General features: G+C 38.9%; 1 protein-coding gene across 1 annotated transcript; it reads right to left on the bottom strand.

Annotated features, from left to right (window-relative positions):
* Positions 1 to 15,272: 15,272 nt before the first annotated feature.
* On the bottom strand, positions 15,273 to 53,933 carry LOC137293861 (uncharacterized). Its single transcript, XM_067824635.1, has 3 exons — positions 53,153 to 53,933; positions 23,353 to 23,578; positions 15,273 to 16,922 (listed from the first exon to the last, which is right to left on the bottom strand). The coding sequence occupies exons 1-3, from the start codon at positions 53,398 to 53,400 to the stop codon at positions 16,791 to 16,793; spliced, it is 606 nt and encodes a 201-aa protein (XP_067680736.1). The 5' UTR covers positions 53,401 to 53,933; the 3' UTR covers positions 15,273 to 16,790.
* Positions 53,934 to 72,089: the final 18,156 nt, after the last annotated feature.

The raw sequence follows: 72,089 nt of genomic DNA, 5'->3' as shown, positions 1-72,089 counted from the left end.
TATGTTTTGTGGTTTCCAAAGCTGTCCAATCCTGTAAAATACCGTTTTAAAATTGCAGCTTATGAATTACGTAAATATCTAGTTAGATTTAGAGCTAGATTAATAAGTTTAAATTTAATTAAGGACGATGGTGTAACATTTGCAAAAATCTGAGAACATGTCCTATCTGCTACGGAGGTCTGGAAGACGAACTTCATTTTACTTTCATTTGTCCTAAATATGATGGCTTACGCCGTAAATATTTAACAGGTGACTTCCAAACCAATATGTATAACTTTAAGAAACTACTTGTGCAAATGACGTACATAGTTTAAAACTGCTCAGTCTATATATAATGCATTCTTATGAACGAAGTTGTAAACCATTACAAGAATGATAATACTCAATACTTTGTTACACTTTTGTATTATCATATCATAACTTTATCTACTTTATTATCTCCATATTAACCCGTATCGTGTAGTCTGAGTATCTACATATTCATATGTGTGAATTGTATTGTATATATGAAACTGTATGTATATGGGCCCGATGACCTTTGTACGAAAGTAAAGCTTTGATTGACAGAAATTTGCACAGATGTACCTTGGAATTAAATGCAAACAGGCTGGATGTCCACGAAGGAAGAGAAAATAGAACACTGATGGAACCAAACATAGACGGTGGTTGCGTCTCTGTATGTGTGATGGGATTAATTTGTATGCAAACACATACCCGTGTGCTGTGATTGCACCATTGTGATAACGATCGGATGTTGACATTAAATCATTCATAAGTTTACCGAGACAGTTTGAATTGTTGTCCCTCACTTCACCCTTGGGTATAGTAGAAGGTGGACGAATAATTACTACGTAATTGGTCAGCTTCTCAAAGCGTGAATTGGCACACAATTTGGTTTCCCGGTTAAAGTAAACTCTCTAAAATGAGGCTCCTGAAACAGGGAGAAGAAATATGGATATGTTCTCTATGTATTTTGCCTCAGGATTTGTCTAAGCGTCGACAAAGGCGGAATTTTAACTCACTGGTGTTGTTACATATGGTGAACTGTATACGTGAGTCTGTACCTTCTTGGACAGACTTATCTTCCGTTTATGCAATAAAACAGGTTTTGTTTGACATTATTCTATGTCACATTACCAAATGACGTTTTTCATGAAGACACAGATGAACGCAATGTGCAACGAGTAAAGTAGATAGTATACATCTATACAATATACTCTATAGCCTAGTGAGGTAGGAGTTTGAACTGCCCCTCAGCTAACCTTATCAGTAGTGGCACCTGATTAGTCTCGGTGACATCAAAGTTACCTTTAAATGTACCATTACATGTATGTGTAGCAAGTGACTATCTCGATTGGTTTGGCCCTGTTGCTTATCCGAAACAATGAACAACGAAACTGATTAGGTTTTGGTCATCGTACCCCAATTTCTGAAATCTCTAGATCTAGGTAATGTATTAGCTCTAGAACTGCCAGTTATTCAAGTAGGACTGTATTGATCTAATGAACCAACAGTTATGGTTTGTTACTTCCTAAAGACCATTAAGAGAATCACTGCTGTTGCCTCGCCTATATGTGGCTGCATGATCATGAATTTCGATAAGCCAAGTTTATTCAAATATATCTTCATTTTTTTATTCTCTTTTAAATATATATTAAGTATATGTAAGGGGGCAAACGTTCCTCGTCGTATATGTGTAAGGAGACAAAATACACGACAACGACAAATATAACGAATATGTATCTGGAATATTAGCGTAAAACAGCAAACACTGTTCGGTGTGTTTATCCGATCCATTCCTTTTATTTAAATTCTCAGATGTTTATGATCTGGACAACACGAACTGATCGGGATACTGATCTACCTTCTATCCTTGTCTGTGACAAGCAATTAACCAAACAACGGTATGAACAGTATAGCTTTTGTCAGGGGCGTGTGAAAGTAACAGTGATCACAGACATACTTTGTCAGAGGAATTCGTAAATCCGAAAAGCAGGCGAAAATGCGAAATCCTTACCCACAACAAGTGACTCATATTTTACCTTTCTAGCAAGGTTCCAAATCTAATCCTCATGCTGGTATTATAATGATTTGTCAACACGATGATAACACAAACTATTCTGTATTATTACTGTTTCTATATCCACGGCACATCGACGTATTGGAGATTCAACCCGATTATATTTAAAAATATACGGACGGTCACTGCACTCGTCGGATGTTTGCTTTGTAAACGTTTTCTGTGCTGAGTGTAACCCACTTGAGACATTATGACCACAGTAGTTTATTTGGTCGAGCCGAAGGGGAGATTTATCAAAGCTGGGAAACATAGCACTAGATCTAAAAACAACAAGGGCCAAGATCTATAATCAGTTGCAGTGTCCCCTCGTTCTCGAGCACCCCCGAACCCTTTCACAAACTCATTATCAGTGTTAAAATAAGATTATCGTCATTACTTAGATGGTCAGTTCAGATGAGACCTCATCTGGTGACATCACTCGATGGGAGAGCCTCGATGACATGACTACGACTATGCTGTATTATAAATTGTACACTAAGGAGATAAATGTGAGTCAGTATCTCTGGTAATCAAATACTCAATGACATCCTCAACATTTTATTTAATGGTCTCTTCAATTCGACACTCGGGCAGCTGTTAGCTGGATATGACGTCAAATTGGGATTCCATGACGGTCTATGGATTTATATTAAGTCACTGTGCAATGTTTGATGTCATAAAATGCTTCCGTGATGACTGCGGCTGGTTTGCAGACTGGAATTAAACATCAAAAGAGAAGTTATATCTACGAATGCTATCAATCAAATCTGGTAACCTTTTGAGAAAAATCCAGTTTTTGTCCAGCACACATAATTGTTAAGACATATATATATACATCGTAATGTATATGGCAAACTCAAGCAGAAAAACTTTCAATACCATCGTGATGAATATACATAAGTGCAATTGTCCATTGGTTTGCAAACGACTCCGCTGTTTGTCGTTAGTAATTTGTTCTGGTTAATTTTGTTTGATGTTTTCTTTGTCGGTTATGTCTTGGAACACTATTGTTTCCCGTAAACGTCAGAGACCAAACTGATATATGGTGTCGCCCCTAAAAACGTCTTTTTATTAAGTATATTGCATTTAAGAAAGAACTACAATATTATTATCTTATAGAAAAAGTTAAACATTGGAATAAATGTGAGTTTAAAGAATGTGAAAGAAAATGGGTACTGTATCAGAAACACACCTCTGGCTAACATAATCTGTAGAAGATGTATGCCTCTGAATGTGTGGTGTAAATAAAGCGATGTAAACATTGACTTGCTTGATCTCATTGCTTGATGTATGTACTGCTTGTATCATCACTGAAATAAAAAAAGGTATATTCATGAAAGTGATATGCAAGTGCAATTGGTCATTGTAGTGGAAACAGATGAACGATTTATCTTAAACAGGTTTATAAAATAGTTATTTATTTATTGTTTCATGGCATGTTTGTCGTTTACTTCCATCAGCTGTATTGTTTGCTGCAAACGTCAGATTCCATGACGGTATATGGTGTCTGGCCATGATGCGTTTTGTCTTCCTCGACAGTCATCAACTGGTAATGGCTTTGACCTACATTCATATAATCAGGGGGATGTTGATCCTACTGAGACAGCATAGTTCATTGACTGTGCCCTGTTTCAAAGGAACTGGTTGATGTTCAAACTCGATTACATGCTCCAGTGAGTCGTGTGTGCGTACGGCATGATTTAATTTCAAATTGGGAATGCTCTATCGAGCAAAGTATTCATGTGCGCCAACAAAGCGTTCATGGGTGCAATCAGATTTGACGAAATGAATCAAACTCTCTCAGCATGCACAACTTTAGACTTGGCCAGATATATAGCCATTTTGGATTGTGATTTTACATTGAAAGTATATTGTTTAACTCTATACGTATACATCCTCGTCTTTTGTTCACGCCGATCTTCATCTCTGTGTAGTAGTAAGTATCAACTATATAAACATAGTTTTGCGCCCTGGTCTCCTTAATACACGTGTTATCCAGTTCTCAAAGCTTTTGAAGGTAGATGTACGCATAACTTAAACGTTCATGCACCAGGTGAGAAAAGGACATGCATGCTCTCCTCTAGTTGTAACAACTGCTACTGACAACAAACCCTCTTCAGAGCACACTCAACGACACACTTTGTGAAGTGGAAATATGGAGCTGTCTCCAAACTGTAGTATAATAGGTCTCTGTGCAAGAGTAACTACAACTAGTGTGATAGTTACAACACTAAAGGCTAGGTTTAATACATCATCTGTCATGTTCCTATCTATCGAAAACCGTGAAATGATTCCTGCCTTCTATTTCATTGTAATGATTAACCGACGTTAGATCCCATTCATGACATTACTCTATCGAGTGTTTGAGACATTGGAAGGAAGAGTTTAGTTACAAAAGTGGATTATGATATTTTTATGACCTACTGTGATCCATCTCGATGCCCCAGTGATACACCGACGCCATACACAAAACGTTTCGATGTCTCTATTCTGAGCTACTGTTGTACAAGGTCGCTAGTGTCTCTCGTTTGTTTGGGTTACAAGGCAGTAGGATGTCACAGGAGATGGCTATATTCATAAAATGTATTACCATTTTTTGTTTGAATATTGTCAGAAATAATCTATCAAGAAGGAAGCCATGGTGCGTTTGATTTACATTAATTTCCACTGACAATATACTGAAAGCTTGTATACACCACTCTTGCTCACGATTATAACATTCAAGTCCTCAGTAAAGCTTAAGGTTTCAAAATGATTTATGGTAGACATTTCCGGTCCAAATTTGATGTATGGGAGACAAAAGTATTTCTGATCTTATTCCTTATTTTGAGTGATACCAAACCTTCCCGAAATATTGACTACTTCACCAGACTTCATGTCTTTATGCATATGTTTATGGAGTGTGCCGCATGAGGATATGTTCACCTGTTCGGAACACCTTGCATCATCAGTATATTTCACAGTGATTCATAAACGTGTGTACACCCATCTCATCGCACACTGATAATCTCTGAATTGTCTGGTCCAGCAACATCGTAAGCTGAAATACTTCTGAAACAAATATATACTCAAGATGTAGTCACAATGGTACAGTTGACTCTGCTCTTCGAGATTTCTTTAGGATGTGTTTGTTGCTTCTGTCATTGAAGCTTTGTAGATATTATGTTTGGGTCCTGCAAAAGTCAGAAAAATAATCAACAGTCTATCACATTTGTAAAATATGAAATCATGGTGAAAAGTACATATTCATTGTGATTGTATAAACGGTGAGGACTACTTGAATATGTTTCGCATATTTTCGTCGAAGGACATGAGGGGTCAGGTCAATGGTTGACAGTCTATTGCACACTGTATGATCACTAGTAAGACTAACTAAGAACCTATCTGACTGAACGACTTCGAATACATGTTGAGAAATCTGAGCCTTCCATACTGTAACCTTAGGTGTATGGTATTCAACCACTATACTGGATCCATCAGACAATATAGAGTTTTTGGCAGTTACTGCGTTACTGTACAACCCAACATTACTCACACACCGTCTGCTACATCTGATCTAAGGCCATGGTCCCTAGTATGGTGATCTACCCTCTGTTGGTGATTTATTGGCTGTTTTTATATTGTACTGTCAAAATAATGATACTATTATTTTTTAAAGTTTCCACGCTAGTTTTAATACTAATTGTGATAGTCTAGTTGTTTTACTGTCCTTCGTCGACAGGTTCTTCATAATATGCATACATATATATATTTCTTTGTTATGTCACGTATGTTCTCGTCACGATATGGTTTGCAATATTGCCGATGTGACGTTAAATACTGTAACTCACTCACTCTGATCTAAGGGCACTCTCGTGTTCCAGTGTAGTTCATCATATACCGCCCCAAGTCATGTCTGGCTTTCAGGTGCGTTTGTCCCTGTAGAACATACTAGTTCCTATCAAGCATCACCTAGACTAACCACCAAACTAAACACTGGTTGCATTCCACAGACCTGCGCCACGACTGTGTTTTCTCTTAACAGTTACAGGTATATCACGAATTTAGTACTTTCATGAAGAGGAAGGCTCTCGTACATTGTCAGAAAACATGACCTGCCCAACAGCACCATGGCATTCCTCGTTGACAACACTATAGACACATAAATATATTTCTTGAAGCCTTACTGAAGGAATGAACAATAGTTCTCTGCTCTTTTTCCCAAATGAATGATAATTCGTAGTGTAGTTTCGTTGTTGTTTAACAATATTCCAGCCAAATGGCGGTGGTCTATTTCCAATTGACATCGTTTAAGAAAGTACGTAGTTATTGTGTCGTACAATCCAACATTACTCACACATCGCCTGTTACATCTGATCCACGTATACGCTGGGGTCCCAGTTCAGTTCTGGGGTCCCAGAGCTGTCGGTATGACATTCACAATTCACGACGGCGGTAGGCATGGCGATCCGTCCAAATGAGAGAAATATGATATCCCAGCTAGAGCTCGAGCTTTCCACAATGAATAGGATGCCTAGAACCATTAGACGATCCTGTCTGAAAATATATCTTTCACAACTCTGGTTTATGGCAGAATGAACTTCAGGTTTCCGATGACGAAATGCTGATTGTATTTTGTATTTTATGAACACTTGTTACTGGAAGCTGTGAAGCTTTACCCTTTAAAGACAATATTAAGTCATTTCGGGGATAGATGCCGCCTCAGATTGATAAGGATTACATTCACCAATGGTCAAATAAATGACCATTCGATTAATTGGACCTTCCCGCGTGCTTAATGATTCACGAACCAACAGTACATATAGAGAAATACATCCATAATGTAAATAATAACGTGAATAATGTGAAATTAGTTTTGGGATGTAAATGCTTCCTGAAAACATCGATATCTAAGCATCATACACTTGATGGGTATGTTTGAGCATTTGAATTGGTTTGGCCCTTTGCTTGATGAAACATGATAAAGCAGACATCGAGTGAATGCTCTTGCTCATCTTATGGCTTCACTTGAAACAGAACCCCTCCCCACCCCCACCCCCACCCCCACCCCCTCCTTGTTAGTTAGTAACATGTTTGTTTCACATTTCTGAAATTAAAAACAAATTTCTGAATTTTTAAACTGATGAAATGTCACTTGTGGAAATAATCTCGACGACATTAAATGTAGTGGGCATGAAAGGTGAGTATTAACAATCCCCATACTTCATCTGAAGGAGACAGGTAATCTTTTTGTCCGTCTGTTTTTAAATTGTCATGGAAGCTGTAATGCGGGTCGGCTGACAGAACCACCAACACGCCGTCCCCATCATATTGACATCATACAAGACCGATTTTTCGTTCGAGAGACCCTGAAGAATGTCTTAGGTAGCGGACTTCATGGGAATGTGAAACACTTCAGCTTTCAACACGTCATCATACGGAGAAGCCCTCAAGATAGCTTGAGGATTGTTGTTGCAACTTGTTTGAAAAAAAGGATCTGCCATTTTTATCTCCTCAACATTACAGAGAATAAAGCCGTTGAAGCTGAAGGCGACAAGTTTTATGCATCATCATCTGAAATGGGTGATTTGGAGAAATGGTCCGGAATATACAGTCAGCCACCTGAGACAATGACTACATGATTCCCTCAAAATATATTAAACATAATACAGCCCTTTGGTTCCGAAACAGCATTTTGGTCTGTTAATTTGATATATACGCACAGACCATGACGTTTGAGCTGAGAGAACCTTTTTGGTTTTCATATAGAATATTCCATGTTTTTAATGGGGTGAGTGAATGAATATGGTTTAACGCCGCTTTTAGCAATATTCCAGCACCATCAAAACGGGGGACACTAGAATTGGGCTTCGCGTTTTGTTACCCATGTGAAGAATAGAACCCGGGTGTTCTGCGTAACGAGTCAACTCTTTAACCACTAGACTACCCCACCGCCCCATGTTATTAGTGGGTTGTTACAAGCATTTTATCATCCACCCTGAATGAAATATTAATGTTGCTGTGACTGTTCGCTTAACTGTTGCTGTCATTATAACCGTCATTATATAATACCACTGATTTGTGTATTGCAACCCTCTTGTGTAATACCAGTATATTAAAGTTGTACATATAGGAACTTATATTGGTTTGTCAACCTATTTGATTTAATGATACGTTATAATTATTTCTCTTGCATTTTTGTTTTCACAGTGAATGCCTTTGCATACAGAATTTCCGGGTAAGTTATTGAATGAATAGAAAGCTGCAGGTCACAAAGTTACCTTGCATGTTCATTTTCAACGCCCCTGAAAAAAACAAGGCCCCGATTTCTCGAAACAAACTTATGTCGGAGTTTTCACTTAAGTTTGAGTGTTTACTCAAATTTGAATAAACACAGTAAAATTCATTTGACGGAATAAACTGACATCAATATCAAAGTCAAACACAGTAAACAATTTCAGTTTGGTGGATAGATGAATTAGGTTTGTATGGGCTTTTTATTTTAAAAATACAGGTGGGTTCAAATTCAGCTGTTTCTTTTTGACAAACTCAGTTTGAAATTTGAGTAAAACCTTAAGTTTGTTTCGAGAAATGGGGCCCAGATCACTTTCAGCGCCCCAGATGTTCATCTTATGTTACATAACACAATTTGGAAAGCCGTTAGAACAGCTTACACACAAACAACAATGCTCTACTACGTCAGTATAGCAACTATTTGCTGTTGCCCGTACATGAAGGTACAGCTTACACACAAACAACAATGCACTACTACGCCAGTATAGCAACTATTTGCTGTGGCCCTTACATGAAGGTGCAGCTTACACACAAACAACAATGCACTACTACGCCAGTATAGCAACTATTTGCTGTTGCCCGTACATAAAGGTACAGCTTACACACAAACAACAATGCGCTACTACGCCAGTATAGCAACTATTTGCTGTGGCCCTTACATAACGGTGCAGCTTACACACAAACAACAATGTGCTACTACGTCAGTATAGCAACAATTTGCTGTCGCCCGTGCATGAAAGTACAGCTTACACACAAACAACAATGTGCTACTACGTCAATATAAAACTGTTTACTCTCGCCCGTTCATGAAGGTGCAGCTTACACACAAACAACAATGCTCTACTACGTCAGTATAAAACTGTTTACTCTCGCCCGTTCATGAAGGTACAGCTTACACACAAACAACAATGCTCTACTACGTCAGTATAGCAACTATTTACTGTCGCCCGTGCATGAAGGTACAGCTTACACACAAACAACAATGCTCTACTACGTCAGTATAAAACTGTTTACTCTCGCCCGTTCATGAAGGTACAGCTTACACACAAACAACAATGCTCTACTACGTCAGTATAAAACTGTTTACACTCGCCCGTTCATGAAGGTACAGCTTACACACAAACAACAATGCACTACTATGTCCGTATAAAACTGTTTACTCTCGCCCGTTCATGAAGGTACAGCTTAGACACAAACAACAATGCTCTACTACGTCAGTATAAAACTGTTTACACTCGCCCGTTCATGAAGGTACAGCTTACACACAAACAACAATGCTCTACTACGTCAGTATAAAACTGTTTACACTCGCCCGTTCATGAAGGTACAGCTTACACACAAACAACAATGCACTACTACGTCCGTACAGCAACTATTTGCTGTTGCCCGTACATGGAGGTACAGCTTACACACAAACAACAATGCACTACTACGTCCGTACATCAACTATTTGCTGTGGCCCTTACATGAAGGTACAGCTTACACACAAACAACAATGCTCTACTACGTCAGTACAGCAACTATTTGCTGTTGCCCGTACATAAAGGTACAGCTTACACACAAACAACAATGCGCTACTACGCCAGTACAGCAACTATTTGCTGTGGCCCTTACATAACGGTGCAGCTTACACACAAACAACAATGTGCTACTACGTCAGTATAGCAACAATTTGCTGTCGCCCGTGCATGAAAGTACAGCTTACACACAAACAACAATGTGCTACTACGTCAGTATAAAACTGTTTACTCTCGCCCGTTCATGAAGGTGCAGCTTACACACAAACAACAATGCTCTACTACGTCAGTATAAAACTGTTTACTCTCGCCCGTTCATGAAGGTACAGCTTACACACAAACAACAATGCTCTACTACGTCAGTATAGCAACTATTTGCTGTCGCCCGTGCATGAAGGTACAGCTTACACACAAACAACAATGCTCTACTACGTCAGTATAAAACTGTTTACTCTCGCCCGTTCATGAAGGTACAGCTTACACACAAACAACAATGCTCTACTACGTCAGTATAAAACTGTTTACACTCGCCCGTTCATGAAGGTACAGCTTACACACAAACAACAATGCACTACTACGTCCGTATAAAACTGTTTACTCTCGCCCGTTCATGAAGGTACAGCTTAGACACAAACAACAATGCTCTACTACGTCAGTATAAAACTGTTTACACTCGCCCGTTCATGAAGGTACAGCTTACACACAAACAACAATGCTCTACTACGTCAGTATAAAACTGTTTACACTCGCCCGTTCATGAAGGTACAGCTTACACACAAACAACAATGCACTACTACGTCCGTACATCAACTATTTGCTATCGCCCGTTCATGAAGGTACAGCTTAGACACAAACAACAATGCACTACTACGTCCGTACATCAACTATTTGCTATCGCCCGTGCATGAAGGTACAGCTTAGACACAAACAACAATGCACTACTACGTCCGTACATCAACTATTTGCTATCGCCCGTGCATGAAGGTACAGCTTAGACACAAACAACAATGCACTACTACGTCCGTACATCAACTATTTGCTATCGCCCGTGCATGAAGGTACAGCTTAGACACAAACAACAATGCACTACTACGTCCGTACATCAACTATTTGCTATCGCCCGTGCATGAAGGTACAGCGTACACAAATGTCTTTAACCTCACAGATTGAGTTGTAAGGGTGATGAGCCGAATTTTCAATTAATAATTCCCTAGAACGTCAATTAATTTTCCAAATCCCTGAGTATAACATCTTCATTCAGTACTTGTCACTGCTCTGGTACGTATGATACTTGTTTGTTTAACTGCGCCATGTAATAAAGGTTGGACTGTGAGACAGACTAATGGTTCGGGTGTTCCTTGCACAGTCAGGCTGGTAAGACTCACTGTCTTCTCAAGGCCCTTCCGCCCTTCCAGCCCAGACCGCGAATGGTACAACAACATACATAATGCGTTATTTCAAAAGAGACATTATGCATTTACCTATTGCATTTTGGAATGGCATCATACAACATGACTTTTTCATTTAATTGATTTAACAAATTATTTCGATCCAGACATGTATTTGTCTGATTTACCCTGGGATCGTTCTGCCTATTCCACAAAAATAACTTTCTGTTTATTCTGTATTGAGAAACTTGGTTCTTCTTCTGCTTATTAAACTGATTGTTGAAAATGTAAATGGGACCGATATGAAAACGGCGTGTCATCGTGGGTGATGAAACCACACAGAGAAAAAATGTAATTTATTTGAATGAGCAGGGTATACTGGTATATCAGGACTGGCCAAAGTCATTGAAAAACATCTTACTAACATTCATGTAAAGTACCCCCGCTGTCTACAAATACTTTGCAAAATCGATAGTGGCTTTGTCCCAAAACTACTCCTGTATAGTTAGAAGGACGTTGATCTCACAGAGACAGCATCGCCTCAAAGACAGTAGTTAATGTACAAATTTGATTTTATGCTCCAGCGGTTGATGTGAAATTGCCTTATACAACATTACTATATTTTCTTAATGGAAATGATAATAGATTTCTATGCAATTTTCCGTGTTAATCGTGTATTTCTAGTCCCTCAAAGAATGGTTCTCACTCTAAACATAATAATTATAAGTTGCGACCTATCACGGGGGCTGATAACACAGTTCTGATAACACAGGCTGTTGTTTCAGTGTCCATGTATGGCTAAATTTCTTTTCATGGCCGTTTTAGGCTGCTGTAATGAAGTTATAGTTCGTAATTATGCTTGTGTCCAGAAACGGCAGTTGTTATCGATGAGGATAGGTGTTACCAATTCCTTATTGCATTCATTGTTATTAACTGCCTCATGCCGAAACAATACATTTTTATGATTTTCCTCAGCAGATCTCAGCTGTACATCAGACCAATAATACATGTCACAAACATTTGGGCTTCTTTCTTCGTGTACCTTGATTAGGTGCTGAACACTGCCCAGCTTCAGTCATATCCAGTCCTTTCAGCTTAACTTGAGAGTCAGACTTAACTGATACGCTATCGTTGTAACCATGCGACTTATATAACGAATAGGAGATGTTGACTTCGTCTTAGTTAAGTATTTAAACACACTGTCCCTCATGTTCGTAGAAAATGACTTACCAGCACTATGCGTATGATGTTAAGTTTCACTGAACTGGTAAACTTTAATATCCGACACCTGTAGCACGTATGGCTTTCTTCGCGGATTAGCTGATCACAAATGTTCAACTGTTCAACGCTTATTTTCTCAGTATCATACTCACACGGTTGCTTTTATCATATATTAATGCTATATAACAATTGCCTAGAATAATTGCATTGTCATGTCCTGTTTGCTACAACTGTTTTCAAATAGTGCACTGCACAGAAAATTATCAACAACTTTCACAATGACATGAATGGCAAAATATTGTTCTTGAAGGGCACAGGTCTTGATAATATACACAAAATACCCACAAACTATTTGCAAAATATTAAATAATTACCTAAATGTTTGTGGCGTATGGAACATGCGTTGGATGCAAAGAAACCGACCAGTAACAACAAGTCCTACCCTACATCTCAGACAAAACTGCAAACTATAAGCTTTAATTTCCTAACCATCTTCAGTGACAGGCTTTGGGTTACCAATTCTGGAGATCATACACGATTCCGATTTAATACTGGCCCATGCCATTTTTTGTGCGAGATAATGTTTCCAGGGGGCATAGGATGAATGCATATGCTGTTCTCTTGCATAATCGTTTTTCGCATTAATCCTTCTATTTTTGACTAAGCAGCGATATATGGGAACATCTTACCGCTAGTATTCACGTTCATATTTTAATGTCAGAGATGCAAATTTCAATAATGTCATTAAGCAGGTGTCAAGCAGACGGTGAGCGTAACGGTATTGTTGGTGTTTAGTTCCATCATTCACTATCCAATATTTACAAAACCAAGTACCATCAACAGGGATATGACCCGTGCTACAATGGGAAATATGGTGCAGAAGTGTTGTGAATGATTATAATAGTGTTGATTATGTTCGAGTGCCGATAGTGCAGAGAATAGGTTATAATCAAATGTTGTTTAATCACGAGTACCTATACTGACATCTCTTAGATGGCATACATCTTATAAACATCTGATTTCAATGCTTTTTGATAGTGGTTCGTAAACACTAGCCGTAGTCGTTAAACGGTCCTGGCGTTGGTAGAGGTTCCTTATGAATATGACAGGGTTTTGAAAGTTTTTCGTGATTAACTCCCTGGACGAACGAAGTGTGACTGGGAGTTTTGTCGTCTGTACATGGTGTATGACCTGTATGCTATATAATCCAGAGGTTTGACCTTTTTATGGTTGTCGTTAAACAAGTAGTGTAGTCAATGGTGCGTACATGCATGAATGCGTGAATTTTGTAGATGATCGTCAAATTGGAAAGGTGGGATTTTCGACCTAGATGAGTGCGTGATATTTACCGTCCCATCGTCAATATCTCGGCCACATCGTGACGAGAACAATTTATACAATAAAAGTGAAAACATTTGGAAGATTAAAACCCGTCCACGATTGACAGTAAAAATACTAGAGAATCACAGCTATAAATATGAACAATCGAGCAGAGATAAAATATTCCAAGTAAATAAGACAAACACAGCATAAAACACGGGCCGTAGATCACCATACCAGGAAACATGGTCAAGCTAGAAGGCTGAGTAGATGTTGACCATACCTCTTTTCAGTTATTCAATTATGAAATGATGATCATTTTACAAAGAACCTTATTGCCTCCCTTTCTTTAACAAACACAGCCAAAGTAACACAAAAGGCATTTCATTCATATTTCGCTTTTATGCGACTAATGTTTGATGATGCATGATGATGTCTGCATAAACTGTACGTGATAACATAGGCTAAGATGCATTTTGGGTGCTTGATTCCTGAAAAGTTTGAAAGCTCCCCTGCTCCCCTACACACCGACTTTTTTTTTGAAGGAAATGCCTCAAATGTTCATTCCGGAATTGTCCAAATAATTATAAACAAGGACATTTGATGAGGTTGAATTTAAACAACAGATGAATCGATAATTTGGTACAATTCACTTCAGCTGATTTAACCAAACATCAAGCATCTCCTGGATCAAGATTGTTGCACCAAGAATATGTTTGCAAGCGTGTCACCAGGAAGATAACACGGGGTAACATGGTCATGAGCTGTTAGACCAATTCCGTCAACACAATGCTCTATCGCTCGCTTTAATTGGATAAACATTTTAAAAAACCAGATTCATGTAAAGCCTTAGTATATCTTCCAAACATTCATGGAAGGTATGCATGTGGCCTTTCCAATTTGTACATACCAGGGACAAAAGTTATGTCTGACAAAATATGATTTAATTTGTACTAGACATGTACAGGTACATTGTCGTGTGTTTTATTCTGTTTTTACCAATCAGTTGATATCAATTTCAGTTTTGGTTTGATTTTGGAGGATTCCATGATTGTTTTTGGCGTTTGCCGATCCTTTGCCCTGTTTGGGTATGTGTTTGTCCGTCAGTTTTTAAAAGCACGTATAGACGCTTCTTGCAGTTTAGCCTACTTGTCTCTTTCATATTGAACATTTTCCCAATATTTCAACATGCAATATTTGGCTTTTCAACCACAAACCACACTTGCAAAGTAGTATCCTATGAAAGGTTTTGCATCATGACGAAATTGAATCATAAATTCAAACGGACCATTTGTTGAATTAATACTTAGATGGAGCCGACTTGCAAAATAGCATCTTGTCACTAGTTTGTATATGCTGACAATATAGACACACAAAAATGTGACTTCATTTGATGTCTTCATTGATGGAGACCCTTGAAACGTGAAAAGGAATTTCCTCTTGACAGCCAGTTCTAGTTGAAGGTCTGAGAACAAGATCGAATAAAAGAATATATTTTGGACATTTAGTTTTTATTTTCATAATTATGTGTAAACTGTACAGAGTGCGTTCAGGAAGTATTTCTAAAGTAAGCAAATGATAAAATGCGATATGGTAATAAATAAGGTACAGTTTTTACCTCAGAGCGTGTATAAAGTGATTGCCATCATTTTATTGCTGTACTAACAATGTCACACCGACAATCACAATAGAATTACGCGTCGGATACACACATGAACACAAAATGAGACAAATAACAGCATGTAACTGACAAACAAATAAACACAAATCTTGACTTGGTCGTATGCAATATGGACATTATGAAGTTCGTTAATAGCATGACTTAACCTTTCCTAAACAGTAAAACTCTTTCTCGTGTCTTTTTTCCGTGTGAGTGATATGATCAGGTAAACAACTCTAAACCAACTTACAAATTACCATTTTCAGATCAACTCTTAGACTTCTGTGTTTCGCAATGAGGCAATAAATCAGTCTACTGTATAAACAGATATGTAAAATAACCCAAGCAGAGACAAACCGTTCAGTGATAAAAGTCTGAATGCTAAATGGTTTCCTAGGAGGTAAAAGAAATGATTGATTTATTGATCTTTGTTATGCCGAACCAGTGATGATCAGTCCATTGTCTCGTTATACCAGGACAACCTATTCTCGTAATTAGTGTATGGTGCATGTATTCATAAAAAGTGTGATGGCAAGGGGCCATTCCTAATCTGATTTGCAGCCAGGTTGTCACATGAAATCATCAGAAGGCCTTGAAACAAAACAAAAAGTTAAAGACAAAAAACATGTATGCTAAACATAGCCAAAACCCATCTCCTTAGAGAAGAGCGACCCCAGTTTGTCCAGGTCGTATCATCACTGACGAATAGGGAACCCATACTGAAGAGCCATCGCTTCACTAATACCGTCGTCTTGCTTTTCCCTTATCATCCTCAGGCTGTGTATGGACAGTTAAGTAGAGACGGAGCGGTCTTTACGGGAACAATTTCCCTATCAAAGGCGCGAGAGATCTTCTCATCCTAATACATAATCGTTGGCGTTAAGAGGCTTCATTCGAAAGACCTTGCCTTTGAAGTTTCCCCATAAACCAACAGGCACAAATGGCTTTCTGTCATTGCCAAATGTCCAACGGCAAGTTCTGCCTGGCCTCTGAATGCCTGCTCACCAGATGATCATCTCGGCTGATTGTCGAAGACACCGTCTCTGTAAGCTAATCCCACAAGCAATCTTTATATCGTATGTAGTCATCTGTAAACATTGCATGTAGGATGATTGTATGGGTTTGGTCAGCAATGTGCAAATCAGCCGAAAAAAATACCATGGTGTTTTACATTTATGTACAATTTACCCGAGATATATTTCAGTCAGCACTGTTTATGTTATATTCAACGTGAATATCTTTGATGGTGTAATCTTTGATCTTTCAAAACTGTCACCAGTTTCACGGTGGTCGCAAGTGCCTGCATCAATTATTCCTGTGTCTTCAGCCTGCTGTCTCTCCCACCTCATAATCTAAAACGTCATTGCTTCCTTCATGATATGACTGATAAACTTGAAGACATCCGACCATGCCTGCTCCAGCTCTGGGTTCCACTTGTCTCCAACTACTGGCTGAATAGCCCAAATAAACTGAGGACCAATTAGCTGAAACATTAAATATCGTTATCAGAGCAAATAAATCTACAAAATGAAAGTACCATTGGTCGGTATAAATATGAAATGTAACTACTTTCTAATGTAATAATTTACTGCCGTCATCACCATTATGCTACAGACCATTATGCCAGTGATACTTGGGCACTTGACGTCAATGTCTTACATGTTATGTCAGTGTAGCTTACATCATGTTCGTGAAGTGAGTTTAGGACGGGTCCTTATCAAATTTGTCAATTTGATTTCGATTTAACGAATGACATCACATTTATCAACTTATGTATGGTTCCACAATGTACAATCCCACAGGCCGCCATGTTAAAAGTGTTCATGGCACTGTACACATGTTCGTAACATTCTTGCTATTCGATAAATAAACAACGGAAAATTATACAGAAATTATGTGATTGTAGCTAAGAAGATTCCTCACAAATATGCAAAATTTGACTTGGCTCTTACGAAAATTTCACTTAATGAATTATAGTATATATGCTACTCTGAAATAACATGTAAATGTATGGAAATTACGTCAAGTGGCCCAATATAACTGGCACGAGTCTGTAGGTATATCCAGTCTGCGTGTATTTAATCAAAGGTCGATCGGACAAACTATAAGTGAAACCATTAGTGAGTGAGTGAGTGAGTTATAATTAACACTCAGCGTCACATCGGCAATATTTCAGCGATATCGTGACGAGAATTTGAATCTTAAGACTAAATATATCAGGAATACAAAACCTGTCTCTGATGGACAGTAGAATAATTAGATCATCACAGTTAGAAGTTACAACCAGTTGATAGCGTTTAAAAGAATGCATAATAATCCATAACACATCTTCCAAATGAGCTATAGACCGCCAACAACTGAAGGTAGACCATGCTAGGGGTCATGGGGACTTACAGTACATTTGTTACCTGCATGCACCCTAACTGGATTTACACCATCGCTTCATCTATTGGCCCCTAGTGTGGTGATCTACCTTCAGTTGTAGCCGATCTATAGGTTATTTTTATATTGTGTTGTCCCTTATAACTAAACTGTTTTAGATTTAATTACAAGTTTCACATATATATCTGCGATATTCTAGTTGTTTTACTGTCCTTCGTAGACAGATTCTTAAAATATGCATATATCCCATTAAAATGTTAAGTGTTCACGTCACGATATGGCTGAGATATGGAAGTCGCGGTGGCTGAGCGGGCTAGGCGGCTGACTTTGTGTGCGGCTTTTTTGGTGCCTGACTCTGAGGGTGCGGGTTCGAATCCCGGATGAGACTCAACCAAAAAAGTACTAGAATTTGTACTTTACTAAGAAAATGATAAAAAATATGAAATATGTTGCATTTGACCACGTGCACTAAATGGCATCGTGTAATCAGGGATGAGATATTGCCGATGTAACGTTAAACTTACTCACTCACTTCAGCCATTGACGATTGTACTGAGATTTAGCCATTGCTTAGAACAAATAAATATCCAACGGTTAAAGCTTTGGCAGACAGGAATTTACTTCTAGTTTGGGAACTTACACACTCTCTAAGGAGGAAAATAATTTTACAAGATTTTTACTCCTTTCAGAGTGCAGACACTAACAAATATGGTTGGTTATTGAATTTATCGAGTATAAAATGTCATTTATGTATTTAAATCAATAATCAAATCATAATTAACATTATTGTAAAGGTCCTTTACTTCACACTTGATTGTTTATCCCTTGTCATGGAACGTGAAACCATGAGCGACAAACAGCAATGTCTGGAAACAAAGATACGCAAGCTCCGTTGCGTACGTAGACTCGGATGCCATGTGCAGTATACGTAAGATACTGAATGCATATAACGATAACTGTAGATGTTCCTTATGTGTTCACAATGCTCAATTCCTCACTAGCTGTGCACGTTCCCTCACATATCGGAGGCGCATCCATTAAAATACATATCAATAAGCTAGGGTCCATGCGGGTAGCAGAGGTACTGTAAGTCCAAATGGTCCCTAATATGGTGATCTACCCTCAGTTGTTGGCGATCTATAGCCCGTGTTTTATAATGTATTGTCTTCTTTAAATACAATGTTTAAGTTTTTCTTGCTAGGTTTATATTTATATCTGTGATATTCTAGTATTTGTACAGTCCATCGTCGACAGGTTTATATAGTATACCTATATTCCATTTTAGTGTTCAATGTTCTCGTCACGACATGGCTGAAATATTGCCGATGTGACGTTAAATATGAACTCACTCACTCACATATCAATAATGCATGATGACTATATATGTAATAAACTAATGAGTTTTGCTTCAGGAAATGACATGAGGCGCCATGAGCACTGACCTAATGATAGTGCGTCATCAAAAATACTGTCCCCAATTAGACTAAAACTGCATCATTCTCAACTTTTTTTCCATCCCAATTATAACCTAATGAAAGCAAGTCATCAAAGCATGAATCATAAAGCACAATATTGAAAATACATTTATCGTGGCTGTAACTGTACCAGAGAGACCATTATTTTCTTACAGAGGAAAGGTGTATTCATTAATCAAAACGACAAATATTAATTTGACTGCAAGATTTTCAAAGATAGAATTTCGACACATGGCGACTTCACAACTTTCACAGCATTCATTCTCCAAGATGCTCTTGGATATTAATCAAAGGCATACACATTAACTTAGAAATACCACGCAAAAAGTCTTCAATCACGGTGTTAAATGGCCTGTCACTCCATACACTTCCCTTTATGGAAGCTGAAATTAATGTTACATGAATGCCACTCAGAATTCTGGTTGTTGAATTTATTGGATGAACACTGCACTTAAAGATACCCTTATCAAGACACTTAAAATATGCCATGAATCCAATGCCCCGAAGACCATTTATGTTAAAAGAGAATTTCTGATGAATTGCATATTGCGAATACACCAGCAAACAGAGTAGAGTCAGATCTCCGGGCTGAAAAATCAATACAAAATAGAACATTTCTACAAAGCCCCTAAGCTAAGTTAAGTGAAACCGTCGCCTGGATAGCTCTACTTGCATGAGAACCTCCTTGAGAAGCACCCTTTGTGTGGGATGATGTTCCTGGAAGGAGATTTTGCCAGGTAATTCAGTGTTTATGCGGGAAGCAGCCGTCAGGAGGTTGACTTCCTCGAGGCATTACATTATTTCCTCGACTGCAGTACTCCCATTTTAAAGTGTGTTTTGCACTATATTAGAGATCGCCTTTGAAAACATCTTAATGATAAACTTAACGAACAGAGTTATTTTTGCATGATGGTGACATGATGCTATCCTGCTTCAAAGGAAAGTGAAATGGGAGCTTCTTTCGAAACGTCTTCACTGCTTTATTTAAATTTGGATTTACTTTCTACATATCCGTTGTGTTTGATGTACTTGTTATTAACTATTATCCTGTTCAAATGGATATGAATCGTTTGAAAGTGTAGGAGGTTTTAGCATGACAGTGTCAGAAGAAATGACTGATATTGGACACTAATTGGTTTTACAGAGCAAGAAACGCTGGTATAGGATTTCAGCACACTCACGGGTTTTATCAAAGAGAACACTATTGAAAGAGTAGTCTACAAAAATATTTTGAAATGTTCAAGTTTTTTTCTTTTCATCTGAAAGACAGGATGCTCCTATTTTGGTGGAAGTGTCTGTTTTCTCACATACTTTGGCAATATAGGTGATAGTATCATTTTTTTAAAATCTTATCTCACACATAACCCGCTTACAAGCGAGGTACATTTCAATGTACCCCGCTACCAATGACAATTCATTCGCTACTTCGTGGTAGTAATTCTCTATCTCGAATAACATAGACTTACGTATGATGTGCGGAATGTACCAATGTTTTTTGCAAATGCAAATCGAGAGAAGGGAGAACTCTAGATCTGTTTTTGTCTTGTAAGTGAAATCTAGCAATGGCTAGAAACCGATTTGTACCCGTCCCTAAAACAATTCAAAATTAAAATTCCTTCAAATATGTGTGCATGTACATTTCATAAAATGTATAATCATTTTCATTCATATTATCAGTTTTACCTATGAGGTTGAATTAAATCACTGTTTCTTAGCCTGTTCATATGAAAATGCAATAGTAGTCCCAGGGAATCGAATATTGTGCACCACTAGGCCTAAAGCACATGTTGCAGCAATGACTACGTGTGATCTTCTAAAACGTGTGTAGAGGCTAGATTTAGATACTGAAATTAGTTTCATGAAAAAATATTTCAACAATAAAAACTATACATCATAAGAGTGAGAGTGCAATCGGACGGATAGGGCGATTGTGTTTACTCTTGTCCACCCGACCTTCACCTCAAAGAAATTGTTTAAAACTTAGTCTAGTATATACAACAATATTGACCTATTTCTTACAAAATGGCGGCTTCGCTGACAAGGTTACACAGAATTTTGGGAGTATTCTTAGTTTGATTCAAGAACCGTCTGTACATAAATATGCGATGTAAGTAATCAGTATGATTCTGACTGTGTATTGTTATATATTTTTTATCGTTTTCATTGTATATGAGGAAGAAACCAGAAATGCTGATTATTACTGTTGTCGTTCAGCGTGATTTTTCGTCAGTCATGGCGTCACGCTGCAAATAACGTGATTTCGTCATGTGTCAAAAATGGCGACATTTACAATAAAGCATATTTTGAAAGGTTATTTTTATAAGTTTAGCTTTACAGTACCTTTGCTACCCGCATGGACCCTAGGTTATTGATATGTATTTTAATGAATGCGCTTCAGATATGTGAGGGAGCTAGTGAGGAATTGAGCATTGTGACTACATTAGGAACATTTACCGTTATCGTTATATGCTGGATTTACACCATCCCTTCAGATGTTAGTCTGAATTTAGTCACATCTAGCCACAACTTAAAAATACACATATACTACGATTAAAAACAGTGGAGGACAATAATTTTACAATATTTCAACCCCCTTTGAGGGTACAGCCACTAACAACTCAAGTTACTAATCTAAACTACCAATTATTAAAATACCTCTATTTACAGAACATATTACTCATAAGTCAACCAAGAAATAAATTTCTTTTTAAAAAAACAATAATTAAATGAGTGCTGACTATCTTAAAAAGATCCGTCACTGTTTTTCTGTAAAATACTTATCCCTTATGATGGAGAATTCAACACAGTCAACCCGAGATAATAGTGGATGGTATATGTGTGTGTGTGATATATTTAGAACTTTATTTGACTTCAAAGTGAGGGTTGAAGAGGAAGGGCATCCTGTGACACCCAAGGGGTTAAATATAAGGTGTTCGGTAAGATAAATACATTGCTCACATGTCTCTCGGGATCCATGGATTGAGGTAGCCTCGATGTTTGTTTATGTTCCCGGAGCCCGAAGTGCTCAGAGAACATAATCAAACATCGTAGGTACATCAGCCCATGTTCCCCTCGTGACCAGTGAACAACTTATAAGGTAACATCAGTATCCTGCCTTTTTTTGTGAGTATATGTTGGAGATCTTAAGAACGTTATTAGGCAACGCTTTTCATTTCGTTCTGAACGAGTACCTCGGTGTTTGGACATGCGTCTGTTGATGTAACTGTTTGCCCTTCAATCTACACCGGCCTTACTATCCACATCCGTCTTTCAATCTGTCCGCCTTTCTACATCTGCCCTTCAGTCTTACATCCGCCTTACTATCCACATCCGCCTTTCAATCTGTCCGCCTATCTACATCTGCCCTTCAGTCTACATCTGCCTTACTATCCACATCCGTCTTTCAATCTGTCCGCCTGTCTACATCTGTTCTTCAGTCTACATCCGCCTTACTATCCACATCCGCCTTTCAATCTGTCCGCCTATCTACATCTGCAATTCAGTCTACATCCGCCTTACTATCCACATCCATCTTTCAATCTGTACGCCTATCTGCATCTGCCCTTCGGTCTACATCCGCCTTACTATCCACATCCGCCTTTCAATCAGTTCGTCTATCTACATCTGCCCTTCAGTCTACATCCTCCTATCCAAGTATATGTTCCCCGATGCCTCGGTGGTCTTTCTGAGAATATACGCAAATGTATCCGGGCTAATGCCTGTATCTCTGTCCACTTTGATATTTGGGCATATTCGTGTATCTGGATCAGCCTTTTTGTTTGCACATATGAATGTTTTTTTGTGCCTTAAGGGGCATGTGGGTGTCTGCGTTCGCCAATATGTCGATTATTCTTCATAATACTAAGCACTATCTTGTTATTTTCACCAGGCTTCCTACGATTTTCTATAATGAGGATGTCTGTTTTAAAGGAAATCCCTCTTTTTTCATTGGGTCGAGATTATGACTTTAAGTGGACTCTATCCATCTACTTTTGACAGCAAGGAAGGCGATTCAGTTTGGCATATGTATTCCAAAGATACTCTAACAGATACTCACGTCAATATAATCCACTCTAGCATTGTACATGACGTGTCGGGCACCGAGATCGTGGAGAAGCTCCACCAGCTTCTTGGGGTCGTTGATCCTAGCTAGACATTTTTCCACTGTGCCCATGACGCGCAGAGCGTGAGACTTGAGCTGAGAGCTGTACTTCAGGTCCTCTGAGCTCTGGCCCTTGAACGGATAGAACACGTCCTGTACATCCGGATGCGTCTCGAACAGTCTGGCAAACAGAAAATCAATTCATAAGTAGGTCTCCACATTTTCTTCGCATTATCGGAAGAATACCTAAATTTCCTTTTGACAGAGGCATCTACTGACAGGGGCATTCCCGATGGAGTAAAATAACCAAAGGATTTTCAGATGATTTGGGATTTGTCGGTCCCACGGAGGACTGACACTCTCAAGAGATGAGTCCATTAACGCCTCAAGGTTAAATATCAACAAAAACATACAAACCATCTCCAGGAGAATGATAACGAAGAAAATCTCAAACACTTACATTTTCTTACCTTGGTGTCACGGTCATGGTAAAAACAATAACGTTAAACATATTGAAACTCTTAGCCTGAGGATCGTACGTGTAGTTTAAAAAGGTTAAGGATCAATAAAGTCCATGCCTTATGGTTATTCATAGTGGAATATCTGTTACAAGAAATGCTCTAATCAAAATGGAAGGGGAGATTCAAGACCTGTCACACTTAAAAACAGTGCAAGTTACGGTGCTAAAATAGAACAAGTGGACACAAACTATGAATAACAAAATAATATCACGTTATATTTTTGTCCGTAGAGAATTTTCTGCCACAATAGCCCTCTCACAAATACCTCGTGCACGTATGCTCTTACAAATAGTGGAACTTCATTTATAATTTACGATTGAAAAAGTGGGAGGTATATCGGAGTCATTCAATACTAATATGAGAACTGAATGTTTTGAGACTACATCACTTTTATTTCCTTATGACCGTTGTTGTTTGCACAATATTCGCTCTTGAAAGAGGATTCTTGTGTGACGTGGAATTTGCACGTATGCGATTTACATTTTCAAACAAAAAACTTTGTCAAAATTAAAGCTCTACAGTAAATTTGTTTACCTTTTTGAAAACCGTCAAAATGACGAATGACATATTTGTATGGGTCTACTGTGCACATTCATATCATGCGTGGTGTTAGGGGTGGTGATAAAGAGAAATGGTGTTGCGTTCATAAGATTTCTGTCTTTGAAAGGTTTGTTGACGCTTACCCTTTCCATCCAAATTGAAATTTTAGGTTCCCCTACTGTTTTGAAGGAAATATAATTCCCCGTGGGTACATATTGGCTACATGGCATACCCTACCTACAAGGTATTGTTAACGGCTAGAGGTGAAATACGATGAAAATGATACTGTCTAATGACATGTTCATTGTTGGCACCTGATCTTAGTCTGTTATACCTCTATTGGATCAAGATTAATTACATCCTACGTCCAATTTGTACTTCAGCATGTGTGCCAATTACAGAGTTATGTATTGTAGAAGAACATTCGTATCGCTACTCACAGAACAGGCTCAATTCTCATGTTCCTCAATTACCATTGATAACCATTCTGTGGTACGAAATAAAATCCATTTCCCCTGCAACCGCTCATCTGAGTGTCTTTCCATTGTCTGTGATTGTGCGTTAGATAGAGATAAGTATCCAGACATCCGGGCATCTCACCAGGACAGGCGCAAGGGTAGAAGAACCGTGATCAAGCTGACAATTATTTATCAAGGATGCTATATGTGGGAATGATTAAGCGTCGCAAAATACCCACCTGCTGGGCTCTGTGTTTAGGAAAAGGTCATTCTCTGGAGTTGACAAATATCGATGTTATCATGTCTAGGTCTGACCTGGTCCAGGATCATTCTTAATGAATATTCGCACATGTGTTGGTGTCACTGATGAGTGAGTGAGGTTTCACGTCGCTTTTAGCAATGTTCCAGCAAGGATACCGAGATCATCACGTCATTTGAGGAATCACCTCTGGTCGTCAGCAATTTTCTCATAACAAACTGATTCACTACCAAGCAGACAACTGACAACTGCCATTATAATTATGAAAAATTAGTATATCAACTTTGGGGTGATGCCTACTGGACGTCACTCTCAAATCCACATCAAAAACACATTTAGTATACTTGTTTTAACCCAATATTTTCAAATCATATACTTTTAAAATTAAATTATAAGTAGCATTCTGGTTTTTGCATTATTGACCGGTCACTACCGTTACACAACAGACGTTTGTAGTTTCAGTGACGAAAATATTTTCACACAAGTGACACTGAATTAAGTTCTGGCGGTTATCTGAACATGTAAGAAACACCAGTACTGAGTTACAAGGCTTATGCAGTACCTTAGAGTCTTAAGTTGATTATGAGATGTAATGTTTTTAAGTGCGTGAATTTAGTTTTAGCCCGCTCTTAGCAATATTCTAGCAATATCACGGCGGTGGACACGAGAAATGGGCTTCACACATTTTGCCCATTTACAGTATCGAACCTGGTTCTTCAGCGTGCCCCAATGCTAACCTACCACTCCTTTCATGCTAACAAAAGACATACGATGAGTGCGATGTTCAACAACAAACAAACGAGCACACGTGAACCCATGTGTCGTCTTAAACATATCCGTGTGAGTGAAGATAAAATATTCAGCGTACATTGTTGTTCGTTTCGCAAAAATCTTTGCAATTATACGTGATAAGAAATTTCAAGAAAATACAAAACTCGGTGTATCGTTTAAGACGATATAGCCCGACTGTCTTGACAGAATCATTGCTCCATGGAAAAAACATAGGAACGAAACAGAGGCGAATTCAATACATTTTCGATCGCCCTTTAGGACTTTGGAAGTTAATGAGGTGGTTTTACATCAAACAGCTGGGTGCACAAATTTCCAGTGTAGCACATTCATAAAAGCTGATATAAGTTGATTTTGTGAAATGGAGAACAGTCTTGAGTAGGATAACACGAAAATAAATATACATAGATGGAATGATCAATTCAACATTAACGTCATTCGGTGGCTGATATCTGACAGTAAACGGTCATTCGCCACCATTTGCATCCATCATCAAGACCGAAAGGAGAGAACAACGCTTGCGATTTTTATATTAATATTCAGTAAAAGAAGTAAAGGACGAACTGTGTCAGGTTATAATGCATCAGACTGTTGCTTGACCCATGTGACCACAGGAGCGCTAAATCAGTGTCAGAATCCATTGTGATGGACCCACATGATGGTGCTGGTCAGTGGATCCCATTAGGCGGATAAATTGGTTATTTGGGATGGCATATATTTCCTATACATCATCAGTATTAGAGTTTGGGCTACTCTTGTGTCTCTGTGAAGTGTTGCGAACTACGCCGATTAATGAAGAACGTGAAATAATAAAGGTATTGATGATTCATCAACATCTGAAATATCGAAAGATATATTTATTTAAAAATAAGACAAACCATCTAAGATGACTAAAACTGTAAACGTCATTCCTTCTGCGGTATTTATGATCCTATATCTGTCACAAGAAAAGGTTCAACCAAAATGTAAGCGAGTGTTTTCAAAAATCACATCTCCGAATCAAACGGCAGCTTAATGGATGTAGTTACAACCTGATTAAGACAACAGCTTTTTGTACCGTGGGTGCTTTATTGAGAGATAAAACAGAGTTAAATTGCTTTTTCCAAGGTATTTCAATTACGCCACAGTCTGCTAGCCGTATTTGATGGCAAAGAGAGAAATAGTCGTTGATATGGACGTCATGAATAGTCCAGATCAGTGGATGAGTATCAGAATTCTCGCCAGGGATAAAATGGTATTAGAAACTCTATAGCCCTTGTGGACACACGTAAATCCAAAGCACTTTTGTGGATACACAATAATCCAAAGCACTAAACGCACTGTGAAGTTAGTACTTCGTTTTATGGTATGCGAGGAGCATTTCATAGTGTCATTTCCTGTCTGGTTCCATCAGGAAACAAAATATGCCAGTTTATAGTCTCATTTAGAACAAGTATTTACTTAAGTCTTGTATTGATATATCTTTATAGTCATTCCGCTATCTATATATATGATCATGGGCTTCGGTTGGATGCAATAAACAATTTTAGGTATTCAAACAGGGGACGTACTAGTATTCGACCTTCACTGAGGCGTTATAAAGTACCGGAGTGTGATATTGATGAAGATGTTATTGACTTTGTAATTGCAAATCAAGGAGATCGCCTTCCCTCGTGCAGAGGAGCAGAATAGTGTGGTACATTTACACACTTTTTAGTATTATCAAATTCTAAGATTGAGGTGTTTGCCTGTTGACATAGCGTAGTCAAAAAGCGAATTCAAGGTCATTTCGCTCCCCTTGAAAGTTTAAATCAGGTTATCCGATACTTTTATCGCTCGATTTATGAGTGAGTGAGTGAGTTTATATTTAATGTCACCCCGGCAGTATCTCAGCCATATCGTGATGAAAAGAATTTATACAATACAAAATGAGAAGAGTTACACTAGTCGACGATGGGCAGAAAAATATTACAGTATCGCAGATGTGAATAGAAAACTAGCACGAAAACATAAAACAGTTTAATTAATGCAGACAATGCATTATAAAACATGGGTTATAGATCACCAACAACCGAAGGTAGATCACCATAATGGGAACCATGGAGACTTACATTACTTTCGCTACCTGCATGAACCCCAGTTGGATTTGCACCATCCCTTCAGCCTCAGGCGGATTTAACCGAAATTAAAATAACAAAAATATTTCGATTAAATGTATGGTTGAGCGAAACTGACTTTGAGAATTTTGGGGACTTAACGTACCCTCTCAGGGGAACAAATCTATCTATTTAAGAAAACACATGATTAATTAATAATTAACTTTATTAAAAAGGTCCTTTACTGTTTTGATATTGAAATATTTACCCCCTATGATGGTCACGATATATGGTCAGTATATCCTTGAAGACATGACAATATTTGCCGGTGTACGGAAACGTCCTAGTATCTCCTAATTAGTGCATAATAAGTCCTAATTAGGAGATATTAAGTCCTAATTAGGAGATACCATGCACTAATTAGGAGATACTAAGTCCTAATTAGGAGATATTAAGCCCTAATTAGGAGATATTTAGTACTAATTAGGAAGTATTAAGTCCTAATTAGGAGATAAAAAAGTTCAGGCTATGGCACTAGGACGTTTCCTTAGCTATTCAATATTTGCTATTTGCTGAAAGAGAAAGCAACACATCCGGTTATAAAATGATTTAAACTAATCAATCAAGTCTTTGATTCTTTAACGTCTGTAACATCTACAGAAAAGATGTTAGTCTAAATTAATGACTTCGCTTTCATTATACGCATGAAACTAGCACACTTTAACATGAAAATCACCAAATGTTACTGCTCTCTCCACCATACCGAACCGTAGTGAAAATACAGTTATGAAATAGGTTCCTCGGGGGATAACGATTCCCAAATCAGGTCTCAGAAGTTCATTATTTACATGAGTATAACGTTATTTGCAACCCCTGGGGGGATTCGGTCACAAGAAACAGACTATCCTCTTCAGCCTACTTCGTTATGCTATAACCGAATAGAGACAATGGATAAAGTTCAGTGATTACAAAGTCTAGACAGTGGTTGGAGAGAAAGGGCACCAGGTCATGAAGTATAGCGCCTCATCAGAACATCCTAACTACTTATGAATCGGTAAATATATTAATTGCACACGTTGCTTTTATGTATTCTGTTAGAGGCGGTACTCTCAAAGGCGGTTCAAGTAGCGTAATATTATTGTCCCTCTGAGAGAGCACATGAGTCTCGAAACATTCAAAGGAAATTTAAATTTCCCATCTCTTTTAAATGTAGCATTTTTGTCATATTAAATTTGGCTTCAATCGCCAGTGGCTGAAGGGATGATGTCAATCCAGATAGGGCCTATGCAGGTAGCTAAAGTACCGTAAGTCTCCATGCCCCCATGGTCACTGCATGGTGCTCCAGCTTCAGCTGTTGGCGATCTATGATTTCCGCAGGTGTATAAGTAATACATATGTAAAAGATGAGTTCAGATATGCCTGACTCCTTTATATCTCCACAAGTTCTTTTTCCGTTAATGAAAACTAAGTGTCGGCATAGCCGACGCACAGCTGCAACAGATAATTCGTCATCTATCAGGCTACATTTAGTGACGATAGGAGACGTTTGTGACGTCGTCATGTTTTTGCCTGTCAAAATTAGAACAATAGTGGTAAACATGTATACCTTGTGGTTTCAGCGCACAAATACATACTGAGTTACTGTAGGTAGGATACAAGGTTATACTTTTGAATTGAGTTTAGGTTTAAACAACCTTATAAACAGTTGCTCTTGTTGCATCCGTAATTGCTTATCAATCTTATGATTTCTGGAAAATCTCCCTCTTGAAAGAATTACATTCAGCAAGCAACATTTAAAGAATTAAATGCTGCCGATTTGGTTGATGGATGTCCTCATATCCAACTTGCGTAGATCCATGCTAGTGATCACTAGACTGCCAGTCACTAGATTGCCCGGTAAGACTCGATTATTTAGAGAAAACTTAGACTGACATATCTGCATTCGGAAAATAAGTGGTGAAGCGCTTAAAGGTAACAGTTCTACACTTTTGTAGTTCTGACAAACAATTTTATGACACTGCATAAAATGTCATGAGAAGGAATTTGCAAGCCGATTGCAAGTGCACGTTGTGACATCCATGTGCAGGGGCAATCACTGTGAACGATCAAATGTAAGTCTACATTTTGTCACTCGCCTGTCGACAAATTATGGGGGAATATATTCCCCGACTGACTGGTGACTAACAAAACATCACCATAGGACTCCTTGAAGCAGAGGAGTGCCAATCTAAAGAGACGTAGCCTAGAGAGCGTTCCATCTTAATGATTGCCTTCACCTCTGCCATGACACTGCCACTGAGATTGGTTTGAGGAAGGTACCGTACCAAACAGTCACGCATCGTCTGCAGGAGGAAGGAATGAGATGATCACTATGGTGTCCTTGCATATATCGATAGGATTGTACTAACGACAACGTATGCTGTGCCTCCAAGAAACTGGCAGCGAGTCTTGTTCAGTAACGAATTCCTATTTCGTTCTCGCGTGTCTACCGAAGTCGAAAGGAACGTTTTCAACGAATTGTGCGTTCATTAGAACGTCCCATAGACAGTTCCGGTGGTGGAAGTGTGATGTGTTTAGAGTAATCTCACACAGAATGAGAACTGGCTTAGTGTTGGCAATGTGGAATTTGACAGCCAATCGGTACATCGATCACATTCTTTAACGTCACATTCTTCCATCTGTCAATAGACAGGGTGTTTCAGCACGACGACCCCACACCACAAACAGCTTCCTACATCATTCAAACGTCAATGTCTTGCCCTGATCTTCCAGATCTCGCATCTGAACCCAATGAAGCATCTGTTGGAAGGTGCTCGATAGACGTATCCTCCAACGTTCTCGTATACGCCACACAGACACACAGCTCACCAACTCGTTGGAGGAAGGATGTGGGGATTGGTGTAACATGTACTATAGAGGTGGAGAGTAGTGATACACACACTGTAGGAACACTAGGTATTGATGAAAACGCCTCCTCATTGATGCACGTGTTGTTCCACCACAAGAAGTATTGCCATCCTGTCTACGGAACATGCAAAGTTCTATGCTATAGGTTTCATCTCTGACCGATCAAACTAAATGAAATGTGCGAGTTTAGTTGAATAATATTTTTTGAAAGCTCTTGGTTTTGAAGTATGTACATGCTACAGATTTCTAACCAAAATTGCGTAACGGCCCTTCACATACTGTACCAGCTACTTAATCCCTTACGACACATAACATTTCAGTTAACTAGTTTTCTGCAATATATATTCTATTAGTTGTCACTTAAGTTACGTGACACAGTTATTGCTGACAGTAGTCAGCATTCTGGGCGTGTTTAGCACAGTTACTGAGTTCGACTGTTTCGCCACGCTATTCACGAATCTATATCTGCTTGATGAATCGCTTGACTTTGATCAGGAGAATACCTGAACAAATCATCTCAACTCATGTTAAGATTTTACAGATCTCAAAGTCCTTTGAAGTTGTGTTTTTAAGCATTTTCATTGGCTATGGTGCCATTTGTGACGTGGAACGGTAGAATCAAGACAACTGAAACAGTTTTTGCAGGCTACTCTTTCCTCCTCGACCGATCATGCTTAGAAACTAATTTTCCTCTTCCGTCGACGTTATTATGGGGGACTAGCACACAATCCCATTGATGTGGATTGATTCTGAAGCCATTTTAAAAGGATACGTGGTTAATGCACCAGAAACTGCTAATTGCTAAACACAAACTATTTTGCAGGCCCGTTTTCCTTGTGTGACAGGAACCTGTGATTGCGGATTCTTGAGGTAGCGTTGTGATTATAGTGTCCGCTCGTCACATGGAATAACCGGGTTTGATTCCCCACATCGGTAAAATGTGTGAAGCCCATTGCCGGTGTTCCTGTCTGTTGTTTGAATATTGCTAAAATGGTGTACAACAACGCTTGGATAAGAACGAAATTGATATGCGAGCGATTCGAGTGAATTCACATCATTCGCAAACGTTTGGATATATATCCGCAATAGGTCTGATGCTATATCAAAATTTTACTCAAGTTTTCTTTTTAAATATTTAACAACCGCATGCATACACCAACTTGTCTATAATATATTATATCCTAAGCCTCACAGTACGATGAAAACTATGTGCTGTGAGGCTTTATGGTTAGAATGACAGATATAGATACCTAACACTTAGACTTGCTGTAAGACTGTACTGAATGCTGGATGTTCAGTAAATCCAGCCATCAAAGGTGCAAGTCTAGATATGCAGACTGTCTAAGGACCCCAGTCTGTTATAATTTAATATTTTATAGATTGACATTTAAACCTTTTTTTTCGACCTTAGAGACTTACGTAAGTCTGCCTAATATTACGAGGAAGGTTTGAGAGGGTGATAAATGTGACGTTTTAGTTATCCTAAAGCATGATGACATTCCTTTGGGGCCACGTTTTCATTTCAAATCGATGCCCTAGATATCCAAGTCACAGGCTGGACGAAACATATCATTTAAACTCTGCGAATAGATGAATAGATAGATTATATCATAGATGATAGACGATATCTCTGTCATTGTGCGTACGTGGTGTTTGTCTGGGGTCGCCATTCATGTATGCAGACGTTTGATCCTGTATATTTCATTCAGTTTAACTGTTTTAACAGCTTGTATATGGGAAAGCCTTTGTCCTGTATATTTCACTCAGTTCAACTGTTTTAACAGAACGTATATGAGAAAGGCTTTGTCCTCTCTATTTCATGCCGTTTAACAGCTTTATATTTAGCAGCATGTATATGAGAAAAACTTTCTCCATTCTGTTACACGTCGTTTAACTGCTTCAACAGCGAGTATGTAGGGAAGGCTTTGTCCACTCTATGTCACGCCGTTTAACTGTTTTAACCACATGCATAAGTATCGCAGATCAGCCTCTGCAAAACCGGCAGCGGTGTCCTCTACCCTCAGAGCGAGTTATGGCGATAGAACCTTTGCCAAAGCAGATCCTCTGTTATGGAACCAACAACCTCAAGGTATGAAAGGCATGTCAGATATCATTCTGTTCAAATAAGAACTAAAACAGTTCTCTTTAACAGAGCATTCGGCCATGCGTCATAGAGTAAACCATGGATTCAGATGCTATACAAATTGTAACATTATTATCGTAGGTTCGTCGTCGTTCATCAGCCGTGCTCCGACTACTGATCCTGTCGTCAATGTGAGTCAGATACGTGATACTGTGATAACTTCTACAGGCAACACATATACTGTACCATTTCTCATTTCTATTTAGAGACCGCTCCGGGGGCGGTGGGGTAGCCTAGAGGTCACTGCGTTCACTCGTCACGCCGAAGGACCGGGTTCGATTCCCCACATGGGTACAATGTGTGAAGCCCATTTGCTGGTGTCCCCCGCTGTGATATTGCTGGATTATTGCTAAAAAGCTGCGTAAAACTAACCTCATTCACTCACTCACTCACTCACTCACTCACTAGAGACCGCTCCGTTGTCGACTGGGTAGATCATTTGCCCGCAGATCCCCTGTCGCATCGTACCAACAGGAGATAGTACGTGTTATCATGTCTTGGTTCGTCATTGGATGATAAAACAATGACTGTTGGCTTGGTACTTACTGTGTAAGTGTGGTCTGCTTATAAGTCCAGTTATAAACATTTCGCAAGATATGTGCTATAATTTTAAAACACATTGTACAACACAACCTGATTGGTTAACGTGTTACATCTTTTTGCTACAATATAGCTTTGTATTTAAACCCCATTGTGTCAAATCTTTATTCACATAGTGTATGTAGGTCATCGGCCTATGATACAATATTACATGCTTGCATTCACATATGACTGGCGGTACTTTGCTGCCAAATAAATAAACATTTCTGATGACAGATGTATTGTTTGAACCCATCAGTATATTGAAATTTGGCAAAGAAGGGTATGTATAAAAAGTGAATATATCTAGTGCGCAAAGAACTGTATGCAGTGCACACTAGAGGACGTTTTCAATGTACAGTGGACTCTGTTTAAACCGGCACTCATCGGGACTGAAGAAATAATCTATTTTAGACGTGTCGGATTGGAGAGCTGGTGATAAATGTTAAAGCCACAAATGGGACTGAGAGTTTATGCCGTTGTTGTCAGCTTACCGGCATGGACAGACGATGCCGGTTTTGACAGCTTACAGCATATCCATCATCATAATATTATGTTAGGTAACCTGTGACGTCTAGGCTTTTCGATAATCTACCTGTCTCAATATTTAATTGCTGGGAACCACAAGAAAACTTTGCGAAAAGTACTGATGTTGATAGCACTAAGATATGGTTCCATAGAAAGACTACCCTAAAAAGAGAATATGAATAAGATTTAGAACTTGATGATGTTGTTTTGCCATTCATGATGGGATATATATATATATATATATAATCATAAATTCAGACAGAACGGACTTCAAGCTACTAATATACCGGGGTGGGCGAGTTGTCTAAGGCGCCAGGTTAGTAATCCAGCGAGCTAGGAGGTGCCAGGATTGAGCCCACCTGTGACCGCGTGTAAAAAAACTTTGAGGAAACTTTGTGTGCAGACTCTTTCAGTGTTGTCACAACCCCTAGTGGGCAGTACACAACCCTCTGCACTGAAAAGAACTCACGAATCCGTTGGTAGATGACCAGATGGTGGCCACACGAATACGTGCAAACACCTAGTTGCGGGTACAGCAATGAGCAGTGAACGTGGACAAAGTACTGTGACTGTGTATCCCAGTCTACCCAGCTGTGAATGGGTACCTCGTAAGGGTGGGAAAGAAACATTAACTCGGTGCGCCTAGTAGGCTGCAAGAGTTGTATGATACCCAGCGAGTTAAGATTGAAAATACGATGTGCCGTTGTGATGGACATCCTATGAGCGGGGGAAAACAATGGGCCCTTGAGCAGATGAAATGGCGAACTGGATATCGGCGCTGTACAAATGTCTAGTATAATAATAATATTCAGAATTGTAGAGTAATAACTTAAGTTTTGATATCCAATTTGTTCACCATGCCTAGTATCTAACAATAATAAGTTAAAGCACTTCCTGGATAGAGGATATTCCGGCATATTGTACCACCGACGTAACCGTTCCATGCCAATACCTTGAACCACCGTTTCAAGCTTTTAACATTGTCCATAAAACAGACCGTTTTATATATTGGACATAAATAGTTAGGATACTTATATGTTAATTTTGAAATTATGAATAATGATCTATCTATTCAATGGCACACTGACAAAATATAAATCATAAAATACCAATATCGCTAATGTATTTTGTCCAGTATATATACAAGCTAGACGTAGACAGATATATAGATAGATAGATAGATAGATAGATAGATAGATAGATAGATAGATAGATAGATAGATAGATAGATAGATAGATAGATAAAACCATCCATGATACCACTACCAGCCAGGAACCATAGGTTTAACCGTAAGGGATTGAACTCAGACACACATTCAGCGCGGGCAGGGATTGGAAACCATAATTGCCAGTTTCTTTCGAACTCAGGTGGCACGGAATTGCAATGCCTCACACGTGCTTGCCTGGCGGGTTTCATTAATTTCTTCCCAACAACAGCTTCCTGTTAAACCGAATTCAAAACAGGCGCTCAAACAAGCCGCCGTTTATTGAAATACCAATCATGTGACTGAAACATGATGATAAAGAGACTTTGGTAACGAGGGTATATAGCTTTAGGAGACGACCACGCAATACACCCTATAATCACGGATGCTGAAACGATGGCAGACCAGTAACAGTCAAAAAGGTTCGACTAATCGGAACATGAGTGAGCGAGTGATGTAAAATTAAGGTCACATGAGATGGGTTTACTATAATGTAATAGTTTAAAGAACTGTTCAAGTATAGATATAATCCATAACTCGTACAACACCCAGAGTGCTTTTGACATTACGCAACACTTGTTACATGTATGGATCTCCAACAGGCAGATAATTTGGCAATAACTACTGATAGACAGTTGAGCTTTGGCAGATTCGGTACTGTCCGACTCAGAACCATAACTGAGGAGAACGGAGCAGGAAGCCGCCATCACAGGTTTGTGTCATCCCCAAGGGACAATGCTGTAAACAGAATGGGACAGCCTCATCCGACTGCATGTCATGCCACGTCGCACTAATTATTTTTCCCAGATGATAATCGACTTTGATCAGTTAAGCAATGCCGATGATGATGATGATGATGATGATGATGATGATGGTGGTGGTGGTGGTGGTGGTGGTGGTGGTGATGATGACGGTGATGATGATGACGGTGATGATGAAATACAAATATAAAATCGATATTTCACTCATGCGAAGTATACATCGAAACCCCTCATGTACAATGAGCTCCGATGATGATCTTGCAATAATATTTTACATTTCACAGAAACATCGTCATTTTTCCTGTTGTCCAACAAGCCACGTGTTAGCCGTTTTGTGGCGGGGGACTTGTGTCAGTTTTGTGATAATTCTCGTGACTTGTACAAAAAGAGCATACATCCTGTCTTATCTTCAAGTTCGGTTTCCCGGGCAGTCCCATTTAAAAAGATAGTATATCTAGAGTGAGCATTGAGATGACTAGTCCATGATTGTCTCGAGCCACTCAACCTTTCAATCGATAAGCTGTGAAAAACAGTAATCGCGGTCTTCGCTTGATATGTCTTTAAGGTTAAGGGTTAGATGGCATGTACCGTTAAAGCAGCTGATATTGATTTCAATGGATGTAAATCCTAGCTGATATGCTCGTTTCGAGAAAAAAATGACAGATTCTAATTTAGACAACAAATTCAAGAAAAAAAGTACTCAAAGATGAGTATCGATTTTATGAGCAGCCCTTTTTTGACGAACATATGTCAGTCAAACATATCTTTCTTCAAAACGTCCCGTCAGTTTATCAAAAATATTCCCTGAAAATCGATTCTTATAGCGAAAAACAACAACTTGCTATGAGGAGAGATCAATCGTTCTCATTACATTAGTCATAAATTGAAGATCGTGTTGACGATATCCAATAAAACATGTTTTTTAACTTTCATTAATGATAACAAACTGCTGATAACTTGGGAATCAAAAGGGTTGCATGTATTTTCAGGTTCTTTTCTTTGTGTCATGGAAAGACCAGTCTCGGGATCTGAGAAACGTTCCCATTATTTTGATCACATTTCCAAAGAGGATGTATATCAATATACAGTGCATGTGATGGTATGTATACTGCATGACCTAAGATGTATACACTCATATCATATGACGTTGGCTGAAATTGAGCATGAAATTGTTGTAGGTCGATAGTCAAAGAAATAGTTGTTGACAGTGATGTATTCTATACGAGTATCACCGGTTTGCAATCCTCGCAGTCCATGAACTTTTGCATACTCTTTGTCAAATTGAATTTTCAAGTGCGTCCAGCTATCAATAGTGCATCCGTGGTGTGAACGTCAATTTCAGAAACTGCATACTTCTTGTATATCTGTGTAAACTTACCAGCAACTTAGACATTAACTACACCGTGCGTTATTTAACGAACCAGATGGAAATCTTGCAAACTATGCAGATTCTCCAAAATATCAATGTGTTATCTTCAGTAATCGAAAGCAGATTATTGTCGGTATGCCTGTTTGAGATCACTGATGTAATCGCGTAATTACTGCCACACATCTTCTTTTCCTTGTTCACAGTGTACGATATCATCGATGTGTTTACGACATTTGCACCTTCAGCTTAATCACTTTTCCGAGTAGAAGCTGTGTCTCCACTGGTGTCAGATCATACTTTCACATTTCAGGCATTTCAAGAAGAAATATAAAAAATGTACAAAAAAACGAAAGATCTTCTATAGGAAGATGTGTCATTTCAGTGATTAGTCTGACGTATTCCTCTAGAACCCCTAGCAATTCTGCGATCCTGATTAGAGTCCCGTATAGACCACTGGGACACAAAACTGTCCATCATCATTCCCAGATGATAATCGACTTTGATCAGTTAAGCAATGCCGATGATGATGATGATGATGATGATGATGGTGGTGGTGGTGGTGGTGGTGGTGGTGGTGATGATGACGGTGATGATGATGACGGTGATGATGAAATACAAATATAAAATCGATATTTCACTCATGCGAAGTATACATCGAAACCCCTCATGTACAATGAGCTCCGATGATGATCTTGCAATAATATTTTACATTTCACAGAAACATCGTCATTTTTCCTGTTGTCCAACAAGCCACGTGTTAGCCGTTTTGTGGCGGGGGACTTGTGTCAGTTTTGTGATAATTCTCGTGACTTGTACAAAAAGAGCATACATCCTGTCTTATCTTCAAGTTCGGTTTCCCGGGCAGTCCCATTTAAAAAGATAGTATATCTAGAGTGAGCATTGAGATGACTAGTCCATGATTGTCTCGAGCCACTCAACCTTTCAATCGATAAGCTGTGAAAAACAGTAATCGCGGTCTTCGCTTGATATGTCTTTAAGGTTAAGGGTTAGATGGCATGTACCGTTAAAGCAGCTGATATTGATTTCAATGGATGTAAATCCTAGCTGATATGCTCGTTTCGAGAAAAAAATGACAGATTCTAATTTAGACAACAAATTCAAGAAAAAAAGTACTCAAAGATGAGTATCGATTTTATGAGCAGCCCTTTTTTGACGAACATATGTCAGTCAAACATATCTTTCTTCAAAACGTCCCGTCAGTTTATCAAAAATATTCCCTGAAAATCGATTCTTATAGCGAAAAACAACAACTTGCTATGAGGAGAGATCAATCGTTCTCATTACATTAGTCATAAATTGAAGATCGTGTTGACGATATCCAATAAAACATGTTTTTTAACTTTCATTAATGATAACAAACTGCTGATAACTTGGGAATCAAAAGGGTTGCATGTATTTTCAGGTTCTTTTCTTTGTGTCATGGAAAGACCAGTCTCGGGATCTGAGAAACGTTCCCATTATTTTGATCACATTTCCAAAGAGGATGTATATCAATATACAGTGCATGTGATGGTATGTATACTGCATGACCTAAGATGTATACACTCATATCATATGACGTTGGCTGAAATTGAGCATGAAATTGTTGTAGGTCGATAGTCAAAGAAATAGTTGTTGACAGTGATGTATTCTATACGAGTATCACCGGTTTGCAATCCTCGCAGTCCATGAACTTTTGCATACTCTTTGTCAAATTGAATTTTCAAGTGCGTCCAGCTATCAATAGTGCATCCGTGGTGTGAACGTCAATTTCAGAAACTGCATACTTCTTGTATATCTGTGTAAACTTACCAGCAACTTAGACATTAACTACACCGTGCGTTATTTAACGAACCAGATGGAAATCTTGCAAACTATGCAGATTCTCCAAAATATCAATGTGTTATCTTCAGTAATCGAAAGCAGATTATTGTCGGTATGCCTGTTTGAGATCACTGATGTAATCGCGTAATTACTGCCACACATCTTCTTTTCCTTGTTCACAGTGTACGATATCATCGATGTGTTTACGACATTTGCACCTTCAGCTTAATCACTTTTCCGAGTAGAAGCTGTGTCTCCACTGGTGTCAGATCATACTTTCACATTTCAGGCATTTCAAGAAGAAATATAAAAAATGTACAAAAAAACGAAAGATCTTCTATAGGAAGATGTGTCATTTCAGTGATTAGTCTGACGTATTCCTCTAGAACCCCTAGCAATTCTGCGATCCTGATTAGAGTCCCGTATAGACCACTGGGACACAAAACTGTCCATCATCAACTGGCATCATCAGCCTTGTATCCACCTGCTTTGAAATGTCCCGTTTTACATGGTAAGATCAGATATATCAGCAGATTCATGGACTACCCAAAGGATCTCCACTGTCACCTCTCATACCTGAGATATCCATGACCACCTTTGAGGAACTTGCTCTAGCTACTTCACCATTCCAGCCACTATGTTGCCACATGGATCTTGATGATACTTTCTCTATCCTAGACAACCATCATGAAACCAATGTACTTCTAGATCATCTCAACAATCAACACACTAGAATTAAGTTTATGATGGAAACAGAAGCATCTTGAACATCGCTATTGACAATTCCAACCACCAACTTACCACCTCGGTCTATCGTAAACCTACCCACACAGACCAATATATTCATTACCGCTCGAACCACCATCCCCAAATCAAGAGAGCAATAGTCGCCACACTTGAGAGACGCTCAAAACCAATCTCTATCCCAGGCCGACTGCAACAAGAAGTAGACCTTCTGAAGACAACACTTGTCACATACGGTGGGTATTCCTAGAACCATGTAGAAATCACTATAAAGAAAACACAAGACCAAGTTCAATGTCCTCCAAAACCTGAACCATCTCCCATTCGCATCAACACCCGTATGTTGGGCCCATCAGCTACCAAGTCAGCAGACTCCTTAAGAAAATCGCCAGCACTGACACCACCTTGTCGTCTTCCAAAACCCTTAAAACTATGTTACATGCAAATGGTAAGGGGTGCAATCGCGCTTCATCTAACCCAAACGGCTGTGTGTATAAACTGAAATGTGACTGTGGTGACATTTACGTTTGAGAGACATGAAGACTAGTAGGTACACGTGTCAAAGAACACAAACCTTCTGTGGGTAAATTGGATTTTAAATCTGCAGTTTCCAAACACGTTATGGTTAATCCTGATCATAAAAGTAACCGGGAAACTAAAATCGTCACGGAAGGGCATCAGTGACTGGGGAAAACGCAAGTTGATGGAAGATATATTCATCAAACGCACAAGACCAGGAATAAATTGGGATTAGGATGTGTGTACCTCCTAAATGCATGGTACATAAAACAATAACAGAGAATACCCTACCCTCGTCACTGTTCCCATGTATAAACAATAATTTCCATGTACACACTGCTATTAGTAGTATTTTATACATTGATGAAAAAAGTCTCTGTACATATCTAAACCAGTCAACAGTTTCGTATAACAAGGATCTGTACATTTCTAAAGTAATCCCACAATATGTTATTAATATTATATTTCATATATTTATAATAACATAATTTACTCTAATAGCCCTGTTACCTGTAACCACTGACGTTCACATGTATTATGTAGCCATAGCATTGTGACGTCATACGTATTGGGACTTGGCGGGCAGAGTTAACAGTTAAGCCTGGGGCTCCTTTCATAAATCAACCTTAACTAAGGTTAACCTTAACGTCCTTTCTTTAACATTGCTCTAAGGTAACATCAGTGCAGTGTTAAAGATTGGGAGTTACGGTTAACCTTAGTAAAGGTTGCTTCGTGAAAAGTGCCCCTTTTTGATTGGTCTAGAACAAGCCCTGAAATGTTGTTGTACAGAATAAAACAAGAGGATGTAATCCAGACAAATCTTTATGTTCATCATAGAGCAACTTCTAAAATGCCAATCAAGCATCTAGAAATAGAAGAGTTCAGTTTCTAATTTGTCGTTGCTATGCTGATGATGAAATCTCTGTCTGAGTTTCTTCCTGATAAACAATAAGTGTTGCAACTAAAGAACAGTGATATTGGGGACAGCTACCTGGACGTTTGAACTGTCGCTTGCCATGGATAAACAAGGAAGATGTGCATGCAGCATGTGTTGACATAACCGTACAGGCTCGCCATCTCTCTTTTTCCAAAATTCAAATGAAAGTACCTTGATTAGCAAAACTGCGCGCCAACATGCCAGAGAGCAACTCATACCTCTCTCGTGGACATTTTGTTCAATAATTCCGCCAGAGATCAAGCAGCTGCAGTTTGTTTATTTTTGTTTCATTTTCAAACCGAAGTAAGCAGAATAATCTCCGATGTCCTTACTTGTAATAAGCACGTCAATCGCATCTGCATCTGCACATGTACCAATGACTTTAGAAGAAACGTAATATGCAACAACCTCATCACATAAACACACCACAGGAATTCCATAGTCTGCATCTAGTCAACCTCGTTGATGATCAACAAAAATGGCTTTTTTGTTCAGGACATTTGGGGATACTAAAAAGTGGTTTGTTAATAGAAATCCAATGATATGGTCAGATACGTGATCAAGCAAGCAAGACATTGTCAGCATCACAGAAATGGCTGCTGAACGATCGCCCTGCCCTAACGTTAGCAGTACATATCGACCAATACTATGGTTGTCTTTGTAGCTAAAGCACCGTTTCCTCTTGACATTTCAGTTTAATACAAGTAGTTTGTTTTTGTGCCCGTAGTTTCATTAATGTTTTACTGATCAAATACGTTTACCTCGACACGACGGAATTCACGATAAAGCCAAATATTTGCAGATGGGATCGTAGAGTGGTGGAGATTTTCTTTCAGACATGCGAGAGTGTGCAGCTATTGAAACAGGAAACCATGTGTGAAAGACTAAATGTCATCCTATAGATTCTTCTTTGTACGATCACCGAGGGATTAACTCGGAGATGTATAACTTCACACTGTCAGAAAATCAAATTCGCTTTTGGATTTATATTAATTGTTAGGAAACGGAAATGTATCTTGACAGTTTTGATTTACGCTTAAAAATCACGTTTTTCAAAACAGGTTTTGATCGTGATGGATATTTTTAGTTCAAGTTCCTAATAATGATTAGTTTCAATACTACGTTTATTACTTTTACTCCATCCTGATGATTATTAGTACATATTTATCATGATCCATGATAAACATGAATACATTCACCACTGTCCAAATACTGATTGTATCATTTTGTGCACACTTTCAAGTATAGTAATCATTACTCTGACGTGTTTTACATGAAATCTTTTCGGCAGACAACAGTAGCTGTATTTAAAACAACGTGCATTTCAGAGGTGGTATAAAAAATTAACAGATCGATTACTGCTTTACATGCATTACAACAGTAATTAGCGAAATTAGCGAAAATTACAAATTAGCGAAAAAAACATACCAATTAGAAAGTCAATCACCAGACATTTAACAAACAAGAATCCATACTGTACAAAATTCTAATAAACTCAACCAGTATGTGTAACACACACCTGCAGCAAAACACATGCCTTATTGCGTACTTGACGAAATGATATAGCGTGGTGAGCATACTTTAGGGAAGTCACAAATCAGGTACAGTACAAAATTTAATCCATATGATCAGTTTCCATGGAAACGAAACCTAACGATTGACATCGATGAAACTCAACATCTGTCTACTTGCATTCGGTCCTCTTTTGATCACTGAAGCAGATAACATCACCTATAATACATGTACGGCTACCGTCTCGGAGGTGCCTCAAGTCAGTGACCGGAATATCTGTCCAGAAGGCGTTCGACAACCGACATACTTAAACACGTCGAAGGACATTCGAGGGAAAACTGTGTAAGTGAACGTGACCGGAAATGACCAGTGCAAGTAGGGTGGATTGCACCCAATGAATGTGTTTGAAAGGTTCGGTCAGTTCATATGTGTATTCTTGTCCTGGGTTTGAAAGGATGAATCCATGTTGTGTATCAGTGTCTTCGGAAGAGTAGCAGAGTCTCGCAATCACCTGTCAGGTCTAAGTGTCAATGAGTTTCTATTAGAGTTTCACAGATGGCTACGTCGTCAAAGGCGTCAAAGAGTTTGAATCCCAGATTCAACCTCCATGTTTCGAAAGGTTTATCATCAACATAACTGTGATCCTTGGTTCACGAAATGGGTCTGCATCCTCCTGGTTCTTACTTCAAAAGCACACAAGCTGCTCCAGCAAATGTAATATTGCTCAAGGTTGCGTAAAACGTTCAGGATAAGTATTATTTCACTTCCAAGTATTCAGATCGTTAAGTCTCTTCTATTCTCATTCTAACACTTCCAACAAACAGCTTCAAATTGACATTTTTTACATAAGACTAGAGGAGCATATTCTATATACTCAAATTGTTTAACTCGCTAGAGTGCCACTGTATTCCCAACATTGTTTTCCTATTCTATTTATATTGCCAATGCAGTGGAGCTTCACATAATGAAGAATGCCAATACATGTCTGCCACTTCATCTGTGCTCTCTCTGTAAGAGTGAGTACTGGAGTTTTTTGGAAACATTGTACGAATGCGGATAATTACATTTGCAAAAACCGACTCACGCGTTTAATAAAATTAGCCTCACTATTATTGGTAAAGGGCTTTTCAAAATGATGATCCTGAGAAGCGAATTCGTAAAGCCATGTAACTATGCTTTGACTGTCACCGTTCAAGTGGTAACCGCTATTTGAATTACTCCACTCCCGTGCTGACATTTAAGCAAATCTGTTTTCTGATAATTAATTTACACAAAAAACGAAATATGGATTCTTTGCTATGGAGGTATTTACTACTGCATATTGGATAGCATCTCCTAGATGTTGTACATATGCGTCACTCGTTTCGCAGAGATAGAACCTGTCAAAAAACACGATGAAAATTGACTAAGTTATAATAGCTTCTCACAGTACGTGCTTAGCATCCGTAACACATTGTATGACCATGGGACTATTTCTGGCTGTGTTCTGTTAAGCACGTCCAATGTATCATTGAACTTCCAAACTTCAATATCCTTAGTTTGAACGAAACTGGTGTCTGTATTACCCGATAAAGGGATACAACTAATCGTCTAGTTTGCAAGTATTTTGTTTCTTTCGTCCCGTTTGTTTTGTCCATTCACCTTGTCCTGGACTGTATTGCTAAAATTGCTCTTTGCAGTTTCGAAAACATGACAAATTAAAAAACAAATTGTAAGCCAAAGGTTCTCAGAGAATCTGCCTTTTGGTACGGATCATGAATGCATAATTCACAGTTGATATTCCGATCAAAATTCGGCATTTGGAACACCTGATTCATGTGCTCTCCATTCACGCTCAAGTTTCCCGTTCGTTCTCGAAACGTACCCTCGCGAAAGTTCGTTGGTCTATAGCATTGCAGAATGAATGACAGAAACGTATGAACCGATCGTAAAGGTATAGTCATGCCATCTTTCAAATTTCAATACGGGGGCTTATCAGAAAGTTCTAAGTCTACACATTTTCTAGACTGGTGACACCAAGTAATCTTAGGAATGTTGTTGGACAGTGTTCTTCATCAGCATTTCCTCTTATTTTACTCAAATAGATCAACTAGTTCGAAAGTATTAGGTCCATGAAGCATACTAGGGTATACATACGAGTACAATGTGAGAGATGTTGAGGGCTGAAGTTCTGAGTTTACATGACAATGCTTCGTCTCATCTCTCGACTGGCAAAGTCTGCAGTACATCAATGTGGCTTCGACTTCCTCATCCTCCATACTGACCTGACCCTATCCGACTTTCACCTATTTCCAAAATTGAAGGAACAGTTAAAAACGTTAACGCTATGCCGGTATTGACGATCTCAAATCTGCTGTACTCATATGTATACCCCAGTCTGCTTCAAGAACCTGCTGCTTTTGAACTAGTTGATCTATTTGAATAAAATAACTTGAAAGTCTGATGAAGAACTCTGTCCAACTTTGAACTTGTTGACCAGCCCTCGTATTATCGAACGTGTAATTAAACAAGTGAAAAGCTATCAGAACTTTCCAAGCAGGTTACCGATGAACACTGTAAAAGATATTTTTCACATTCAACATTAATTACTTGGGTTTTTTTAATGATTTGAAATATACTTTTCAATGAAATGATCAAATACCTGCTATCGATAATATATGAACTCGTCGAAGCTCTTTACATAGTCTCGCATTGTTTCAACAGTCATTGGGTAGAAGGTAACAGAAAAATGCACTAATAGATTGTCTAGACGATTGTCCAAGATCTTGGTGTCACTCACCTCCAAGAAATCTCACATCACTCCTGTTCTTACAAACCTCCTCTACCTTCCAACGGTACCTTTCAAACAGTTGACAACATATTTGTAATTGACACCTTCATTAACAAGTATTTATCACTTTTTAAAGGTAGACCTTATTGCGCTTTCATAGATTTGCAAGCAGCTTTCGATTCAGTCCATCGACCATCCCTATTTTATAAACTGTGGATTGGTAATGTAAAGCGAACAATGTTTAGACTTATTAAGAATATGCATGAAAATGTGAAATCATGTGTGTTGGTCAACAATGGTTGTAATCCTTTTTTTGACTGCCTCTTTGGAGTGTGTCAAGGATGCCATTTATCACCTTTCTATTTTCCTTCTTTGTAAATGATATCGCAGAGTTTTTGAGTGTACATAAGCAATATTGTGTTAATCTAGACTGGCTGGACCTCTTTATACTATTTGCTGATGGTATAATCTTGTTTGATAGCACAGTTATAGGTCTACAAAAAAGACTTGATAAACTGGCGGACTATTGTAATAAGTGGCAACTAAAGGTAAATTCATTCAAGAGTAAAATTATTGTTTTCCGTAAGGCTGGTAGGCTAAAAAAATACGAAATATTTTGGCTTAATGGCAACCCTCTCGATATTGTTCCGAGTTATAAATACCTTGGAGTACATCTTTCTAGCTCCGGTTCATGGTATAAATCTCAAAAGATCTTGTCTAAACAGGCCTGGAAAGTAATACTCTTGTTACAATCAAATGTGTACAATTTTCATAAACTCCCTCTGAAAATGTTACTCCATATCTTTGATGTTAAAGTGCTACCAATACTATTATACGGCTCAGAAATATGTGGATTTCATCCTCCTAAAGATATCTTGAACGTCCATGATAAATTTTGTAAACTTGTATTAAAGCTAAGAAGATCTGTCCCTAATATAGTTGCGAGAGCTGAATTGGGAAGATACTCATTAAAAGTAAATCAATACGTGAAAATAAATAAGTATTGGTTACGTTTATTATCCCAGAATGAAAATAGGATAATATATTATACTTATGTATATCAGTACAATCGAGGCCCTTAAAGTTAAAAATCTTTTATATTCTTATGGATATGGTGACATCTGGAAACGACAATTTGTTACGTGTACTAAATCATTCTTATCAACATATAGAACACGGTGTATTGATATTGATAACCAGTCCCTCTTTGAATCATTTAAAAGTTATTGAAAAGTTATCTTCACTTTATAGAATAGTTAAGTTATCCTATGAATATGAAACCCACTTAAATGCTGTGAATACTGAGGTATTCAGGATTACTCTCTCACAGTTTCGTACATCCAGTAGTGATCTTATGATATCACAGGGTAGAAAATTATGCATACCTAGAAGTGAACGACTTTGCCCATTTTGTGTCATCCCACATGTAGAAACAGAATACCATGTCTGTCTAGAGTGTCCATTTTATAACGACCTCAGAAGAAATTTCCTGTCAAGTTACCATTACAACTTCCCATCTGAGAGTAGTAAACTCTTATTTACCGCCAAGAATACACTCATGATTCATAATCTGGCCAAGTTTACTTTCTTGGCTCTTAAGATGAGGAGAAAACAATGGTCTATCACATAACCTATATATTAATATTCATCTGTATATTGTATCAGATAGAACGAGGAGCAAACACGTGTCCATCATATCACCTATATATTGATACTCACATGTATATTGTATCAGACAGAACGAGGAGCCAACAATTTTCTATCATGTAATCTATATACATGTAGCTTATACTTACATGTGTATTGTACCAGATATAACTTGTACTTATTGCCTCATGTACTAGTGGTGCATCAAAAACATCCTGTCAATACTTTGTAAAATGGGCCTGTGGCCTGATTTACTGAAATATACTACTACTACCTTCCAATAAAGAGTAAGGATCCAATTCAAAATTCTCAATCTGACATACAAATCTCTGCACAAGGAGTCTCCTCCATACATGTAAGAGCTCATATCAGTCTTTGTCGCAGCACGTGAACTAAGATCTCAACACCAGAACCCACTGACAGTACCACGATACAAACGCAAGTCCTTTGGTCAGAGATCTTTTGAACACTATGCCCCGTGGAAATTTCTTCCCCAAGATCTTTAACTTTTGATTCATTCAAACCTTTTCCACCAGTTCAATGAATCATACTTTGTTATCATCCTTTTTTATGTACTTTGTTATTGCTGCACCTTGAGCATGATGCAAGCATGGAAGTGAGCCCATTATAAAGGTGCACTTTTATGATTCATTATTCTTACTGTTCCTGTTGATGATCTCTCCAGTTCGGCGGTCGAACTGCTGAAATTGTATAGTATATAGGTTACAAGCCCCAATCTGCAGTTATTTTTGAACTGACCTGCGGAAATACTGTTTGAAACTTTCATGAGTCTGGTGGCACAACCTTTGAAACGCAAAAGCCGTGAGGTATGTGTGTTCATTTATTTCTTTTTTATTGATAAATACGAGAAAGCACTGTATAAGGTGAGAGAATGGTCATCTTTGTGTCACAGGGGTTAGTGTATCCTTTGCCTGCAGCTGGTTGGACACTATTCTGAAATAGACGTTTGGTAATCTGATGTGTCCAAGCGCGTATTTACTGTAAAATTGGTGTCAAAACCATGTGATAATATTGCATGTTCCAGTGTTGAACGCATACATTTGTAAACGGCAGGTTTTATACGCATTGATGTCATCTTTTTGCGACAGCATTGAGTGAGAGACTCTTGTTTTACGACGCTTTTAGCTATATTCCAGCAATAACACGGGCTCAGAAATGGGCTCCACACATTTTGCCCATGTGGGGAATCGAACCCGGGTCTTAGCGTTACTTGCGACATCAGGTAAACTTGGAACTAGATACCTAATCAGAGCAGAAAAAGAGTCTTCCGTTTAGCTGTTTCTCTTAGCTTTATATTTATGATGAATATATACCTGAAGCCATATAGATAACTGAACATTTTACGAGAATATGAATTTAACTCAGGAGGTTGGGATTTTCATGTTAACAATGTTTTTCTAAACGTGGTTTAGTCGTTCCCCATAATTAACATCTGATAAATGCCTCGTGTAGCGCACGTCATGTCCCAGTTAAGCAGTAATTGAAGCTAGCATTGTCACCGGAAGGAAGGCAACTGGAAATCAATGTAACCGTGCTCATCTAAAGAACAACACGGCACAGGTGTGTTTGAGTATATGTCTGACTAATTGACACCGACCTGTCCTCTGGCATCATCTTTGTTTGTCAAGAGCTTGAACCTTCATTCTCAACTTTAAATATAAATGTAGGTGTATTCAGTACACCACTTATGTATTCATTAAAGCACTTAAACTGCATAAGGTGGAAAACCAAGCGTTCGTAATGACTAAATGAAGAATGGATCAAAACGTTATACTATTTATCTTATTCGCATCGTATATAAGTAATCATGAGTAACTGTCGCGATTTTAGTTCACTGACAGGATCTTCTACTCTTGGGATCGAATATCAGTACATGTTTCATGGTTTCCAGGGATGCTTGCTGTCTTTGCAAATTTGTAGATAACATTAAATTAATACGCAGGTTATGTTTGTTGTGTCTGATAGCTCAACTCAATCGATGAAGATTAGAGACAAAACAGTATTTTGAATATTCTATCCATAACAATATGCTGGTGTTTCGTACGACAACATTAACTCACTGCTTCTATATTTATATAACGTACTTAACGTCATCAAAATACCTTGCATTCGTGTTACAAAAATAGAAAAGATTTATAGACGCTCTCCAGTTAGTACTTGAAGGAGTCATCCCATCTTTAAAAGTTCCAACTGTAGGTGTCAGCTGAACATCGATAACTCAGTGATAGTTTAAGTGAAACGTCATATAACACATGTCTGGCAGCTGCCTCGGTGGTGACGAGATAAAATTACTCCGCGAAGCAAGAGATATACAGGCTGTCATCAAGACCCACCTGCCCTTACATTCTTATGCCCAACGGCATCTCATTTACCATTTGCTATCGGACACACTTCCAGCAAGATTTGTGAGAGTGTGAGAGATGATGGAATTTGATCTGTGTCGTAGAACGTATGACATGCTAATTATTCATCTAGTGGATCATCTACGTATATATTGTCTATATGTGTACAGAGGATGCAGTGGAAAGAGTTAATCGGTGTGTTCATGACAGTTAGCTGAAAATCGTTCAGGTTCTGGGTCTGTTTACAGCGAACTCTGGCGGTGCGCACACTGTCTTGTCTTGTGGCTAGATATTCGTGACTGATAACGAAAGACCCTTGGTTGGGTTCTAGGTTGCCTCACGACACAGGACATTGACAGATTGCGCATGGACTTATTACCCGCTCTTGCGATGGACAAGGGGCGACACAAAGTTCATTTGACTTTACTATGTCTCGTTTGGCTACCCATGTTAATCTGCGGCATGGTACGGCGGTGGACTGATCCTAGATAACCACTTGACTCAGGCCAGGCTGGCACGAACTGCCACACATACGTGTACGTCGGTGCAGGATTCTTGAACGCAAGGTTAATCCACAACCGTTTCAACTAACCTTACAGTGGGTGGCCTATGTTCGTAGGAGTTGATTTGTCCAGTCCAAACACACCTACATGCGAATGTATCGTTACTCAAATATTTTGTATCCTCTTGATCTCCTTAATCTGCCCTCCCCAATATATTTCACACTTTCAAGAAATTGCAAGCAGCCAAATACGGATGCAACAAGAAGGACATGTTACGCGAAACACTCACTGAATGTCAATCCGTTGCTTTGAAGACCTATTGAATTTCTAGCGGACATAAAGACAGTTTTGTGGCATGATGACATCTTGAGTTAGCTTCCACAAACATGTTTCCTCTTTGGTATTTTCACTGATTATCAGTGATTCATTCATGTTACTTTCCCCACATCCTTAACCTGACACCAAGAATATGTTTTGCAAAAATATCGACTAATTATTCCACAGCGTTGGCGTTTTCACAATTACATCTACAGCACATTTCAACACAAGGACCTATTTTCAGTTCTACTTCTACATCGTGACCTGCGATTGATTTTTTTCTATTTCATCAGTGCATGTCATAATGCTTGTATGGTGCACAGTGACTTTGTGACCTTTACATTCATGTAAAACCTCTCAAGATAAAACATGATTTTTCCACGTCAATACAGAACATTTCAGGTACTGCATAAAACGCCTAGTGGAAGTAATGACGTGTGCTCGAATCACTGACGTGAACTGGTAGCAAATGAACCGTTGGAACATGATTTATTGTTCATCGGAATAGTTACCGTTTCCAAGTCACGCTTCGGTGTCTCTGGTTCCTTGACTGCAACCTTACAATTGTGATCAGCACATTAAGAATGGTGAATATCGCTTTACTTTGGTATGCAATCATGCACATATTTCAGATAGGTATCTCCGTAGTCATATTACAATGGAACCAGAATACAGTGGTTTACAATGGCAAATTGAAATACCATTATGCAGTGGAAGCTGTCTAAACCGGCACTCATTGGGACTGAAGAGGTATTCCGGTTTATACAATGTGCTGGATTGTAGAGCTGATGATAAATGTACAAGCCACGAATGGGACTGAGATTTTATGCCAATGTTTATAACTTGCCGGAATGGACAGATGCCGGTTTGGGCTGATTCTACTGTACTTACATTTGTTATAGCGCCGATATCCAGCTCAGCTGATCAACGGCGTTTTCTTTTTCCCCACGATCACTGGATGTCAATTTCAACGGCAGGTCGTATTATCAATCTCAACTCCCTGGGGGCCATGTACATATATCTAAACAAGTCTTATATTGTCAAAGAGAGGCACTATACTCTGCAAGGATTTGTTTGTGTGTAAAACAAGCGAGTATGAAGTGAGTAAATTAAATACAGTTTAACGTTGCTTCGGTGTCTTTCCGTCATATATGGCTTCGTAGCATAATGGGAATATTTAACGTCGATACGTTCCTGAACTTACTTAGTAATCCAGCTAAAAGTGAGTGAGTGAGTTGAGTTTTACGCCACACTCAGCAATATTCCAGCTTTATTGCGGCAGTCTGTAAATAATCGTGTCTGGACTAGACAATCCAGTGATCAACAACATGAGCATCGATTTGCGCAATTGGGAACCGATGACATGTGTCAACCAAGTCAGCGAATCTGACCACTAGGTCCCGTTAGTCGGGTCTTACGAAAAGCATAGTCGCCTTTTATGGCAAGCATGGGGTGCTGAAGTCCTATTCTACCCTGGACCTTCACGGGTCTCCCGCTAAATGCAAATGCAATTTCAGACTTACCACACACAATAATTCAATCCACATCAGAAGGAATATAACAAGGGGCAATGACGGTGTGAACAATATGTACACCAGACTTGGAAATAAATGTCGTCTATTTAACATATTTATGTTATACAGCTATTTACATTTGTCATCCGTAAATCATTATGCCCTGACTCCATGATTGACGGGAATATTTATTGCCTCCCGACTTGACAATATAACCAGGCACTGACCACCTACTATTAGTTGTTTGTGGTGCATCACGACATGCATTGTGCAAAGTCGGGTTCCGTTTCATGATTCCGCACTGCCAACGTTGTAAATGTACATCTCATTTAGGTTACATATCACGCCTTAGACCCTGTTAAATCTAACCGCGTGTAAGTGGAAGTCTTCTGTAGGAATAACAATGTATCTTCATTTACGTCAGTGGCGATTTCTTTCGGTTTTTTAAACAACCATGACAAATAGCCACAATCGATTGAAGTGGTCCTATATTGTAGGGGAAATAAACATGGAAACATGATGTAAAACCCATTAGCTGCACCATATCAGGTTGTTCTGACCATAAGAAATGCAAATAGCTCAACTGCAGTACCACAACATCAAAATGCATATTGAAACGGCATATGATCATTAATGTGGCTCAACTGTTTCACTGGATTTACAGATGCAAATATGTTGGTGAGTGGAACCGGACTATTTAATTCGCAGTTTTCTTAAACAAGAACTAGTTAAACATGAAACAGACGTGTGTTTTGCATAATATATCACACCGGTATAAAATAATTTAGAGCTGATATTCTCATTTTGGTCACCTGACAGGTAAAATACTCATGCATTTACGTTTACATATATTAGTAGTAAGTATTCCATACTAGGTTATATGACATATCATCAAACGGTGCCCGATACAGAGAAAACAATGTTTCAAATATTGTTACAAATTTTAAGAATTACATGTTTTCTCACTTACTTCATAAACATTACGACCCCAACTTTACTGATATCCTCTTGTATAATCTGCCACGATTCCAGGACCATAGCCTTCTGTGGTTCTGTGATTTTTGGTGCATGCTCGAGGGGATCTCTTGCAGGTGCCACAATATGTCCATTACACGTGTGTCCATTTGAGGGAAGATACTTCTTCCCTTTCCCTTTTCCCTTTCCATCAGCAGAAGAGGCCCTTTTGTTTCTACTTTTCTTCGAGTGGTGAAGTCCCATCGCTATAAATGATAACGAATATACACGTGAGGCAGATATCAAGGCAACAACGAACTGTTCACATGGCGCTACTTTCGGGGAACGCCCGCTGTAGGATCACCAATCAATGCTGGAAAGGAGACGATACTATTTCACGAAGAGATATCCACTAGTGACAAGTTCTAAACACACAAACAGTAATTGCTGTCACGGAGCATGCTTTATACACACATGCTTCTACGTCACGTCCGGTCTTCAGCTGCCAGCCAGGCGCTGGTCCCGCCTCATTATCCGATCACCAGTGGCTCAGAATTGAAAAATCCTTCACGTACGGATTTGATCTCACAAATTTGTTCTCTCCAGATTAAGCCGAATAAGACAACACGGAAAGATTTAGTTTGGTCAATACAGAGCCAAACCCAGTGGGTTCATTGATCTACTTACGACACCTATCAGGAATCGGCCTCGCTGCGTGGGTTTTCCAGGAGGAGAGGAAGCAGGAATGAAAGAAGACGTGCATGGTCACTGCCGGACACGAGGGACAGCTCCCACACAAATGGAACCTAAGCGATCGACTAACATATGCGGCGGTGATATTTGGCATTACTTTGCTAAATTAATACGCAAGCAAACGCTGTACACCCAAGTTTCAGTATATCCAAGAAGCAACTACACAATAATGAAAACGGAAACTGTTTCCTAAATAATAAACATTGAAAATGATTTATTAGTGTCTTTATCAGTATCTCATATTCGATATATATATTCGATAATATGCAGTTCATTCGCCGGCATTCACATATTCCCGCTGTCGTATAATTATACCTATAAGCATTCTCATATATAATTATCAGTCAACTCCTTCACTTCCTGTTGCCTGTCAGTCAGTACTACAATTTTGCATGTTTTTTGCATAATTAACACCTAAAAACAAATCCTGTAACTTCAAAGACATCCTGAAACCAAACAAAAATATTACTTCTCAAAGCCGGTTAATAGTGTATGTGTGAGATGATCAATTGCCGAAGATAATCAATACTGAGGCACGTATAACACATCGGATGATCGATGGGCCCTTGTCCGAGGAAAGCCACCTGTGCAAGGCTATTAGCAAAGTGTTTCTGCAACATTGCAATAACAGCTGTCGCCTTTCAATCGACAGCTCTCAATTAATTGGCATTGGGTTCTTTGTGTACTCGTATAGTTAAAAGGTTCGTGAAAAAAGAGTATGCATTCCTTTAGACCGCCAGACGAATGCATTTTGTGGTTCAAGCCAAACTGTTTTAAACGCAAGCAAAAGCAAATTTGAAGTTTAAGTAAATGTCAGAGTGCACATAGATATGGGGCAGGTGGTGTAGGGTTTATCTGACGCGTCGATATTTTTGAATTAATGTAACAAACACATCAAATAAGGTAACGTTATGTTCTGTAGTATATGTGGGAGTTAGAAATTATTAAACAATGTCTGTTATACACGTGTAAAGGTTTCATCAAAAGGCATAGCATGCATAAAATGCCCCTTGGTGCCTGTCGCATCGACCGCCGCCTGTGGGTGACCCTTGCTACACATCGACGAGGTCTGGAGTCACAAGACCAACCAGGGCCCGTTCCACAAAGCTCTCGTAAGCCTAAGATCTCGTAACTTTAAATTTCCTCGTGACATTTCTATACTTTAACATAGGACTGCAAATACTACGATCTGGTCTGGGTTTGGTGCTGAGGTTTCGCGGTTCTTCTTCCTCTACTATACCTCTTCTTCTTCAAGCTGACACTCCGAGAGTCTTCACAGGAGGAGCTCTCGTAAGCCTACGATCAAGTAGTATTCCTACCTCCTATGTTGTAACATTGACTTACGGTAGTCGTAATGCTAGGAGAGCTTTGTGAAACGGGGCTCTGTCTGTCTCCTCCTGTGAAGACTCTCACGGTGCCAGTTTGAAGAAGAAGAGGTATAGTAGAGGAGGAAGAACCGCGAAACCTCAGCACCAAACCCAGACCAGATCTCCACCCGAGGCCTCTGCTGTTGGACCTGCCTGTCCCTGGTCAGCCACGAGCGTGCCTGAAATCGACGACGATGATGATGATAATGATGATGATAATGATGATCACATACATATTACACAGGTGACAAACATACATCCCCTTCCCACAGAGGTTACTCCTGTCATTTCTTACTACGTAAACTCTGTTCTAATACGGCCACATTTCCCGTTCCTTGTAAAATCCACTAGCTCGAAAATTCGCAACACGAATTTTCTCCCCTCTTTCTATCCATTCCGATCGCGTGTTACATCCAGTATGGCGGCCGCCATTGAGCTTGTTGATCAACGTGCGAAGGATAGATTCGGTATGTCATGTTTAACTGAAAAGCACAAACTAGCGCATTATAAAGTGAAGGAATCAAGACATTTAATGGTCAGCTTGTCCTTCAAGAAATCATTGATCCTCGGTTGCATGGGTTCTGTCTAGACTAAACGTTTGCGCGTCGTGCTGGGGAACAGGTTCTAGTTTTCCCGAATCACACGGAAATGACCGAGGCTTTGTGAATGATCACTTTTGAAACAACGTCCATGACTGCACAACTAAATCTGATTACAGCCAATCATTGAACCCAGAACAACTGCACCATGTAATGGCCATATTAGAACAGAGGTTGCGTAGGATATGACAGGAGTAACCTCTGTGGGAAGAGAATTGGTATTATTAATAAGCATTAGTTTCTTCTTTTACACTTCATCGATATCATGAACACAGCCCAGTATATAAGGAAATCTTAAACACAGATTTGCATGATTAAATAAGTACAGGACTTGAAACAGTGATGTAATTAATCCCAGTACAATTCACTGAATGAAACTGATCAACATGATTCTATATGTGATGCATGCTTTGATCTACATCTAAGCCTTTGGAGTATGGACTTCTGTTGCTACACGGACTGAATTCAGACAACGAGGAATCATGTAATCCACCAGACAATCCAGTGATCAAAAGCATGAGCATCGATCTAAGCCATTGGGATTCGATAAAATGTGTCAGCCAAGGCGGCGAACCTGACGACCCGGTCTCGTTACTTCCCTTTTACGACAAGCATGGGTTACTGAAGGCCAACTGTATCCTTCACGGATGCATCTGAAAGGGAACACCAAGAGAATGATTTCGAACTTGAGAAATGGCTGGACATGGTATGTCACAAATGAAAATCAGTTCTTACCATTATCACGACACAATTAATAAACTGATATTTCATGTGTTCTCATTGCTTTATGTTTGAGGTATGTGATCTCAATCGCTTAGTAATACTAACAAAACACATGCTATAGCGTAAGAAAATAAGATTTTGAACATATTTTTCTTCACGAAAGACGAGCAACATTATATCGAAACAACATCAAACGAAGCTTTATAATGTTCACCCTCTGGGAACAAATTAGAGACTAGCGTGTGAATAAACCATTGGTATGTCGAATCATTTAAGTTTCATTTCCGATAAATATCAAGGCGGTCACTCAACATCAATGTTCCAGTGTTCTTTGTATTCCCGTGCTACCAAAGAGTAGAGTTTTATTATTTTCTCTCTTTGACTAGAACCAAAGAAGATATATTTCAAGCTTCAAGCTGATGGAAAAAGCAAAACATTTAAGAATTATAAGTGACCATTTTAGATCAAAAGCCAGCATTTTAAGGAACCATTGCATTTTCCGTTCAATTGTAATGAAAACTTGTAATGAAAAGGCGCATCTAAAGATAATGGTGAACATGTGTATCAGGTTTGATAAAGCTAAAGTTTGGGAAATCTGCACCGGACAGGATAACATCCTCAAAGTCACAACCTAAGTGATGTTTCCATAGAAACCGTCAAAAAATTCAAAAAATCATATCTGAGTCTAAACCTCAAAAGGCACATCTCAGGATCATGCTTGACAAATGTACCAAGCTTGAAAAAGTTAGCAGGTACACTTTGGAAGACAAGATGGCATCTTCATCATCTGTCATAGTCACAGCTTAAGTGATGTTTCCATGGAAAACGCAGACAATAAACTTCAGATCTAGGTCTGCTCCCCAAAAGGCACATCCGGGAATCATGTTTGATATGCGTACCAGGTTTGATAACTCTAGCGTGTTTAGTTTGGAAGATCTGTTCGGGACAATATGACATCCTAATGGTCACAACTTAAGTCATGTTTCCAAGGACACCTCAAATAAAATTATAATTCATATATGGGTTTAATCCCCCAAAAGGCACACCTAGGGATCATGCTTGATATGTGTACCTGGTTTTATGAAGCTAGCATGTATAGTTTAGATCTGCTCAGCACAAGATGACATCCTCATCATCTGTCATGGCCACAGTCTAAATCATGTTTCCATGGAAACCGCCAAAAAAATAATAAAATTTATATCTGCGCCTTAACCTCAAAAGAACATCTTGGAATCGTGCTTGACATGTGTACCAGGTTTAGTTGAGCTATCACGAAAGGTTTAGGAGATATACCTCGGACAAAGAATGCGGATGCACGGACGGACGGACGGAACTCGTTTCTATATCCCTTATGTATACAGTATCTCAGGTGAAAGCAAGCCTTTGTGTTATGTTCGGACTTTGTATTATTTTGTTTCTTTAAAATACAATTTGTTTACCTCAAGATTTAACCTCGCCAATTAAAATATTGAAACTTCTTGATTACAGTCAATTCAAAGTAGGGTTAGCTTGAGAATATTTATAGGACAGCATACTTTCTACAATCCTCACACAGGGTAGAATACGACTTCAGCACCCCATGCTTGCCATGAAAGGCGACTATGCTTTTCGTAAGACCCGACTAACGGGATCTAGTGGTCAGACTCGCTGACCAATTGCGCAAATCGATGCTCATGTTGTTGATCACTGGATTTTCTGGTCCAGACACGATTATTTACAGACCGCCGCAATAAAGCTGGAATATTGCTGAGTGCGGCGTTAAACTCAACTCACTCACTTTTAGCTGGATTACTTAACGTAAGTTCAGGAACGTATCCCCGTTACATATTCCCATTATGCCACGAAGCCATATATGACGGAACGACACCGAAGTAACGTTAAACTTTATTTCATTTACTCATTTCATACTTTCATACTTGTTTTACACACAAACAAATCCTTGCAGATTTAGTGCGGCTTAATACTAAACTCACTCACTCACCCACTCACACATTACTACAGTCAGTTGTAAACAGATCTAAGTGACTGAGTGACTGAGTGATTGAGTGACTGAGTGACTTAGTGACTGAGTGAGGTCATATCCATATAGCCATAAGGTGACGAAACAATTCATATAATAAAATGAAAACATGTTGAAGGGTAAAACCTGTAGACAATGGACAGTAAAACTCCAAGAATATCACATATATGAACATAAAACTAGAATGAGAAAACTTAAACATTGTAATTAAAGAACACAATACAATATAAAACACCGGCTATAGATCGCCAACAATGATCTCCACACTTGGGTAAGAAAGATTCGTTGCTTGGAAAAAACATAATGACGCCCTTCGCTGTGGTGTGTATGTACTTTGTGTATGACATGAGTAGTTTGGTCACGTAAATAATGATTAAAGCTCTTTAACAATACAGCATTTTCCTCAGGGCAAACATGTTTCCTTAATTTACTATATTATACGTTTGGCATTCTGTTTACACTATACTCATGACACTGCAACTGGTGATGATAATATCCATTACCAACTACTGAAACATTTACCTGAACATTTACCTGTCTTATGACACTTTTAGATATATTTGACCAAATATGGACGTCTGGGGAATTTCCACCTTCATGGCGTATTGCCATTGTAGTCCCGATACCAAAACCTGGCAGGGATCATACAGATCCGTCGAATTTCAGACCGATATCTCTAACTAGCTGTGTCTGCAAAACCATAGAACGTACGGTGAATAATTAGATTGCTTTGGTATCTTGAAACCAATAACCTTAAAACAAACATTCAATGTGGTTTCATGACAAACCGTAGTACCATTGATCATTTGGTACGTTTAGAATCCTTTGTCAAAAATGCCATATATAGTTAATAAACAACATGCTGTATCAGTTATGATACGACCTGGAAGCATGGTATTTTAATGAATTTACATGATTTTGGTTTGAGAGGCCGTTTACCTCTTTTCATATCACAGTTTTTAAAAGACAGAAGATTTCAAGTCCTAGTGGATTCAACCCTGTCTGATCATTACAATCAGGATCAGGGTGTCTCAAAAGGCAGTAATTTGTCTGTCACATTGTTTAGTATTACGATTAATAACTTATCTAAGGTTTTAAATGATTCAATTGATGGATCATTATTTGTGGATGAATTTAATATTTCTTGTCGTGGGAAAAATATGCATACTATTGAACGGCAACTGCAGTTATGTTTAAACAAAATAAATAAATGTTGTCTTCAAAATGGCTTTAAATTTTCTAAATCCAAAACGAATTGTATACATATCTGTAGAAAATATAAGCCCCATAAGGACCCAGAACTATCTTTAAATGGCACTCCCATCAAAGTTGTAAAGGAGGCCAAGTTCTTGGGCCTAGTTTTCGATTCCCATTTAACTTTTTTGCCGCATATCAAGTCCCTTAAAGATAAATGCCTGAAAGCACTCGATTTGTTGAAAGTTGTTTCAAACTCAAAATGGGGAGAGGATCAAGCTACTCTCCTACACCTATATCGATCGCTGGTCCATTCAAAACTTGATTATGGCTCCATCGTTTATTCTTGGAGCCTGCAAAAGCAACCTTAAACTATTAGATTCTGTCCATCACCAAGGTCTAAGACTTTGTCTTGGATCTTTCAGAACTTCACCTGTCACCTGCTGACTGATTCTACGTTGAGGCCGACGAACCACCACTTGCACAACGACGTATACAGTTGTCTTTACAATACATTACCAAATTATATTCTATTAAATCTAACCGTACCTTTAATTGTGTCTTCAATCAACTTTATGAAGATTTATACACGAAGAAATCTTCTCTGGTTCCACCTCTGGGGCACAGAATTAAACCTTTTTTCTTCGGCTGGTATTATGCTGGAAAACATAGCTCCCTCCCGTCTTCTTTCTTCTCCTCCTTGGCAGTTGGTTAGGCCCCACGTGGACCTAACATTAACTGCATTTAAACAATCAGAAACCAACGACTTACAATATAAACAAGAATATTATAAACTAAAAACTAATTATAGCAATTACAAACCCTTATTTACAGATGGGTCCAAGAACGGGGACGCAATGGCTTGTGCCACTGTCATTGGATCCAGAACAATATCTTCTAGAATGTCAGATAACAGCTCTATTTTTACTACAGAAGCAAACGCAATATTAACGGCTCTAAAATATATTCAAAGACATCTTAAACATAAACAGTACATAATATATTCCGACTCTCTTTCTTGTCTTCAGGCTATTAAAAAACTGTGTTGTAATCATCCACTTTTAATTGAAATTATTGAATTGTTTAACGATCTTGGTATTGCCCAATACGGCATCGTCTTCTGTTGGTTACCCAGCCACGTAAGCATTTCTGGTAACACAATGGCTGATCTTGCTGCCAAGACAGCACTCAACAAATCAGTGACACCACTTCTTATTCCATACTCTGGTTCCAAAGCTAGCATTAGAACTTACACCCGTGATCTGATGCAGAAGAAGTGGGACACCCAGGTAGGTATAAATAAATTACATGAAATAAAACCGTATATTGGTTACACCTACTTGGGTTGTCAGTCCAGATTTGAAGAGGTCATCATGCGGCGATGTCGTATTGGCCATACAAGATATACTCATGAATAGTTATTGAAAGGTGAGGATCCTCCGTTCTGCATCCCTTGTGATGAAAGAATCACGGTCAAGCATGTCTTGCTTGACCGTGTCGAATATTCCATCGCAAGAGATAATTATTTCAAAACACGAACTATGAAGGACCTTTTCAGTAACGTAAGCACTCATTTAATTATTGCATTTTAAAAAGAATTAGAATTGTTGAGTGACTTTTAAATAAATAAGTATTTTATGATTCGAAGTTAAATTAGTAACTGAGATTGTTAGTGGCTGTATCCTCGAAGGTGGTTGAAGTACCGTAAAATTATTACCCTCTCGAGAGGGTACGTAAGTCCCAAAAGATTTGAAGTCAAATTAAATCTTCCTCCTTTTTAGCCGTAGTATTTCTGTCATTTTAATTTGTGGCTAATCTTGCATACAGTCGGAAGCAGCTGAGGGAATGGTGTAAATCCAAATAGGGACCATGCATGTAGCAAAAGTACCGCAAGTCCCCACGGCCTCTAGTATGGTGATCTACCTTCAGTTGTTGGCGATGTGTGGTCTGTTTTTATAGTGTACCGTCCAAATGTCACGTATGTTCTCGTCACGATATGGCTGCAATATTGCCTATGTGACGTTAAATATTAACTCACTCACTGTTTACACTATAACGTCGACTAACATCGTCAATGTAGACAGTCATCAAATGAACGAATGAAAGTATACTCCCTCCACTGGGAATAAAAAATACAAATTATCCTTAGAGCACGGTGCTTCAGACAGTAAATCGCTCGGGATTCTTAATTCGGAATTCCAAAGGGCTCGTATGGTTTTTTTTTCGAAATGATTCTGTTAATAACTGCATAGAAATTCCCAGTCGTCCCAGAAATAGATGAAAGAGGTTCAAGTCTCTGAGTCCTCTATGCTGTCATTTCGGATAGTGGTACTGAGACGCACAGATCATATGATGACGACCCGGCTCTCTTCGTGTGTCGCGGGCCCTCATTTCACAAATCAAAGGATAACAAATGGCTCAGGCGTTACTTATTGGGCTGAACAGATCTTGGGACCGAGTGTTCCTAATGGAAGCTTCTGTTGTCTCGTATGTTGACTCTTTAGACGACACAAAGGGATTGGCCTAAGATTATTTCCAAAATAACATTTTCTTAGGGGACATCTGAGTTCCGATTCCTATAGTTAGGTGTGAACTCGGACAACAGCTTATGGATGTAGCAGAAAACCACAGCAATTTCTCATATGGTCAAATAGGCCCAAGTTAAGACTAGGCCAGGTATTCTCTAAACGTTCGTAGCCCTAAGAACTTCTTAAGCCCATACGTAACACATTGGCTACGATCAAAGTAAAGAATACTTAGGTATATGAACGTTTCGAGAATCAGAGTCTAGATCTATTGAATATGGTAATGATTACATTGTCCTTGTTGTTGATCGTGTCTAAGTTGGCATTTGCAAAAGAAACATACGCGAGAATTTCCTTGTGCGCGCTAACAGATGAACAAATTTATATGGTAGAATAATGCAATGGTGTTAAGTAAATTCCCGAGTGTCGCTGCTTGTTAATGCCATCTACGCAAATTACAGTAGCATAAGAACTCTGAAATTCCGGTCTCCTTCCAGTTTGTTGAAAGCCTATTCTGATCAATGAACATGACAAAGGTGGAAAATGTATTTGATAACAAAATAGGTTTGTTACCAGGCAACCCTCGGATGAACATTGTTGCATCCATCTCATCCAAGTGTTTCAGTGCTGACACACTCTTCATATTCCACTCACCTGCAGCAGCCACCGTATTTGCATGATGTATGAGAGAACAGAAAGCAGGCAAAATGAGGTATGATGGTGCACAATAACTGAAGAACCCCTTGACAAGGAGCTCCAGCCAAGCCGTGTTTCATAGTCTCATCCACAGCAGGAAAACATGGTCCTTAAGCCCAGTTGAGAATTACAAGATGACTTGTGTATGCTATTAACTCTTACAACCATCGGATCAAAATTATTTGCACATATTTTTATCGGGTAAAGGTTTGGTAAGAAATTCGTCTTGTCTCTAATAACAGGGATTCCATTTTCACTGCGAGATTGAGGCTGTCTGCATTTCAATGTTAGTTTTATTTATGAAGTGAATACGTTTGAAAATAACAGCTTGACTATTTGTAAAGAGAACACCTCCTTTGTGGGTCGAAGAGGTATTATTATTTTCCTGGAGATAGACAGGAGGATGTGACTCTTGGCCCGAAAGACACGTTGATGGAAGACTTCTTGGCTATAACATGCCGACAACGGCGGAACATTAAGCTGAAGTAATCACAATTATAAAAATTATCCTCAAACCACAACTAAAAAGAATTCAGCCACCTAACACCATTATCATTGGTATTTAATCAACCTTCTCTGGAATATCATTACATGTTTGTCAGACGGTTTATTCTGCATGAAGTTAATGAAATATTAATCATATTTCAGCGCGGTGGGCGAGCTGGTTGAAGCACCAGGCTAGTGATTCAGCGAGGTTGAGGTGTCGGGATCGAGCCCCCTGTGACCGGGCGTAAAAACCTTGGAGTCAACTTTGTGTGCAGGTTCGTTCCGTGTAGTCACAAAGCCTAGTGTACTGTACACAACCCTGTGCACTTACACATGTACTGTGACTATGTGTCACGCCTATGTGTGCGCCTATATGCAGCAATAGTTTTATGCTCCCCAAGGGGTTGAGGCAGGTAATACAGTGAGAGGTTGACACTGACATCAATTGATCGAAGGAAATATATGTCAGCGCCTTAAGCAAGCACTAGTTGCCTGGATATGTGCGCAATATGAATATCCGATAATAATATGAAGAGATTTCGATCACGACATCCACATGCAAATGTATCAAAATGCAAACTGTACGAAAATATGTAAACTATGCACCTGTTTATAATCTGCTAAGAGTAAACTTATTTCGTCTTAAAAACAAGTGTAACAATGTCCGTAAAGATAATTTACTGTAAAAGACGTTTCCAAGAAATACGAATATTGGTGAGTTATTTAGGCTTCACACCACGCATAACGATATTCGGCCAATGCAAGTATCAGAAATACCTAGAATGAACATCTTAAACTGAACAGCAGAAGGGGAATTACAGTCGGTGCGATGTATCAATACAATATTGTCCATAGATCACGGATATTGGTGAAACTATTTCAGTGATTCTCACTGAGTATTCATTTTGTTCCTCGCGTCTTTCTATCTGTGGAATAATTTTCTTTTTTTATAATAACGTATTGTTGCCAAAGCTGTGAGCTGTTAACAATTTCCTCACGAGGGATCAGTCAAGGGGCCAATCAAACGACAGATGAAGATAAATGCTGGCAATAGTTGTTTCTGACATACCGTACGTAAAATAATACAACTGATGGCCTAAGATACACTGTGTACCTCGTAAAACAGTTTTCTTCAATAACACATTTCACATCGAACACAAAATGAATCTTTTTGAGGGTGAATTCGAGAACAGCTGTGCAACAGTTACTGTTATGATAGGCCCCTGTTCTATTGTTATGTCTGCATTTTCATGACATCCGCCTCATTTGCAGACTAAATAATTCTACTGAAAGGCATGCAGGATCTAATAAATGTCAAAGCCATTAAGGCGATGCTTCGTGTCCATCAACTTATATACACAGACTAACACCCGAGGAAATCCACGTATTAGCCTAGACAGATAAATCTTAACGTTGATTAAATGATATTATGACCCATTGTCCGCTTTTGCGGAGACATACAATGTTGCCCAGTTGGGCCTGGTAATCCATGAGCAGGAACAATATTGAAGATGCACTGCTTTGACCTTGTCTAATCCAGTCATGAAATCGCTCATCTTTTGGGTTCACAACAAACCTTTTTTACTCTCCAGGTCAACATTTTCGGAATACACACACACACACACACACACACCTATATATGTGTGTGTGTATATATGTGTGTATATATATATATGTGTGTGTGTATATATATATATGTGTGTGTGTGTGTGTGTGTGTGTGTGTGTGTGTGTGTGTGTGTGTGTGTGTGTGTGTGTGTGTAACATTAATTCAATAAAACCCAAATTGCAGTATCATAAATAGCAACCAATAAAACACGAAAACCTAAGTTCTACTATCATGTATGCCAAATTACTGGCTATAGCATGACCTTTGGACAAGCATAGTCGCCAACCATTATGAGCGGTCTTGGTTATTTTTTTAAACGTCCATCCTTGCCGTTCACAATCCCTTGTCATTTCATCACCTTGGTAACTGAGTTCACATGCTTTATCATTGAACTATGTGAATGAATATCAGCTGTCATTATATATATGCGCCTCCGACCCTGATCAGGTAGTTTATAGAGGACATTGATGTTATATGGAACACTTCTGCTATCATGACTACGAATCTTATTGTCTACTAGTAAAGGATATGTATCTGGAACTAAAATCATCATTATCTAACTTGTGTCTCCCGGTCACTTAGCTTTGATCAGTATCAGTTCTATCAGTACCAATTGACTTGTTCCAGCACGCCTTTGTTCTATTTGTGCTCTCTACCTTTATGCCTGTACAATCCTTGCCCACAGGAGCGCTGCTCGTACTCTTGATAATCACAATTATATGATGGATAAAAGGACTGAGCATGCATGCTCTAATGACAAACATTAAGAGGGTTTCACTGTATAGCCGGGAGCTGCCTATGTTAGTTCTTTCATTTTTTTATACTTAAAGGCTATTTTAGGTCATGTGTTCTCATGGCCCACGTCTTTTCCGTATCCAGATAGTTCGCATTTCAAGGTCAGTAGGGCATAATGTCAAATCGGTGAGGTGTTACATTAAAATTAAGACCAGAGTTATTCACCCAGCTGACCTCGCGACATCTATGATCACGACTCTGGAAGATGGACACTAATATTTCATCTTTTATGCGGGTGACGACGTAATCAAGTGTATTTGCGTATGGGCCATCATGCAAAGTGTCAGTGGTATGTGTAACGCTATTTCAGTGCGTTCAGTTTGGCCTGGGCTACACATACACATGGTCCGGGAGGTCATATGACACAAACGGCATGTCGAGATAACACCAGTAAACAGGGGAGCATAGAATGTTATTAATGTTGCGTTCTTACGAAAGCATGCACACATTGAAACATTAGACCTTCTGTATCTTCTTGTTATGAAAATTTAGGTCATTGCTGACAAATTCTCGTCACTGAGATGTCAAACGGAAACCTTGTGTCGGCTGTTCGGACATGCTGACAATCAGCTGATAAAGGTGCACCCCTTCACAGTGCAATTACGCAGTATCAAAAACAAATTAATATTATTAAACATCCTGAAATGCCGAGACTTGCACAAGCTTAACGTGACAGAGCCGTTGGTATGACAGAAATTGGTCCTCAGAACGTCACATTGCATGAGTCATTAATTGCAGCAAAACAACCATCAACAACTTGTTGAGCCGTCACCAACAGAAAGACCAGAGCAAAGGCCATCCAAGAACGGGAACATCAAGGGTTACCGAGCCAAATGTATGCCGCTAGAACCGGACAGTACATCAGCGGAACAGATTTGTCACGGCGACGTCAACGGCATTGACGGCCTTGGGGCACCCCATCAGCAAACGACTCTGTATGGCTGGCACCAGAGCTCACCATCCCTTTCGTGTAATGGCCTTGACCTGTCAACACTGTCGAAGCATGTAGTCTGGAGTCGAACTGTACGTCCGTGGCCGCATACTGCCAGCTTCGTTCAAGATTACTGTGACACATAATTCCTGCTATCGTCATCCTGCGAGTAAGGTCATCCATGAGAAGACGTGTTTCGATTCAAGGGGCGGTGATACATGCTGCAAATGGCTTGGACACTTACATAATGTGACTTGAAACACATGTAAAAGACCTGTGATAGGTATTATTTCATTTTGATCCCACGTGTCTTGTACTTGATTCCTTGATTATTGTCGATTTGACATTGGTGATTCTGTTTTATGTTTGTTAAATGGTGAAATAGTGTGTAATAAACAATACTTTTGTGAAATATGTCTTGGTGTCATCTTTATGAACCACAAAATCATGTGATACGTTTCTTTTGCCCGGATCACCATAAGGAATAAATATTTCAATGTCCGAACGGATAAGGATCTTGTTACTACTGTTATGTTCTCATTTCATTATTTTTTGGGTTTTTTTCCAAAGAAATTGATTTCATTGATGAATTATGGTTAATGTGTTCTGTAGATAGGTGTATTTTAATGATTAGTAGTTTAGATTAGTAACTTAGATTGTTAGTGGCTGTACCATCTAAGGGGATTGAAGTATTGTAAAATTTTTGTCCTAGGAGGGTATGCAACATATGTCATATTTGGGATTTCACTTTCTTAGTAAAGTACGAATTCTAGTACTTTTTTTTCCCGGTTGAGTCCCAAATATGACATATGTTGCATTTGATCACTTTCTAAATGGCATCGTGTAATCATAGCTTTCGGCCGTGGGAGCCGTGCCAATTTACACTCATCAGAGGGGTACACAAAGTACGCAGTCTAGACTACCAGTTGTCCGACTTTCATTTTTGTGGAAGTCGCGGTGGCCGAGCGGGCTAGGCGGCTGACTTTGTGTGCTGGCGATTAGGTGCCTAACTCTGAGGGTGCGGGTTCGAATCCCGGATGGGACTCAACCGGGAAAAAAAGTACTAGAATTTGTACTTTACTAAGAAAGTGAAATCCCAAATATGACATATGTTGCATTTGATCACTTTCTAAATGGCATCGTGTAATCATAGCTTTCGGCCGTGGGAGCCGTGCCAATTTACACTCATCAGAGGGGTACACAAAGTACGCAGTCTAGACTACCAGTTGTCCGACTTTCATTTTTGTGGAAGTCGCGGTGGCCGAGCGGGCTAGGCGGCTGACTTTGTGTGCTGGCGATTAGGTGCCTAACTCTGAGGGTGCGGGTTCGAATCCCGGATGGGACTCAACCGGGAAAAAAAGTACTAGAATTTGTACTTTACTAAGAAAGTGAAACCCCAAATATGACATATGTTGCATTTGATCACTTTCTAAATGGCATCGTGTAATCCTAGGAGGGTATGTAACTCCCAAAACGTTTGAAGTAAATTTCAACTTACCAGGATTTTTAGACGTAGTATTCTTGTATTTAAATTCTGGCTAACATTTCCAACAATCGCCAGCAGGTGAAGGAATGGTATAAATCCACTAGGGTCCGTGTAGGTAGCAAAGGTATTGTAAGACCCCAAGGTCCCTAATCTGGTGATCTACAGTCAGTTGTTGGCCACTTATAGACTGTTCTTATATTGTACTGTCCAAATAGTGCGATTAGTTTTAGTTTTCCACGCTAGTTTTAATTCTAATTGTAATATTCTCTGGTGGTTTTACCGTAGTTTAATTACTTTGTGTGAATTACGAAGTTTGTTTTTTCTTAGTTTAATTACGAAGTGAGTCTTCATTTGCCTCGCAACCGTGTACCAGCCATGTGATTGCTTGCCAGCTTAATTCTGTCAAAGAAATTGAAGAAATGCAGTTCTCAAACGTCTGAAACTTAACGACGCGTACGGTTATGGTACTGACTAACCTTGAAACATAATAAGAGTTTTCTGCATGTGAACTAGTGAGTTAATATTTAACGTCACATCGGCAGTACCTCTGCCATATCGTGACGAAAACAATTCACATATCAAAAATGAAAATATGTTGAAGAGTAAAACCTGTCGACGATGGATAGTAAAAATACTAGAATATCACAGCTATGGGCATAAAACTAGCATCACAAACTACAGACTGTAATTAAAGAAGACAATACAAAATAACACGCGAGCTATTATAGATCACCATCAACTGAAGGTAGATCACCATACTAGGTACAGTTTCTGCTTGTTCAGTCGGTAGTTACAATGTGTGTTTTCAAGTATTTTAATCATTCACCTCTGCCCTTTAACATTTGTCCGCAATTAGATCCCTCTTTCAACATTAGCAGTCGTTCACGACGACTTTACACGTGTGCCCACTGGCCAAATGGTGCAAATTAGACTCAGATTTAATAGTTCTCTTTCACTGATATCTGTCCTTATCTGCAGGGTATCGCAGGATCCCTCGGCTGCTACCCTAAGGGAGTCTGCTCTCAGTCGGGACTCTCATTAAGCTTCTCCACAACTATGGCCGTTCTTTAAAGAAGGCAATTTCTTTTTACTGTCATGATCTTTCTGTTCTTATAGGAGGTATCTGGGTCTAGAGAATGAAAATAATTACTGTGAATGTTACAAGGAGGTCGACAAGAGGAAAACACTCTTTAGTTGGGACTGTAACATGTTCTTTAATAGACTACTCGCAAGACAATCCCAGAAAGCCCTAAAGCCTCGATGGGTATAACAGCATTGTCTCTTTATTGTGTTATGGCTACAGATGTCGGACAGAGTGATGAAGTGTTTAATTCGATACAGCGTATGAACCACTGGGACAGATCCAACTAAACTGAAGTTTTTAGCGTGTTAGTAATAAATTAGTAGACTGGATATATATTCAGGTAGAGATGCTCTTGTTTCATCACGTGTGTGGTATCTTTGGAAACTAGACATAATGTAAACATGAATAAAGTGCATCAGTCTGTCTTTCTCTGTTAACTGGAGTGCTTAATTAGCCTAGACACAGACGTTATCACAAGGAAGGCATCTGGCTATTCCCTTTTTAACTTTGTTGGAATAGGATTTTACATATTTTACACTGTTACTGCAACCTTGTACCAGCATTTGTTGATCAGGCAAACCTTTCGTTGTGATTGACCAATGAATGTGTTCACAGCTTGTAGATGGCCACCGACTCATTTACGTCCAAAACATGGCTCAGTTTTGTAGTCACTCTGATGCAAAACCATTATGCCTTCCTGACAGTAAACATGAGAACTTTTACTGAATTTATTTAATGTATATGTAATACTGCATCATATAAAAAGTCCATCGCTCTCTGTGTACGTATGTTTTATAATAAAACCAAATATGATTGTGGAAAGAAATTGGTGTCATGTATATCTGAAATGACGTCAAACTGAATTTACTTCTTGCCTCTCCGATCAATGATGTATCCTTCTGTATGGAAGAAAAACAACACGGCCAGTCCTTCTGTCTCAGTTATGTATTGCAGGAATGATTATTCTTATTCGTTAAGCTTTATGCGTAAAATCAATAAAAACAACTTCAACACTAACTGGCAAATGTTGTAAAGAAAATCTGCAGGTTATGTAAGAAAATCTGCAGGTTATGTATAAACATATGGGTCCAAGATGATGAACTCTTTTCCGACTGGAAGGCTATTAAATAAAATTTGTATGCCACAGTGTCTTTAGAACGATGTTTCACTGTCAGTAACTTTGATTAAACCATATGTATGCCTATTCGACTAGGAATTCGGACTATAGGTACAAAGTACACAGTTCGGGAGAAGGGTCGTAATGGAACCGGTAGTTCAGATCGATAACTACAGTGGAAGTTGTCTAAACCGGCACTCATTTGACAGAGGAAATACTGTAAACCAGGAAATTCTTGCTTCGATAATGTATTGAAATTGGACAGTCAATACCATAGTATTCCTGTTTAGACAAAGTGCTGGATTGTAGAGCTGATTGTAAATGTACAAGTAATGGATGGGCTGAGATTTTATGCCGGTGTTGACAACTTGTCGGATTGACAGATTCCGGTTTTGACAGCTTCAACTGTACAGTCGTCTGAATAAAGGTAATGACAACAGACACATTTTGACGCTGGCTTAAGCCTTGCACTCCCATTGAGTCGGGGTCGTTCAGATAAGCAGGGGTGAATAGTTTGCTGTGGAGTGTTATGCAACATAATGCAAGGGAGGGGCCTCAAATGGGAAAAGAATTTGGAGGAGTACAAAAATACTCTGTTTAACACGGACGGTGTTAAGTAGTCTGGTGAATCAGTTCCTAATTCATATCAGGAAGTTCATTATACTGAATACAAATTCAGATTCGGATTCATCACACCAGACAGATTATTATTTGCCACCTTGTTATGGGTTCGCCATGCCAGAGCACACATGTCGAGTTTTATTAGTAAACCAAGTCTCATAAAGCGTCTAATGTTTGGACAGCGTCTAATGTTTGGGAAGTTTTCCTCCGAAGCAGGAGCGACGAGACGTTTCTAAACATAGTGTCTATGTCTGGAATGGTGGTAAACAGGCGTGATGTCCCATTGGCTTCCAGCTATACTGTGGCACTGGACTGAAACTTCATCCCTTCTAGAGACAGTATATAACGCTACCAGGGTCACCGTGTCATGATTGGTGCTTCGAGGCATAGCGGTTGTGTGTTTGTAGTCAAGATAAGGAATTGATCGTTACAAACGGTTAATCGTTTTGTAAAAAACTGTATTGTTTGTTCGGTTTTTAGTCATGGAATACATGAAATGCTGACAGAATTACTTATATGACTTATATGACATATGCCATGTAGCAGTATGTCACGGCACTTAGAAAGTAGAAAAAGTAAGTGAAATCCCATAACAATGAAAGACATTTGCTACTGTTTCCACTGATGTTTTATTTGTTTTTCTTGAAAAAAACCCGATGCTGATTTGAATGACAACGTAGATGCTGGATAACTGAATGAAGGTTTCCGTGACCTCCCTTAGAGGTAAACCTTACTTATTCATGTTCATACTAAATACATCAAGAAGTATAAGCAATAAATCAAGCATATCCTGCTTGACTGTTGAATCCTCTGCTATATGGGATAGATATTTCAATGTAAAAACACTTTTGGATCTTTTTGACACAGTTAATACTCATCTAATTATTAGATTTTGAAAAGAAATTGATTTCCTTGTTGGATTGTAACTGATATGTTCTGTAGATAGTT

This window comes from Haliotis asinina, chromosome 8 (genome assembly GCF_037392515.1).
Source record: "Haliotis asinina isolate JCU_RB_2024 chromosome 8, JCU_Hal_asi_v2, whole genome shotgun sequence".
Classification (NCBI taxonomy): Eukaryota; Metazoa; Mollusca; class Gastropoda; order Lepetellida; family Haliotidae; genus Haliotis; species Haliotis asinina.
The sequence above is the reverse complement of the archived record's forward strand: the minus strand, read 5'-3'. Positions and strand labels throughout refer to the sequence as shown.

What these genes read in the sequence shown, in the direction of transcription:
- LOC137293861 (XM_067824635.1), bottom strand. Translation starts at nt 53,400, where the DNA reads ATGGGACTTCACCACTCGAAGAAAAGTAGAAACAAAAGGGCCTCTTCT. An exon ending in GGGGTCGTAATGTTTATGAA is followed by an intron (nt 23,579 to 53,152) that starts GTAAGTGAGAAA and finishes TCTGTTTGCCAG; the next exon opens with ACTGTTCGAGACGCATCCGG. An exon ending in CTAGAGTGGATTATATTGAC is followed by an intron (nt 16,923 to 23,352) that starts GTGAGTATCTGT and finishes TTAATGTTTCAG; the next exon opens with CTAATTGGTCCTCAGTTTAT.